General features: G+C 48.1%; 2 protein-coding genes across 5 annotated transcripts; one reads left to right on the top strand and one right to left on the bottom strand.

Annotated features, from left to right (window-relative positions):
• Nucleotides 1–11,121: 11,121 nt before the first annotated feature.
• Nucleotides 11,122–28,305, bottom strand: CIAO1 (cytosolic iron-sulfur assembly component 1). Of its 3 annotated transcripts, none has more exons than XM_069766615.1 (8): nucleotides 28,244–28,305; nucleotides 26,257–26,407; nucleotides 25,165–25,313; nucleotides 18,847–18,958; nucleotides 16,955–17,043; nucleotides 16,297–16,498; nucleotides 14,958–15,033; nucleotides 11,122–11,626 (listed from the first exon to the last, which is right to left on the bottom strand). In XM_069766615.1, exons 2-8 carry the CDS (start codon nucleotides 26,393–26,395, stop codon nucleotides 11,392–11,394), a joined length of 1,002 nt encoding a protein of 333 aa, XP_069622716.1. In that variant the 5' UTR covers nucleotides 26,396–26,407; nucleotides 28,244–28,305; the 3' UTR covers nucleotides 11,122–11,391. The 3 variants fall into 3 exon arrangements, with proteins under 3 accessions (XP_069622716.1, XP_069622715.1, XP_069622713.1); XM_069766614.1 differs by having other exon boundaries at nucleotides 28,068–28,249; XM_069766612.1 differs by having other exon boundaries at nucleotides 11,246–11,626; nucleotides 28,233–28,256.
• Nucleotides 28,306–28,513: 208 nt separating this feature from the next.
• Nucleotides 28,514–63,134, top strand: TMEM127 (transmembrane protein 127). Of its 2 annotated transcripts, XM_069766611.1 has the most exons (5): nucleotides 28,514–28,628; nucleotides 34,440–34,702; nucleotides 35,217–35,381; nucleotides 37,556–37,885; nucleotides 62,603–63,134. In XM_069766611.1, the coding sequence occupies exons 2-4, from the start codon at nucleotides 34,459–34,461 to the stop codon at nucleotides 37,858–37,860; spliced, it is 714 nt and encodes a 237-aa protein (XP_069622712.1). In that variant the 5' UTR covers nucleotides 28,514–28,628; nucleotides 34,440–34,458; the 3' UTR covers nucleotides 37,861–37,885; nucleotides 62,603–63,134. The 2 variants fall into 2 exon arrangements, with proteins under 2 accessions (XP_069622712.1, XP_069622711.1); XM_069766610.1 differs by lacking the exon at nucleotides 62,603–63,134 and having other exon boundaries at nucleotides 37,556–44,425.
• Nucleotides 63,135–63,986: the final 852 nt, after the last annotated feature.

Below are 63,986 nucleotides of genomic sequence, written 5' to 3'. Positions count from 1 at the left end.
AGTGGGCTTAGAAAGAAAGGCCCCTATAGAGTTGGACATATGTAGGGCCTGGTGAGCTATAATAATAGCCTTGGGGAACCCTGCCGGAGTATAAGTGAGATACTGCAGGGAGGTGCTGTATAAGATAAGGGAAAAGGCCTAATGTTACAGCAAACTGCAGCTAGGAGTTATCTGTGTCCCCCGAGCCGAGATTCTATCCAGAAAGGAAGCGATCCAGGTGCTGTGCAGCTTCCAAGATAGAGGATAGGCAGGAGACCTCATGATGAAGAGGGGGGCGTGCCTAAATGAATAGTCAATGATGGCGAAGACAAAGCGTCCCTGGATAGGGCCATCGGCAGAAGGGGCGTGCACCATATGAGTGCGAGCTGTGATTGGCGGAGAAAGGGCGCCGAGAAAACGTGGGTCAAAAGGGGCATGGCCAGCCGGGCCAAAGCGAAAGTAACGGCTCCGGAGGAGTGTAAGTGAATGCGTCTTGAAATAAAGAAAAGGCGCGGTGATACCCGGTAAGAGACTGCGCTAAGAGGTCAATGTAATGGTCGAAGGTCCACGGAAAGGGGACTGAGGGGTGGAGCCAAGTGTAAAGGCGGCTTGCGGTGATCTGCATGCTTTACCTTGCTTGATTCCGGCTCCACATAAGTAATGAGGATCGTCCAGGGGCCCATAGGTGGAGAGGGTCGCTGGACACGAAGATCCTTCATCTAGAAGACGGCATCAACCCCCTTAATGAAGGGGGGAGGTGTTATGGACCTGGTGGTTAGGAGCACCCGGAACGATCTGATGGTTAAACTCATACAGGACAAGCTGTGCGAAGTGGGAGCTCTGCTGACCGCAACCCCTAATCCTATCACACAACTAGAAATAGTCGTGGAGCGTACCTAACACGACCTAGACGCCTCTTCACGGCCTAAGAGCTAACTAGCCCTAAAGATAGAAAATAAAGCCTACCTTGCCTCAGAGAAATTCCCCAAAGGAAAAGGCAGCCCCCCACATATATTGACTGTGAGTTAAGATGAAAGTCACAAACACAGAAATGAAACAGGTTTCAGCAAAGGGAGGCCAGACTTACTAAACAGACTGAGGATAGGAAAGGTATCTTTGCGGTCAGCACAAAACACTACAAAAGACCACGCAGAGTGTGCAAAAAGACCTCCGCACCGACTCACGGTGCGGAGGTGCCACTCTGCATCCCAGAGCTTCCAGCTAGCAAGGCAAAATCATGATAGCCAACTGGACAAGGAAACAATGAACGAATAATTAACTAGCAGGGACTTAGCTTCTGCTGGAGTAGACAGGTCACCAGAAAGATCCAAGAGCGAACTGAACCAGTACAAGAACATTGACAGCTGGCATGGAGTAACGATCTGAGTGGAGTTAAATAGAGCAGCCAGCCAAAGAATAAACCACGTCACCTGTGGAAGGAACCTCAGAAGCAGCAGCTCCACTCACAGCCACCAGAGGGAGTCCATGGACAGAACTCGCCGAAGTACCATTCATGACCACAGGAGGGAGTTCGATAACAGAATTCACAACAGGGAGGACACCGCTGGTGACCACCGTCTTCCTCTCAGAAACCCCCCACCCGAGGAGAGGAGTGAGGGGGACATTTGGCAAGGACCAGCCACCAATTAGACCCGGGAGCACCAGTGAAGGTGACAGGGGATATTGTCCTGCCAGCGGCCTGAGAGTTGCAATGTGGGTGACACCACACTGCTCGCTCAGCTGCCCATCATGGGAAGGCAGAGTGCCAAAAACACCCTGTTTCCCTAACGCTGTATCTGAAAAAACAAAGAAGTTACTAAACACAAACAATACGTGTAAAGAAAAAAAAGGATTATCTGCTGATCTGGGGAGATCCAGGTCCGCCTCCTACAGACACTAAGCACAAACTGAGGTACTTGGTTCCTGTCAGTGGGTGTATACTGCCGGGGAGGAGCTATCCTTTTTCCTTTTTGCATAGTGTCAGCCTCCTAGCAGCAGCATACACCCATGGTTGTCTGTGTCCCCCAATGAAGCGATAAAGAAACTGCAGCATGTGGTACTGTCTGCAAAAAATCAGGACTCCCTAAGGCGCTAATTGGGCAGCTGCTCAGAAAGGGCGAGAGAAGAGCCAAATGTATCAACATGCTGAGGGTCAAGGACAAGAGGGATGTCCTTTTCTTGACCGCCATACATGGTGTTGGCAGCACCCCCCACTGTACGAGGTACCTCTACACAGGTTACCAAACCAGACTGTCCTGAGATACAACAAAATGGGGCTGGGGTTGATCTCTATGATTAAGTCCTCCAGCCGTACAGTTCCATGAGAAAAGCCAAAATGTGGTACAAATAGCTGGTCGTGCACATTGTACAGATGGCAATGTACAACGCTATCATGATGTGCAAGCCAGACATACTATAGGTTCCATGATGTAGTGATCAAGACCCTCATCTTTGGAAGGAGGGGGGCCCCAGTATACCAGGAGCAAAGGTTCTCATATCGTACCAGGCCAACATTTTCCTGGGGAAGCACCTCAAAACCACAAAGGAAGGTTGCCAAAGAGGTGCCAAGTGTGTTACAGAAGGGGGATACACAGGGACTCCACTTTTCAATATGGCACATTCCCCAACAAACCAGGCCTGTGTATTAAAGATTACTTCAAAGTGTACCACACATCCATGGACTACTAATTTTTTTTCTGACTTGCACAACTCGCGTATGCCAACCCTATGCACTCTACATTACTCACGTATGCCAACCTGATGCACTCTACACAACTTAAGTATGCCACTACATTATAAAATTCACATATCATGAAACACTAGATCAATTCCAATATAGGGTCACAAAAGAATATACAGACATTACAGCACGAGATCACAGCTGATTCTTTCTTTCTTTGAAGTTAAACACTGTTCAAAAGGAAAAAAGGCGAATGTTTTGCCTCACAAAAAGAATCAGCTGTGATCTGGTGCTGTCCTGTCTGTGTACTCCTCTTTTGCTTCCTCCCCTGCCCATGAGCTGTGGTATGATCAGACCATGTTCCTGTCCGATAAGACACAGCCGTTCCACAGTACATAGCAGGGACACATTTATAAAATCTCAACACAGTAACATTTTATTTAAACACATCCAATTGTGGAAATTATTATTCCAAGATCTATTCATTAAAACTAACTTTTGTTCGTGTGAAAAAGGAGATTTTTGTGTACTCACCGTAAAATCTTTTTTCTCCGAGCCAATCATTGGGGGACACAGGACCATGGGTGTTATGCTGCTTGCCACTAGGAGGACACTAAGTAAACACAAATAATTAACTCCTCCTCTGCAGTATACACCCCTTGACTGGCCAGTAACGACCCAGTTCTCTAGTAAAGCAGTAGGAGTATAAGAAAAACCAGACAAGTAAACTATGTCAAAAACTGAGGAACAAACTACAATAACAACCAGGCGATAGGCTGGGTGGGTGCTGTGTCCCACAATGATTGGCTCGGAGAAAGATTTTACGGTGAGTACACAAAAATCTCCTTTTCTCCTATGCCCCATTGGGGGACACAGGACCATGGGACGTCCTAAAGCAGTCCCTGGGTGGGGAGCAATTGCACTGCTAAACCCCATGTACCACTGGCTTACTGAGGTGCCGGTGTCTTCAGAATGCGCCTGCCAAGGGCAGCATCTGCCAAAGCCTGGGTATGAACATGATAGTGCTTCGTGAAAGTATGCAGACTGGACCAAGTCGCAGCTTTACAAAGCTGTTGTGCTGAAGCCTGGTGCCGAATGGCCCAAGAAGCACCGACCGACCGAGCCGAATGCGCCTTAATCCCTGCTGGGACAGAGGCGTTCCTGATGCGGTAGGTTTCCTGAATAGTGGAGCGAATCCACTTGGCTAGAGTGGCCTTTGAGGCGGGTAGACCTTTCCTATGTCCCTCCGGAAGCACGAACAGGACATCCGACTTACGGAAGGGAGCCATGCGAGATATGTACCACCGAAGAGCTCTAACCACATCGAGAGTATGGAGAGCTTTCTCGATACGATGGGTTGGCGCCGGACAGAATGATGGCAAGACAATGTCCTCATTTAGATGAAAGGGGGAGAGATTCTCAAGACTACCTTGTCTGGGTGAAAAATCAGAAAAGGGGGTCAGCACGAGAGGGCCGCCAACTCAGAAACTCTCCTGATTGACGTAATCGCCACGAGAAAGACCACCTTCCATGATAGGAGGGTGAGAGAGATGTCCTGCAATGGTTCAAAAGGGACCTCCTGAAGAACTCCGAGAACCAAGTTAAGCTCCCATGAAGCCAAAGGCATTCTATAGGGAGGAACCACCTGGGAGACTCCTTGGATGAACTTCTTAACCGGCAGTCTGGAAACGATCTTTCGTTGAAATAGAACAGACAATGCGGACACTTGTCCCTTGAGCGAGCTTAGGGCAAGGCCTGACTCTAAACCTGATTGGAGAAACTCCAGAATGGACGGAATGGAAAATACCAGAGGAGAACGTCCATGGGCATTGCACCATGAAAAGAAGATGCGCCAGGTGCGATGATAAATGCGCATGGATACGGGTTTCCTAGCGCGAATCATGGTAGAAGAAACCCCTGGAGAGATTCCGGCTTGGGCTAAAATCCAGGATTCAACAGCCACACCGTCAAAGACAGGGCCCCGGAGTTCTGGTGGCAAATCAGGCCCTGTGAAAGGGGATCCCTGCGATCTGGAAGCCGCCAGGGAACATCGGCGACCATTTCGACGAGTTCCATGTACCATGCTCGGCGCGGCCAGTCTCCCCTCTGCCCTGATCTTCTTGATGACTCTCGGGAGCAGAGGAAAAGGCGGAAATATGTATGGCAGCTGGAACCGATGCCACGACAGGACCAGAGCATCTACCCCGATGGCGCAAGGATTGCGGGATCGAGCAATGAACTGGGGAACCTGGTTGTTGAGCCTCGAGGCCATGAGATCCACATCCGGTGTCCCCCAGCAAAGAGAAATCTGGAAGACTTCCGGATGGAGGGATCACTCGCCCGAGCCAAGACCTTGGCGACTGAGGAAGTCCGCTTCCCAATTCTCAACACCCGGTATGTGGATCGCAGAGATGAGCAAGTGATTGGTCTCGGCCGAGCGCAGGATGTGGGAGACTTCGAGCATGGCTGCCCTGCTGCGGGTTCCCCCTTGCCGGTTGATATACGCCACGGCTGTGGCTTTGATGGGTTGGATTCTGATGGGATGGCCTGCGAGAAGATGGTGAAAATTGCGTAAGGCAAGTGTGATCGCTCGAATCTCCAAGATATTGATTGGAAGACGCAACTCTCTCGTGGACCAACGACCTTGTGCCGTGTGGTGATTGAAAACTGCGCCCCAGCCCAAAAGGCTGGCATCGGTGGTCACCACTAACCAGCGCACTGGGAGAAAGAGCTTCCCTTGGTTCAGGGAAGACTGAAGCGTCCACCACCTGAGGGTCTGCCTGACCTGTAGGGACAGGCGAAAACGTCGGTCGAGGGAAAACGGACTCCTGTCCCAGGATAACAGCAGCGCCTGTTGCAGGGGATGGAGATGGAAAAGCGCAAACGGAACGGCTTCCATCGCCGCAACCATTTTCCCGAGGATGCGCATCGCAAAGCGAATGAAGTGAGGGACTGGGCGGGAGAGCCTGCGTGCTCCCTGTTGTAAGGACAAAACCTTTTCTGGAGGGAAAATGACTAACCCACGGGAAGAGTCCAAAATCATGCCCAGGAAGCAGATTTGCTGAGCCGGCACTGGAAATGATTTCTCAAAGTTGATTTTCCAACCCAGGCGAGAAAGACAGTGATACTTACAGACTGCTCGCAGGCAGAATGGGACCTTGATTAAAAAGGTCGTCCAGATACGGAAGGACTACTCCCCGAGCATGAAGAATGGCCATGACAGCCGCCATGACCTTCATGAAGACTCTGGGGGTAGTGGCGAGTCCGAAGGGCAAGGCCACAAACTGGAAGTGTTCTTGGCTGCGAAACGCAGGAACTGTTGATGAGAGGGAAAAATTGGAATATGTAGATAAGCATCCTTGATGTCTATGGATGCAAGGAACTCTCCTTTTTCCAGGGATACGACAATGGAACGAGTCCATCCTGAAGTGTCAGACCAGTAAGAACTTGTTTAGCAGTTTGAGGTCCAGTATGGGCCGTAGGGTCCCGTCCTTCTTTGGGACCACGAATAGGCTGGAATAAAACCCCTTGAACCTTTGGTCTCGAGGAATCGGAACGATGACACCGTCCCTTTGAAGCGCCTGTATGGCCTGAAGATGTGACACCCTTGCTTTGGGGGGAGAAGACTGGAAGAAGCGCGGAGGGGGGGGATGGAAAAAAACTCGATTTTGTATCCGGAAGACACGAGCTCCCTGACCCACTCATCGTGAACGACCGAGAGACAATTTTGACGGAACAAAAGAAGGCGTCCGCCTACTTTGTCGGTGTCTGCCAGACACGTCAACGAGTCATTGTGTAGAAGGTTTAAGGGATGCGGATGCCTTAGGGCCAGAAGGTCTCGGTCTGGGTTTCCAGGAACGGTTTGGTCTGTATGAGACCTGGGGATTTCTGTTTTCCCGCCGTCCCGAACCAGGGGAGGAGGACCAACTGGAGTTGTTACGAAAGGACCGGAATCGAAACTGCTGCTGATTCTGAAAAGGCCGGGCAGGTTTTTGCTGAGGAAGAAATTTACTCTTCCCTCCAGTAGCGTCTCCCCAAATAAACGACCAGCTTGGTAAGGTAAAGAAGTCAGCGACTTTTTAGAAGCAGAATCTGCTCGCCAATCACGGAGCCATAAGGCCCTACTGATGGAAATTGCATTTGCAGCCGCTTGCGCAGCGCAATTAGCCGCATCTATGGAAGCGTTAACTACGAAATCTCCAGCCTGAGCTATCTGGTTTAGTCTGGCCGCCTCTTGGGGAAGAGTACTGTCGTGGACGGTAGAGGTTAACACCTCTGCCCAGGCAACCATTGCCTTAGCCACCCAGGTAGCGGCAAAGGATGGAAGGAGAGCTGCTCCTGAGGCCTCAAAGACTGAGCGAGCTAGGTAGTCAATTTGACGGTCAGAAGGATTTTCGACTGATGAGCCGTCGGACAGAGATAAGACTGATTTGGATGCGAGTCGCGATACGGCAGGATCCACAGAAGGAGAGAGAAGCAACTCCTTCATCAGATCCTTGGAGAAAGGATATTTAGCTTCCGTGGCTTTTTGAGCCGTAAATCGCTTCTCCGGGTGTTTCCTGTGCTTTTGGACAATGTCCTGAAACTCAGGGTGATTAGCAAATATCTTTTGAACAAGTTTAGTCTTTTTAAAAGACACGACGTGTTCCTGAGTGGATACCGATTCCTCGTCCACCATTAGTGGTTTGTTGACTGCCTCAATAAGGGAGTCAAGTGTCTCCTGACCGATAGAGGAGTCTTGGGTTAAAGATTCCTCCGACTCAAATTCTGAGTCATGTACGCTGCGACCCTCGGGGGGAGCGAGAAGATGAGCTCACAGATACTGAAGCTCGAGCATAAGATAAGGGAGATAAGGGAAGGATTCTTTTCCTGGAACCCCGAGATTCCCGTAGTACGGTACGCCCCCTGTGGTCGGATGGCCCCGCAGCGGCGCCAGATTCCGTCGCAGCCAACAGAGGTGAGTTCTGGCTTAAGGAGGACCCTCAGAAAGAGTCCAATGCCTTGACCAAGGAATCCATAGAGCATGACATGTACGCGACCCACTCAGGAGTGTTAGGCTCGACGGGGGTCGGTGGAAACATTGGAGGTGGAGGCAGAAGGCGGCTGCGCACAGGCTGGGTCACAGTTCTGGCACAAAGGGGTATTGTGGGCACGTGGCAATGCGGAATTGCAAGTGGCACATGAAGTAAAAAAAACTGTGCTTTTTATTGCCCCTTTTTGTCTCCTTAGATTGAGACATAGTGTATGTCTATTCTCCAGTAAGCTGCTAATAGCAGGGCTATGGGTACAGAGAAGGGGTTAAGTTTTTCCCTATGCAGTGGAGCAGCTTACCCACCGTCCTGTGCTGGTGTCCCGAGGGAGGAAGAGAGGGAAGTAGCGTTTTTGGCTGTATTTCCCTGCAGCAGTGGAGTCCCGAGATGGCGCCCGAGATTTGCAGGGCTCTTCTCGTTCAGAGTGAGAAGCGCCTGAGTAGTGGGCGGGGCTCCTGCGGTGTGTGGGATTTTTGAATTGCGGCCTAGTCCAGCTGAAGAAGCCGGGGACTAAATTAGTGAAGCCGGCCGGTGTAGCGCGCCGGCGACTAACGGTCGCCGCTGGCATCTAGCCAGCGGTATCTCTCCCCAGGAACCCGGACCGCATCTTCCCAAGTCGGTAGCGTGAGGAAGAGTAGTACTCACCGAGGAGGAAGCCACCTCCAGCTCAATCGATCCTCCCTATGCCAGGGAATGGAGAGCGTCCCGATGTGTGCTTGCCCTTTCAGGGGACTTACAGCTGTGCCTGCCGCAGGGGGTTCACGGCTACTGTGGGGACTACATGACGCCAACAGGTGAGGGCTTAATTGCGGAGGAGCCCGGGAAAAGCATATAAGAGATATACTCGCCATCTTACAGGGGGGAGATCGGGACTGTATAGGATCCTTCGCCCTAGCGTAGATTAGGCGTGCCCCAAACGTCGCAGGAGAGGTACGGGCAGGTATACTCGCCGTGCTCGCCTGTTGATGGTTCGGGGAAAAGCGGACCCTGAAAAAGAATCCATCGCCCCCTTCACTCCGTTAATTAAAAAATAAAAATTTACAGAAAAATAAAAAAATAAAAAACGTAGGGGTTTGAAAAAGACCCAAGTGCCTCCTACAGACACTAAGCAAGAACTGGGTCATTACTGGCCAGTCAAGGAGTGTATACTGCAGAGGAGGAGTTAATTCTTTGTGTTTACTTTAGTGTCCTCCTAGTGGCAAGCAGCATAACACCCATGGTCCTGTGTCCCCCAATGAGGCGTAGGAGAAAGCCCATTAAGCCTCCTTCATACACAATAGATAGCAGTTACCTGGCAGCTATCTTTCCCGACTCACCGCGTACACCATGGCGGTCATTTTGAAGTTGGCCATTTTGCATCCAACTTTATTTTTTTCAATGGGAAGAGGGTCATTTGACACATCACAGAATTTCACAAGAAAAACAATGGTGTGCTTGGTTTTAGCGTAACTTTATTCTTTCATGAGTTATTTACAAGTTTATGACCACTTAAAAAATGTGTTCAAAGTGCTGCCCATTGTGTTGGATTGTTATTGCAACCCTCTTCTCCCACTCTTGACACACCGATAGCAACACCGCAGAAGAAATGGTAGCACAGGTTTCCATTATCCGTTGTTTCAGATGCTGTACATCTCGTATCTTCAGAGCATAGACAATTGCCTTTTGATGACCCCAAAGATAAAAGTCTAAGGGTACCGTCACACTATACGATTTACCTACGATCACGACCAGCGATATGACCTGGCCGTGATCGTAGGTAAATCGTAGTGTGGTCGCTGGGGAGCTGTCACACAGACAGCTCTCCAGCGACCAACGATGCCGAGGTACCCGGGTAACCAGGGTAAACATCGGGTTACTAAGCGCAGGACCGCGCTTAGTAACCCGATGTTTACCCTGGTTACCAGCGTAAAAAAAAACAAACAGCACATACTTACATTCTGGTGTCCGTCAGGTCCCTTGCCGTCTGCTTCCCGCACTCACTGACTGCCGGCCGTAAAGTGAAAGTGAAAGCACGTCACCGCTGTGCTCTGCTTTCACTTTACGGCCGGCAGTCACTGAGTGCGGGAAGCAGACGGCAAGGGACCTGACGGACACCAGAATGTAAGTATGTGCTGTTTGTTTTTTTTTACGCTGGTAACCAGGGTAAACATCGGGTTACTAAGCGCGGTCCTGCGCTTAGTAACCCGATGTTTACCCTGGTTACAAGCGAACGCATCGCTAGATCGCTAGATCGGTGTCACACACACCGATCTAGCGATGCCAGCGGGAGATCCAGCGACAAAAGAAAGTTCTAAACGATCTGCTACGACGTACGATTCTCAGCAGGATCCCTGATCGCTGCTGCGTGTCAGACACAGCGATATCGTAACGATATCGCTGGAACGTCACGAATCGTACCGTCGTAGCGATCGAAATGGCAGTGTGTGATGGTACCCTTAGGGGCTCAGATCGGGAGACCTTGGTGGCCATTCAACTGGCCCACGACGACCAATCCACTTTCCAGGAAACTGTTCATGTAGGAATGCTCGGACCTGACACCCAAGATAGTGCACCACCATAGAATAATATGCCCCATATGCTGCTGCAATTAAAAAATAAATAAATTAAAAAAATTACATACTCACCTGGCCAGGTGCCGGTGTCCTGAGCAGGCGGGGACACCAGCGCGCTATGGGGGGCCAGGTGCCGGAGTCGCCGCTGGCTCAGGCCCCCAGCACTTGCGATATTCACCTGTCCACGTTACACTGCCGCTGTGTCTTACGGGTCTCTGCAGTGACAGTTCAGGCAGGGGGCGCGCACTAAATATGTCATCGCGCCCTCTGACCTGAACGTCACAGCAGAGGACGCGAAAGACACAGCGCGGCGGTGGAATGGGGACAGGAGAATGTCGCATGGCTCACCCTCCCCCATTATACTCACCCTCCTTCGCGGTCTCTGCACTTCCCTGCTTCGTCCTGGGGCCAGCAGCTCCTTCCTTCCAGTGCTGAGCGGTCACATGGTACCGCTCATTAAACTAATAATATGCGCTCAACGCCTATAGGAGTGGAGTCATGTCTATATTCATTACTTTAATGAGCGGTACCACGTGACCGCTGAACACAGGAACAAGCTGCTGGTGCCAGAGACCATCGGAGAAGCAGAGATCGTGCCAGGATGGGTTGAGTATGATGTGACAGCCGCCACTCCTGTGAATAGTTAAGTGGCAATGCAGTAGAGACCCTGAATAGATTTCTATGGACACCATCTGTAACCTGATCCTTGACTCAGCCGATAATCCGTCTTCATATCTGGCAGATTTACCAGTCAATTTAGAGCAAATGATCAGTGCAGGATGTGTCTTATAAAGTGGAGAAAATCTATCTGCAGAATTCTCTGATAGAAAAAAGGTTAATCCCTGGCCATCAGGTTTCTATAAACAATCTTGAATCAATGTCTATTAGCAATCCTTTATTTTAGAAATGCTAATATTTTGCATAAAATAAGGGCACAATGAAGCACGGACAGGTCTGTAACACACAGCAGTAAAAGAAGATCACGTCAGCATTCACTCTTGAAGGAGCCACATATCCATCCTCCACATGTGCCAAGCTAACTCGATAACAGGACAGCTGAGCAAACGGCCGCTATGGGGATAGATGCTTCTCTTTTAAGTCATAAGTAATTTAAAAGTCATAATACAGATTAGGGAAATCCGATTATAAATCACTCTGGCCGCTGGTACTGCCAGAAAGCCATTTCTCCATCATCACTGCAAGAAGCCAAGAAACCAGGTTCTTTAGGGTGCCATGCCACACAGTTGATATCTTGAGAGTGGGCTCGAGGCATGTGGGCTGTCAAAGAAAATGTTGGTTGCACAGCATCAGAGCCAGTATCTTCTTCGAAAATCCTGATGGCGTCATCTCCACAAGCCGTAGCAATGGCACCTGTCAGGTGGCTCCTAATGGTGGAAGGTGATCAAAGGATATCAGAGGGTGACAATCCAACAATTAAGGAAGTACTTACTGATATCAATTATAAATCCTATTACGTATAGTCTCTTGTGTTTATGCTGCTCCACCCTTCCCTTATCCCCAGGCCGCTTACTGCTCCACCCCTTCCATGCCCCATGCTACTCGCTGCTCCACCCTTTCCTTACCCCCACGCTGCTTACTGCTCCACTCCTGCCTTACTTTGATGCTGCTTACTGCTCCCCTTATCCCCATGCCTCTAACTGCTCCATCCCTCCCTTACCCCAATGCTGCTTATGGCTCCACGCCTTTCTTACGCCGATGCTACTTACGGCTCCACCCCTGCCTTGCCCCATGCTGCTTACTGCTCAACCCTTCCCTTACCCCCATGCTGCTCCACCCTTTCTTTACCCCCACGCTGGTCACTGCTCCACTCCTGCCTTTCCCCACGCTGCTCGCTGCTCCACCCCTGCCTTGCCCCCTGCTGCTTACTGCTCCACCCCTGCCTTTCCCCATGCTGCTCGCTGCTCCACCCCTGCCTTGCCCCATGCTGCTCGCTGCTCCACCCCTGCCTTGCCCCATGCTGCTTACTGCTCCACCCTTGCCTTGCCCCATGCTGCTTACTGCTCCACCCCTGCATTGCCCCATGCTGCTTACTGCTCCACGTCTGCCTTGCCCCATGCTGCTTACTGCTCCACCCCTGCCTTGCCCCATGCTGCTTACTGCTCCACCCCTGCCTTGCCCCATGCTGCTTACTGCTCCACCCCTGCCTTGACCCATGCTGCTTACTGCTCCACCCCTGCCTTGCCCCATGCTGCTTACTGCTCCACCCCTGCCTTGCCCCATGCTGCTTACTGCTCCACCCCTGCCTTGCCCCATGCTGCTTACTGCTCCACCCCTGCCTTGCCCCACCCCTGCCTTGCCCCATGCTGCTTACTGCTCCACCCCTGCCTTGCCCCATGCTGCTTACTGCTCCACCCCTCCCTTGCCCCATGCTGCTTACTGCTCCACCCCTGCCTTGCCCCATGCTGCTTACTGCTCCACCCCTGCCTTGCCCCATGCTGCTTACTGCTCCACGCCTGCCTTGCCCCATGCTGCTTACTGCTCCACCCCTGCCTTGCCCCATGCTTACTGCTCCACCCCTGCCTTGCCCCATGCTGCTTACTGCTCCACCCCTGCCTTGCCCCATGCTGCTTACTGCTCCACGCCTGCCTTGCCCCATGCTGCTTACTGCTCCACCCCTGCCTTGCCCCATGCTGCTTACTGCTCCACCCCTGCCTTGCCCCATGCTGCTTACTGCTCCACCCCTCCCTTGCCCCATGCTGCTTACTGCTCTACCCGCCTTGCCCCATGCTGCTTACTGCTCCACGCCTGCCTTGCCCCATGCTGCTTATTGCTCCACCCCTCCCTTGCCCCATGCTGCTTACTGCTCCACCCCTGCCTTGCCCCATGCTGCTTACTGCTCCACCCCTGCATTGCCCCATGCTGCTTACTGCTCCACGTCTGCCTTGCCCCATGCTGCTTACTGCTCCACCCCTGCCTTGCCCCATGCTGCTTACTGCTCCACCCCTGCCTTGCCCCATGCTGCTTACTGCTCCACCCCTGCCTTGCCCCATGCTGCTTACTGCTCCACCCCTGCCTTGCCCCATGCTGCTTACTGCTCCACCCCTGCCTTGCCCCATGCTGCTTACTGCTCCACCCCTGCATTGCCCCATGCTGCTTACTGCTCCACCCCTGCCTTGCCCCATGCTGCTTACTGCTCCACCCGCCTTGCCCCATGCTGCTTACTGCTCCACCCCTGCCTTGCCCCATGCTGCTTACTGCTCCACCCCTCCCTTGCCCCATGCTGCTTACTGCTCCACCCCTGCCTTGCCCCATGCTGCTTACTGCTCCACCCCTGCCTTGCCCCATGCTGCTTACTGCTCCACGCCTGCCTTGCCCCATGCTGCTTACTGCTCCACGCCTGCCTTGCCCCATGCTGCTTACTGCTCCACCCCTGCCTTGCCCCATGCTGCTTACTGCTCCACCCCTCCCTTGCCCCATGCTGCTTACTGCTCCACCCCTCCCTTGCCCCATGCTGCTTACTGCTCCACCCCTGCCTTGCCCCATGCTGCTTACTGCTCCACCCCTCCCTTGCCCCATGCTGCTTACTGCTCCACCCGCCTTGCCCCATGCTGCTTACTGCTCCACCCCTGCCTTGCCCCATGCTGCTTACTGCTCCACCCCTCCCTTGCCCCATGCTGCTTACTGCTCCACCCCTGCCTTGCCCCATGCTGCTTACTGCTCCACCCCTGCCTTGCCCCATGCTGCTTACTGCTCCACCCGCCTTGCCCCATGCTGCTTACTGCTCCACCCCTGCCTTGCCCCATGCTGCTTGCTGCTCCAACCCTGCCTTTCCCTATGCTTACTGCTCCACCCCTGCCTTGCCCCATGCTGCTTACTGCTCCACCCCTGCCTTGCCCCATGCTGCTTACTGCTCCACCCCTGCCTTGCCCCATGCTGCTTACTGCTCCAACCCTGCCTTTCCCTATGCTTACTGCTCCACCCCTGCCGTGCCCTATGCTGTTTACTGCTCCACCCCTGCCTTGCCCCATGCTGCTTACTGCTCCACCCCTGCCTTGCCCCATGCTTACTGCTCCACCCGCCTTGCCCCATGCTGCTTACTGCTCCACCCCTGCCTTGCCCCATGCTGCTTACTGCTCCACTCCTGCCTTGCCCCATGCTGCTTACTGCTCCACCCCTGCCTTGCCCCATGCTGCTTACTGCTCCACCCGCCTTGCCCCATGCTGCTTACTGCTCCACCCCTGCCTTGCCCCATGCTGCTTACTGCTCCACCCGCCTTGCCCCATGCTGCTTACTGCTCCACCCCTGCCTTGCCCCATGCTGCTCACTGCTCCACCCCTGCCTTGCCCCATGCTGCTTATTGCTCCACCCCTGCCTTGCCCCATGCTGCTTACTGCTCCACTCCTGCCTTGCCCCATGCTGCTTACTGCTCCACCCCTGCCTTGCCCCATGCTGCTTACTGCTCCACCCCTGCCTTGCCCCAGGATGCTTACTGCCCTTACTTTCTGTGCACTATTACAATCAGTGCTATGTATTGCTTCAATACATTTATAACAAAAGAAAAATAAAAAAGCTTGCAGCTTGTATGAAGACCTATGTGTCTCCATGGTTACAGACTGTGACAAACCGTGTGTAGTCTGACAATGCAGTTATTTTCTACTTCCTTTCATCTTTCCCTCCTTCTTGCCAATCCACAGACAGTAAAAGTAGCGACAGAAGAACTGTCGTGGAGGAGCAGACACGTTTTCTCATGCTCACCAATGAACATCATAGATGGTCCTGTTATGATATCCAGTCAGAGTGCACACACACTTCCAGATGGGATCTTTTTTCCCTAAAGAAATATGTACATATTTGTTAGGAAATTCACCTCTATAGGATATGTGCGGTACAGTCATGTAGTGGCGTACACTGATAACATAAATCAAGTTATGTCGCCAGCCTAAACATCACTGTTTCCTAAAATCTGAGGACTCAAATATGCAGTGAAGCTTTGCTCACCAGCCCCTTCTACAGCTCATTGTAAAGAGGAAGACACTTTAGTTTCATGAATATTTATACATATTAGCAATGTTTTTCCAAAGAAAGGAGTAGAAATAATCTCCCCATTCAAGTAAAAGTGGGAGGAATTATTCTGATCACACAAAAGTGCAGTACACAAAATATAAAGTATGGAGTTCACTTAAATGGATTTTACCCAAATTGTAAGACCCTATCCATAGGATAACTTGCCGATTGCTGGGGGTCCGACCAATGGGATCTGGAGCAATCCCAAAAACGGGGCTCTGCAGAGTCCTGTCTTAAAAGGAGCGGAGGTGCGCATGCTCATCTTCTGTTTCCTTCATTGTAGGACTGACAGACATAGGGGAGCGCTGTGCTCTGCTTTCCCACAGACAATGAATGGGGCTGTGGCGGACCGTGCGCACCTCTCCTCCATTCAATCTCATGACTCCATAACCGTTCTACAGATTGATGGGGGTCCCAGCGGTCAGACTCTCGACAATCCGAACGATATACCCGTATTCTCTGGTTAGTTAGAGGATAACTTACAATTTTGGGAAAACTCCCTTTTAAAGAGAACAAAAAAGTCTTTAGATTGATTTGTTATCTTTCTTACACCTTATGAGCCTAGCCTGGCAATATGTAAGCTGTTGCTGTATGCTAGCGGACACTATGTCTATCCTTCAGCCCAGTCCTGGACTTCTGATGTCACCTTCAACCTCCTTCCCCCCCCAAAAGCTTCATGTACCCAAAAGAGTATCTTGCCCCAACCTGCTAAAAAAAAAAAGAATAGTCCCCCCATCTAATGTGACAGGCAGACAGCATTGGAGCAGTTTTCTCTCTGCACGGCTTGTGTTTTGATGTATCTTGATAGAAGTTGAGACATTTTCTCAGATTAATTTTTCGCCAATGGTTGGCACAAAAAATCTAGAGCGCACCGATATTAAAATTTGGAGCACCCAGCTTTTTCACATCTAACTTTGTTACTCTGAGACGTTGTAAAAAATGACCTGCCCCTCCCCGATGACAGCTGCTCTACAACAATAGATTTTCTCGTAGATCCATCAATGTTCCCTATACAGTGGAGTTCCATTACCTTGCTCTTCTTCGGACGTCATATGTCTCCAGATCCGCAGGGTCCTATCATCACTGCAGGTGGCCAGCTGTTCCCCACTTTGGTCAAAAGATAAGCTCCATACCGTGGACGTGTGGCCCTCCAGAGTGGCACAGCACACCCAGTCATCCTCTTCTTCGTGGTACAACTTCACGGAGTCATCGTAGCTGGCTGACGCTAATAACTATGCATAGAGGCAAAGTTATGAAAAATTAGGCCGTATTCCAGTTACAAGATGTTATCACCTTCTAGATCAATGGGAGTCCAACCGCTGAGACTCCCCCCGGCTGTCAGAATGGGACCACACGTTACCTTCTGGAGCATCAGTGCTCATGCTCAATCACCACTCCATTCACTGTCTATGGGACTGACGGAGAAAGCAGAGTACGGTGCTTAGCTTCCTCCATCAGTCGAATAGAAAAAGCTGCGGTTGAGCATTGCACTGCCGATCCATTCAGATGGGAACAAAAGTGCTCTGTTCTGGCAATCAATGGGGGTCTCAGCGGTTGAGCCCCTACCAATCCAAAAGGAGATAACTTCTTAGAAGCAGAATAGCCCTTTAATACATTGCATGCAATGCTCCCCCAACTACAGAACATACTTGGGTAAGAACCCGCCCAGTCACGTCAGCGTCACTCACCTCTTGGTTAGGATGCCACACTACGTGCTTCACGTCCTGTGTGTGCGAGTTCAGTACACTGACACACTCATACTCCTCCTCTTCATCAACTGCAAGAAGCAGAAAATACAAGAAGGATTCACTTACATGGGTATGTAGTGGACAGAAGAATAACGGTACCCAACTCGTCACCCGTTTACCGATATCATGGGCAGCGTGACACAACCGAACTGAAGGTTCATTTGTCGAAAGATCATAAAAGCTGGGAAAAACGTGTCATTTACAGCGATGCAGTAAAGCGATTGTCCTAAACTGAGCGCCAGTCACAGCATCACTGGGTGGGACAAACAGCGGATTTTGGTTCCCACGAGAAGCGGGCACAACACCAGAGCACATGAGAAGCGAGTATATGGAGGAGCAGCTAGGATGTTTATTTGATGACAAGGTAAGGTGGCAGGGAAACGTTTGCCATATTTTTCGGAAGGTAGTGAAATTGCAGCTCCTGTGTTCTCTGCCAGACATGTGGATACACATATGGTACAACCATTTCTCCACTGTGTCTCAAGAGCCATTTTTCACCACGACAACCCCAGGCGGCATGTTACTCGTGCTACTGTGGTCAGCCTGGGTGGCCTAAATGTGCTACGATGGCCTGCAGCGTGTACAGAATGTCCCCTGAGCACTTCAGGGACGTCATTGGTCAGCAGTTGCAGAGGAAGCTGCCAGCAGAGGATCTTGATTATTTTCGCAAGTGCATTAAGTGTGGCAGAACCTTCCTGAGACAACCATTAATAACCTCATCGACAGCAGCCAAGACGTGTAAGTGCAGGGATTTCTGCACAGGGCGCTCATACTCCACACTGAATAAATGAAAAGGTTTTGCAAATGTCGTTTCCATCATCTATGTATCATTAATGTGTCTATCCATTCTGTGATTTCCAGCATTCCCTGACTTTTCCTTCTTGGTGTTGCAATTACGATAACAGGGCCTGTAATCTGTATAATTAGACAAACTACCTATATATTAGTGATTTGTTTAGCGATAGAATTTCAAGTGAAGTGGAAATTTTGCTGTGTGAGGACAACTGCAGACAAGACAACCATGAAATTGGGGTTCCAGGATGATCTCGCTGTAGGTCAGGGAAAGAATGAAGCCGAATGCCCCCTAAAACTTGATGCACGTGAAAATCCTCTGCGGCTCTCCAACATAACAAAACCACATTTTCTACTCCCGTTAGAAAGTCCAAGTTGTGGAAGAGGCGCACGAGGGGAACATCTCGTCTGGATAAGATTCCCTTAGACACTCTTCTGTCCCAAACATCAAGGAACCAAAAGAGGAATGATTTTTTATCGCTGAAACATGCATTTGGCCTTAAAGGGGTCAGCCAGGATTATATTATTTTTTACTATGGGCTTAAGAACTAACAGGTAGTTGCTACCTACTTGCCTGTTCTGCCCGGCACCAGTGTCTGCCAAAACAGAGCGGTCACAGACCACTCCTGCCGGCGATTCTGTGGCTTCTGCTGACATCATGTTGACAGAACAGCGGATCCTCTTCCGCTTTACTCCGTTGATGGGACGTGACTGCCAATGTGATGCTGATTGACAGTCGGCTCCCAGCTGCCTAACTGCGGAGAGCTTGCTGTCAATCAGCATGACATCGGCAGTCACACACCATCAACAGAGCAGCATGGAAAAGAAAGCTGCTCTGCTGATGTCCTGCAGCTTAATTATCGGCAGGAGCGGTCAGTGACCGCTCTGAACTAGTCCTGGATAAAACAGGTAGTTAGATCCTACCTGCCTGGTAGTTTATTGGCTCAGTCAATAATTAATATACTCCTGGACAACCCCTTGAAGCATGGTAAGAAGGTTTAGGAAGCTATCATGTCCACTAGCTGTATAAATGAGCTCACCTTCCCAAACCCACACACTCTTGTCACGGCTACAGGTTGCCAGCAGACTCCCAGAAGGTGCCCAGGCCACAGACTTCACCTCATTCTCATGTCCCTCAAGGGTGGTGACACACTGAAAGGAAGAACACAGATTTCTCAGTAGGAACACCGGCACAAGTTCTGGCATCACATAAAACCTCACAAGTCTCGGAAATGCTGTGGATTCAGTCAGGGACTGCGAGTGGAAAATAGGCAATGTATTATAGTAGCAGCAAGTCCACAGAGTGCAGAACATATCTGCTCACAAGTTGTGAATTAAGCTGGATGGTCACGGTTTCGTTGGCTATGCTCCTCGTTGAGTCCACAACAAAACTCACAGATGCTCCATAAAATCCACAGATCTTAAAAAAAGTGAAAAAAATACCGGATTACGTACCGGTAATGCTCTTTTATAGAGCCCACGACAGCACCCACTAGAGAGAGGGGATCCGCCCCTAGGAACAGGAAACCTACAGAGAGATAAAAGGGGCGGCCCCCCCCTCGCTCCTCAGTTGTTTTACAGAGAATAGGAGGAACCGCCGCCAAGTTTTAGTTAACAGGTTCAGGTATATACATATATACACATATTTACAACCTCATATTATATCTTTCTAATATTTACACCTCACCAAACAAGCACCATGTGCAACTATATACAGAAAAGGGAGGGATGTGAACGGGTGCTGTCGTGGGCTCTATAAAAGAGCATTACCGGTACGTAATCCGGTATTTTCTATTCGCCACGACAGCACCCACTAGAGAGAATTGCAGAGACTATAGACTGGGTGGGTTTACTGAGTCAAGGACCGATACACCAAAAGTTAGATCAGAAGCAGAGGATAGATCTAATCTATAATGCTTATAGAAGGTATTTGGTGAAGACCAAGTTGCAGCCTTACATATAAGGTCTATTGGCACATTCGCCCTTTCTGCCCAGGAAGTCGACAAGGCTCTTGTAGAGTGCGCTCCCACATGCATTGGAGGATCTTTCCCTCCAGCTTTATACGCCAAGATTATGGCCTCTCTGATCCAGCGAGATAATGTGTTCTTTGTGACTCCGGCACCCTTGGTTTTACCCTGGAAAGACACAAAGAGAGCCCTACTCTTCCTCCAGTCCCTAGTTCTCTCTAAATAGGCTAGGACAGACCTTTTTACATCTAGGGTGTGAAGTCTTTCTTCTTCTGGAGTTGAGTGGTTCTCATAAAAGGTGGGTAACAAGATCTCCTGGGATCTATGAAAGGTAGAAGCCACCTTAGGGAGATAACAAGGATCTGTTTTTAAAAGTATCCTATCTGATGTTACCGTTAAAAAGGGAGGATCTATAGATAATGCATGGAGATCGCTCACTCTTCTGGCAGAGACTAATGCCACTAGCAAAACAGTCTTCAAAGAAATGTTCTTTAGTGAGGCTGTATGGAGAGGCTCAAAGGGTGGTTGTGTTAATGCATTCAAAACTATCGAAAGATCCCACTGAGGAACCCGAGGAATGTTAATTGGTTTTGATCTTTCACAAGCGGATATAAACCGGGATATCCATTAATTTCCTGCAATGTCATGATTAAAAAGAGCTCCTAATGCTGAAACCTGCACCTTCAGAGTGCTCACGGAGAGCCCTAATTCCAGCCCTTTTTGTAGAAATTCTAATATTTGAAATATAGGAATCTCAGAGGAAAATTGTGTAGTATGAAATTGAAGGAATTTCCTCCAAATTCTAACATAAATCCTGGTAGTTGAAGGTTTTCTGCTCTTCATAAGAGTATCGATTAACCCATTAGAAAACCCCCTGAGATTTAGTAACCGCCTCTCAAACTCCAGGCAGTTAAGTTCATGCCCTTTGCCTGAGGATGGAGGAATGGACCCTGAGAGAGCAGGTCCTTGGACTGAGGCAGAATCCATGGATCTGACACTGACATCGCCCTCAGCCATGAGAACCATGGCCTCTTGGGCCAAAATGGGGCTATCAACAGAACTTTTGCGCCCTCCTCCCTTATTTTTCTTATTACTATAGGTAATAGATTCCATGGAGGGAAAGCATAGGCCAGATCGAATGTCCATGGCGTCTGGAGGGCATCGAGTATGTCTGGCTTGTCCTCCCTGTTTAGAGAGGCAAACATCTTGACTTGACGGTTGGCTCTTGTGGCAAACAAGTCTATTTGAGGAACACCCCATCGAGCTGTTATTGCCTTGAAAATCTTCCTGCTCAGCATCCATTCCCCTTGATGAAGAGTATGACGGCTCAGGAAATCGGCACGAAAGTTGTCTGTGCCTCTGATGTGTACTGCCGATAGTGATAGTAGATGACCTTCGGCTAATTCCATGATGTCTGATGCCACCTCCCTGAGTTTGTCCGACCTTGTACCTCCCTGATGGTTCAGATACGCCACCGCAGTGGTGTTGTCGGAGAATACTCTTGTATGAGAGCCGCTGAGCTGGGGAAGAAAGTGGAGAAGGGAGTAATATACCGCCCTCAACTCCTTGACATTCGAGGAATTATTAAGATCTGAGCTGGACCAAAGATCCTGAACCCATTGATCCTGAAAATGTGCCCCCCAGCCTTCAGGACTAGCATCTGTGGTCACAACACTAGAAGGAGTGATTACCCATAGAACCCCCTTTGAAAGATTATTCCGATCCAACCACCACCTAAGGGAGTGTAATACTTCCGATGTTAGAAAAACTGTTCTATCCAGACATCCTCTATTCTTAATGTCCTCCTCCAATACAAATTTTTGTAGCTGCCTAGTATGGAACTGTGCCCACTGTACCACAGGAATGCACGATGTTAGAGAGCCTAGCAATGACATGACCTGTCTTAGTGACATACTACGTCTTTTTATTGCTGAGGACACCTTATCAACTATGGAGAATTTCTTATCCTCAGGCAGTTTACAAATCTGGTCAACGGAATCCAGAAGGAGCCCAAGGAATCTTTGACACGTTACAGGCTGAAGTCTAGATTTTTCCCAATTAACTAGCCAACCCAGGGATTGTAAGGATATGACTACTTCCCGTAATCTCTGCTCACACTGTAGGGGGCTCTTTCCTACAATCAACAGGTCATCTAGATATGGAATGACCAAAGTATCCTTTACCCGTAAAAAGGACATTACTTCTGATAGTAACTTAGTAAAAATCCTTGGGGCCATAGATAACCCGAAGGGCATTGCTCTATATTGTAAATGACGAATTTGCCCCTCTATACAAACTGCTACCCGAAGAAATTGTTGGTGTGAATTATGAATGGGAATATGGTAGTAAGCATCTTTTAGATCCAATACTACCATGTAACAATTTGGAAATAGATTTTTTATAGCTGAACGAATGGATTCCATTTTGAATGTTTTAGGTTTTATAAAGGAATTCAGCTTCCTCAAATTGATTATAGTTCTGAAAGAGCCATCCGGCTTACTAATCAGGAACAAGGGAGAGTAAAAACCTCTCCCTATCTGAGAAGATGGAACCTCTACTAGGACATGTTTGCGTAGGAGGGTTTTAACCTCGGTTTCAAGTGCCTCTTGCTGAGGCTTGGATCTTAAGGTGGTAAGAAGGAAAGAATCCGGAGGAGTTTTAATAAAGTCTAGTGTGAGGCCTGAGGATGTTAATTTAATAGCCCATTGATTAGTTGTTATTTCTTTCCATTGATGACTGAATTGTTTTAGTCTTCCCCCCACCGGAGAAATATCACTGATGGAATTTATCGGTTGGCTTGAAGGGGCGTTTATTAAACAGATTTCCTTTTTGTTTGAAATCCTTATTATTCCACCTGTCTCTGAAGCCTCCCTTTCTTCCGAATGGTGGCTTCCTGAACGCCCTTCTGTAAGACGGAATAAAGGGATTAGGGAATCCTTTCTTCCTCTCGCCCGCCTTAGTGAGAATATCATCAAGGACTGTGCCAAACAGGTACTCACCCTGACAGGGTATGGAACATAATTTGGATCTTGACTGGGCATCCCCCTTCCAGTTTTTTAACCATAAAGCCCGCCGAGCCGTATTAGCGAGATTAGCTGTCCTGGCCGCCAGGCGGAGGGAATCAATTGAGGCATCTGAAATAAAAGCCGCAGCACCTTTAATCAAAGGGATAGATGCCCTTAATTTTTCTCTAGATACGCCACTTTTAATCTTCTGATCCAGCTGATCCAGCCAGACTAGCATTGATCTGCCAGTACATGTGGCTGAAATAGCCGGCTTGAATGCCGTGACACAGGCCTCCCACGATTTTTTAAGGAGTGCGTCTGATTTCCGGTCCATAGGATCTGATAAGGAACCTGCATCCTCTACTGGTAAGGAGAAACGGCGAGATGTAGACGCAACTTCCGCATCGACTTTTGGTATCTTGGCCCAGGTATTCAAATCCTCATCATCAAAGGGGTAGCGCCTCTTACAGGATATTGGGACCAACCCCTTTTGACCTCTACTCCATTCTTTTTTAACGAGATCTTTTATGGCCTGATTTATTGGAAATACGTGGCCTTTCTTCTGAGAAAGACCAGCGAACATAACTTCTTGTGGCGTCTGGGGTTCTTTTGATTCAGACACCCCCATCGTATTTCTCACTGATTTTACTAGGTTGTTTATGCCCTCAGTTGGAAAACAGACGAAGTCCTCTTCCTCTGAGGAATTAGATTGCTGAGAAATATCAGAGTCGACCTCCCCACTCTCCGCTGATGTGTCAGCTCTAGGAGAGGATGTTTTCCTCCTTCGTTTCTCCATATTTACTGAAGAAGTAGAACCACCTCCCAACGACTGGAGTTCTTCCCGAATTATGAGACGTATCTCATTCATTTTAACCGATTCCTCCTGCCGTAAGGTGTTGTCTATACATGCCTGACACAGACTTTTAAGATAGGAGTCAGGCAGGGGTTCGGTACATATGGCACATTGTTTGTGCTTACTCTTCCCCGTCCTCTTTGCCTAGAAATAATATAAGCAAAGGAATCAATATAAGCTTCAGTGAAGCTATATACGCACTCACCCAGCGTAATATTTATACCGGCTGCGGAGATGCCTTAGCTTGGGGTGTGGAACGGGAGGATTTTCTTCCTGATTTATCAGTGGAGTCACTTATTTTAGAGTGTCCACTATTCCTTTTCCTGGCTTCACCACTAGGGACTAATGGCTCTTCCATAGGGTGCACCCTGACCTCCTCTTGGGACGACATAATGGCACACTGACTGCCTTAACTGACTACACTTTATAGTGTAGTAATGTACACACCCCTTGCTTTGTCTCCACTTTTTTTTTTTTTTTTTACTTACAGATCCGGCGTTTAGAGTAATGGCACCACATGGGGGAATCCAATATGGCGGTTCCCCTGGAAATGATCTCCAACACCGTGCCCCGGAAGTTCCTCTCCATTTCCGGGACGCCGACGCTACTGCGCATGCGCCCGCGTCCTGTATGCCGGGAGACGCCGCTGCCTGCTGCATCCCACCATGTCACCTCTTACCTTGGAGGGACAGGAGGGCCTCGTATCGTGGAACCGTCTCACCGCTGCCCAGACGCACACCGGAGGACGTCGCACCAGGTACCCGCACTGTCGGCGTCTCCACAACGGTGTCCCAGCAGGGAGACCGTTGGATAACTTCAGGCTGCCTGTCAACCGCACCAGATGAGGGGGGAGCCCGCAGGATCATTCCCCCGACTCTGTCTACCTGCTTCTGGAACCCCTGCCGCTCAGCAGAGTCGTACAGGCGGTAGTCCAGGCAGGTCTTCCTCTTCCTATCCATAGAGTCTTCTCTGTGGGTCTCCATCTAGGAACAGGAAACCAACTGAGGAGCGAGGGGGGGGCCGCCCCTTTTATCTCTCTGTAGGTTTCCTGTTCCTAGGGGCGGATCCCCTCTCTCTAGTGGGTGCTGTCGTGGCGAATAGAAAAAATCTCCCGGCTAATATTGCACTTCCTTGTCAGGTCCCTCACCAGCCTCCTACGATGGCATCTCGTCTGTCCATCAATAGCGGGCCACAGCTGTCACATGGACACATCCCAGGAGCAAGGGGGGACAAGACAGTGACCAGGCGCCGATCGGGGCGCTGCTGCAGGGTGTCAGCTCTCACATAGAATTGACACCCACACCTGATCAGCATGAGCCCGCGCGATCGCAGCGCCGTAAATTTACAGCGGTTAGCGGGAATGCAGCTCCTGCGGCGCCATATATGTATGCTGCCTGTTGGGCAGGGGTTAAAAAATAAATAAGATAAATAAAAATTGCACAATTTTTCTCAGATTCCCCAGCAGAAATTCTCTGCAGCAAAACCGCTATGTAATTATTCTGGTTTGCAATTTATTTCTGAAGGTCTCTGTACCTCAAAGTCATCATTCTTCTTCATCCAAATGCAAGTGGTGGCATCAAAACTGGCAGAGGCCAAGTAATTGCCACAGGGCGACCATGCTACTTTCCGCACTGTACGCTGATGACCTTCTCCAAGGACTGACTTACAGACCCAGTTATCCCCTGTAGAGGCAAAAAAAAAAAAAAAAAAACACGGTGAGGGGCAATATGGCCACCTGATATGTAGCTCAGAAATTACCATGTATGCGGCTGCGTGTATATCCATATAGAGACGGCATTGTGCCCCCTCCCTGACAAGGAAAATATGGTGCCCACAATGTGGCATCTGTCACCGGCTGACACTACCGAAGCAGATCCTTCTAGAACACAGCTCCTGAAATGTCAGTTTCCGAGACCCCTGAGCGTATGAAAAGGAAAGTGTCGGATATTGCAGTTTTAGCCCATTCAGTTTGGAGATAATCAGCAATACCAGATATCGCCTACAGACAGAGCGGCGCTATTTCAAGGAAAAAAAAAAACACTTTTTATAACCTCATACAAGGACCTCAATTTATTTTATCTACTTAATCAATATTCCTGAGGCTTATACAGACAGCAAAGTAACAGATTTATGGCATGAATACTTGTTTAAAGGGAACTTGGCATGTCCCCAAATGCTACTAATCTGCAGGTTAATAATGTTACAATGTTGTCCGGCCGAGGTACTGAAAGTGCAGCTATAGGGAGAAAATTAACTTTATTCCTCCCAGAAGCCACTGGCTTTCAGTCATAAAAGTGCGGCAGTCGTGGTTTCTGTCACCGCAAAGTACTCAATGAGTGACGTCCCGGGACTGACTGACAACCGGCTCTACGCAGATGCGATGCAGAGCAAGTTGTCAATCAAAGTGCTGAAGACCATCACTCACTCTGTACTGAGCAGTGACTGAAGCCATGGCGGCCATGCATTTATGACTGAAAGCCGGAGGAATACAGTTCGCTTTCAATAAGAAGGCCGGACACTGTTAAGCTGCAAATTGACCCCATACCTGCAGGTTGATAGTGCTTGGGGACAGAACAGGTTCCCCTTAACTGGTATAATGTAAAGTGTAAAAACAAGAGTACGCACCCTCCTTGCCCCAAATTCGGATGGTTTTATCTCCTCCACATGATGCCAAGAGAGTACCGGTAGGATTCCATGCCAGGAACCAGCAGCGAGAGTCCGGGTGAGCGCTCACCCTATGCAGCAGGGTCAGCGAGTCCTTCATTCTTGATCTAATCTGTGGAGGAAAGTAGCATAAGTACATCAGCACCTTCTGGTTATACAGAATAGCATTTACACTAATAAATGACGTGTCTAACGGCCATCATACAAAACCTCTGCCAGCAGAGGAATAACCGACAGGAGGCGACTCAATACTTTATGGCCACTTGTAGGACTTACTGAGCAGAGATACTAGGTCTATGTATCCCTCCTCTTCTAGATCTTTACTTCTGCACCAGAAGGAATTCAAGGTTCAGTTTTAGCTACAAAATATTAATATCAGGATTACATGCGCACAGATGGACCCTCCATGGCGGCCGGATTGGACACCGTACAGACCACATTTATTCCTAGATTGTGGATTTCCTTTTGTTTAATCTTTCAGTCTAAACAGGCTGCCGATCACCCGATGAAGGAGCGAAACACTCGTTCGTCTGGTGAAATGATCTTTTGTGCTGCACATGGTCCTGTGTAAATTGGACCGGCACTGCCGAGAACAATGGGGACCTATGCACACTGACCGATCCATTACAGATTGCTCAGAGTGCACCGTTAGTGCGATCTGCTGCTGTAATCAGGATATTAAAGGCCCGGCGATCAGCAAACAAGTGGCACCGGTTAGTGAATGCAAATGCACCATAGGGTACTAAGTTCACAAAATGTTGTGCAACATTTCCCGAAATATTGGATCCAGATGGATGAAACACACAGGGAGAAGTAAGCCCCACAGCAGTAGATCCTCTGAGTCTCATCCAAGTGGATCCACTGTTTCCTGGAGGATTCATCCACCAGCAGCTTCTTTTCTTCATGTCTACATAGGAGGTGTGCCGGTCACAACCCCGCCAGATGAGCGTTAACCAATCACCTACCCACTCTCTTTCCATAGAATATCATCCCATTGTGTGCTCTGTTCCCGCACATCTAGATTTCTTCATTTCCATAAATATGTAGCTCACGCGATTACCTCACTGAGACCACCGACATGTCAGCCCTATCAATCCGGTGCATTCTCCTGGAAGGTTCTGCTGGGCGCTAGCTGTACTCAACCTTCAGGATATTGGAGTTATTACAATATTATAAAAATAAAGGGTGCAGGCACGGGGGGGGGGGTATGGGGGGAGGGAGCAGTGTCGGTGGGTGCGCTCGGCCAAAGGCCCGGGATCGCATGGACTAGGGTCAGAATTTGCCAGACCACAAATCCTCAGCACTGCGGACTCATACGCACCGCCTGTGATTTCTGTGCACACTTATAACTAGGATACTGCCAAGCTTAGGCCTTAAAGGGGCAGTGGTGCGGCTCTTCCTTCTACCCCATATGACAAGAGCACTGCGCAATCCAAGTGGGCCATAAGCTCGCCCACAATATAAGAAAGTCACCCCGGCAAAGTAGAGGAGCGGGAACAAAAGAAATCCCGATTCAGGAGAACAGCGCCATGAAGTAGAACAGTGACGGGTCTTCAGCAGCTGCATCATTGGAAACACATCAACCTTCGCTCTGGGGCCTGATCTTTGTGGAGGGACTACAGCGCCCGCAGGACCACTGATCCCACCAGACTCAGCCGCATACTGATGGCCCAAAGATGTCACAGTTCTTGAGACCCCAATGTTTGACTAAATTGTGTCTACTAGTAGCTACCACAAGGGGGCGCTCGAAACAAGCATTTTTATATAGACACCTGTGAACTTAGCTCCCTCTAGTGGCCGCTGCCTGAATCCTTTGCAGTAACCTTCCGGTATTGCCTCATACGCAGCCATCTGTAACAGTGGTTCCGCCATAATGTTATTCTAGCATCTTTCTGAAATCTTCCTCCCGTGTAAATTTCCCCGTCACCCGCACTCACGTCTCACTTACCCTCTCCCGGTTTCCCACGTTACTTCCTTGCTCCGCCGCAGTGCATGCTGGTATTTTTACATCAACTGCTCCCCCTGCCGGTGACGCACAGAAGTACACCTCGAAAACTACCCAACATTCTAGTCACTAGAGGCTACACAGAACGTTCTCTCGGTGTCTCTTCTAAGACGCCATTTTGGCTGGGATTTTGGTATTTATGTATACACGACAGTCTCCGGAAATATGGCTTCCATCTTTTTCATTTGTTTTTATTACGTCAGATGAGTCGTATTGACAGGTTTCGCCTCTTGTTTCCTGAATGGCACGGGGCCGATGACGCAGGGAGGAGGCGGAAGTCAGCTGTGGTTATAGGCGAGCGGAGGGGAGAAGAGGACCGGCAGCTGCGGTCAGTAATACCGGGCGGGGGGGAGTCGTCTGTATGTGGGGGTGAATATGTTAGGGGGGCTGGAATTAGCTTGTGTATGGATGGGGGTCTCGGGGAGACCCTGGGAGCAGGCGGATCTATTATCACCACCGTATTATACACTGGTCAGTGGTCATGGGAATCTTACCCCCCCCCCCAGTGCCGTACATATACGTCCTGCTCCCAGACCCCCTCCTCCCCTTGTGTACCGCTCTCCTCCGCGGCTGTCATCTTATATAACAAAGTCATGGTAATTGGCCTCTGCACCGATAATCTGCGCAGAAAGAATGGTTTCCACCCACCAAATTATGCATCGGCTTCAAAATAATGCATCTTGTCCCCCCACTGAGGCGCCATGTTAGCCCTGCTGTTCCCGATGGGTCGTGTGACATTGTTGTGTTATGTGACCGCTGCAGCCAATCGGTATCCTGTCACAGCGGGCGTCCGCTCTGATGAAATAGTAGAGGCTGCAGCCAATCAGTGGTCATGAGACACAATAGTGTCACGTGATCAGCAGCAGCGGTGACATAGGTGGCATACATTGTTTTATTTTCTACGGGGTCCTGAGGTGAGGAAGCAGCGGTTGCCCAGTGGTACGGCGTATGCAGGCGTTTCACGGACTGTGTACATTGTAGTCTATGCGGCTGTTCACACGTCCCTGGTTTTTATGGATTGTGTGTCTGCCCAAAAAAAGAATAAGACAAGTGCAATGTGGTAAATCCGACTTGCTGGGTGCACAGAGCGTCCGTCCGCGTGTCACCTGAGGGCAGTCCGCTCTTTACAGGCTATAACTGGCCCCTGTGGGACCCCCACCGCACACGGGCCCATTATAGCCCCAGCGCCACTGGTCAGACGGCCGCAGAGCTCGGGCGAGGATCGCAGTGTGATTTCCAGACCTGTCCTCGGCTCTCCTGACTGCGGGTGGGGAGAGCCGCCGGCCAGTCCGAGCATTGCTGTGCCATCCCCGTCCGGGTTATGCGGGCCGTGAGTCAATCCGGCTGTCTGAACCCGGCCTAAAGGAAGGAGACATTGGACATTTTTTTTTGTTTGTGTACAAGCCACAGTGACGGTAAAAATGGACACAGTGGGAAAAAACAAATAAAAGTGGATTTTGCAGCAAACTTTCAGTCCTGATTACTTTTTGGCCGTGTGAACTACCTAAAAGATTTCCTGGTTCCAGCACTTGGCATATGTCCACATCGGGCGCTTCCCCAGTATGAACAGTTTACATGGGCCAGAATCCCAGCGCTCGGGGGTGTCTCCATTCAGAAAATGTTTTCCCATAGGTTCAGCGAACTTTAGAGAACAAACCGAGCCTCACTCACCCTCCCCAGGTCCAGGTTTGTTTGGTTGGAGTAGAGACGTCATGTTAACAGCACTGCAGCCAATCACTGACCTCAGTGTCTCGTGCCTTCTACATCGGCAGAACCGCTAAGCTCAGTGGTTGAAGGTAAAGGGCTTTTTTTTTTGTATAAATGGGACAACCTTTAAGACCCCCTTACACATCAGACTAAAGTTAGCCAAACCCGCCAACACTGGCATGATGAGGTGACAGTCTAATGTGAGCGGGGGTCCCACAACTTACCTTATAGGTGGTGTCGGGGGAGAGAAGGATCCGGCGTGTCCAATTTCAGACAGCTGATGCTTTTGTTCTCTGTGAGGTGAGCTCCGCCACAGATGTCTGGCAGTGTCTTTCTCATAGCGAGCACTTTCCTGTGTGGGGCAGATATCTGCTGGCCGACAGCTAATCTTCAGGTCGGTGTGTGATTTCTAAATGGAGAGAGGGTAATGAGCAGGTGACAGACAGCTCTCATGAGGACTTCTCTTCCCAGCATGTTGAAATCCAAAAACCTGATCTTTTTTCACCCTGATATCTGCAATTGGTGGAGAGGCTGGAGACCCCCCATAGACATTAGATGATCAGCTGGTTCCCCCAAACGTGAGTTTGGCCAACATTTATGGGTGAAAGTTAACTTAGGGGTTTGATTATTGCACCTCCAGCAATCCTGAGAAAAGGGCTATGAAGAGCGCTGTCCTGAAGGGAGTGGATGTGCGCCCACTGAGCTTCCAGCGATCCTGAGAACAGGGCTATGCAGAGCGCTGTCGTGAAGGGAGTAGATGAGCGCCCACTGGATCTCCAGTAATCCCAAAAACAGGGCTATGCAGAACACTATCCTGAAGGGAGTGGATGTGCGCCCACTGGGCTTCCAGCGATCTTGAGAACAGGGCTATGCAGAGCGCTGTCCTGAAGGGAGTGAATGTGCACCCACTGGTCCTCCAGTTATCCTGAGAAGAGGGCTATGCAGAGTGCTGTTCTGAAGGGAGTGGACGTGTGCCCACTGGGCTTCCAGCGATCCTGAGAAAAGGGCTATGCAGAGTGCTGTCCTGAAGGGAGTGGATGTGTGCGCCCACTGGGCTTCCAGCGATCCTGAGAACAGGGCTATGCAGAGCCTGCCCTGAAGGGAGTGGATGTGCGCCCACTGGGCCCCCAGCGATCCGGAGAACAGGGCTATGCAGAGTGCTGTCCTGAAGGGAGTGAATGTGTGCCCACTGGGCCTTCAGCGATCCGGAGAACAGGGCTGTGCAGAGCGCTGTCCTGAAGGGAGTGGATGAGCACCCACTGGATCTCCAGTAATCCCAAGAACAGGGCTATGCGGAACACTGTCCTGAAGGGAGTGGATGTGCGCCCACTGGGCCTCCAGCGATCCGGAGAATAGGGCTGTGCAGAGCGCTGTCCTGAAGGGAGTGGATGTGCGCCCACTGGATCTCCAGTAATCCCAAGAACAGGGCTATGCAGAACACTGTCCTGAAGGGAGTGAATGTGTGCCCACTGGGCTTCCAGCGATCCTGAGAACAGGACTATGCAGAGCGCTGTCCTAAAGGGAGTGGATGTGAGCCCACTGGGCCTCTGCTCCCTTCCAGAGAACGCCCAGCGCAGCAGTCGGACACCCGGCGATCAGCACATTTTTCCGTCCCTTGTATCGGATGTGTATGGACCGCGTTGCAATACGTTTGGCTCTCTGGATCTGGATATCCTGGCGGTTGCTCCTGGCTTCATTCCTGACATTGTTGCCATTATTTTGGTCACAAGTTCCTTCAGTGCTGAATGTAAATGAGAGTTAGGGCAGGTCGCACGTCTGTGTTCTTGGTAAATTGTTATTTTTACATACCCATTACAATCAATGCACCTTTTCACATGTCTCTTTTCTTGCGGACTGAGATGTGTCCTGCTTTGACCCATGTTGGGGATCAAACTCTCCAATACACGTCAGTGGCCCATGAAGAATAATAGCACACGTATGTCATCCATATGCTGTCCGTAGCTTACAATGGGTGGGAGAAGAGAAGAATTGTTCATCTACTTTTCAGAAAATGGATGCAGGGAAGATTTTAAAAACTGCCCAAAATTAGGTCCAGCGCGCTGGAAAAACACAGAAGATATGAAAAAAATATCTCTGATGTGTAGAGGTGGTGAGAAGAGCCCCAAGGCCCGTCCAGAGGTGGTGAGAAGAGCCACAAGACCCGGTCCAGAGGTGGTGAGAAGAGCCCTTAGGCCCGATCCAGAGGTGGTGAGAAGAACCCCAAGGCCCGGTCCAGAGGTGGTGAGAAGAGCCCTTAGGCCCGGTCCAGAGGTGGTGAGAAGAGCCCCAAGACCCGGTCCAGAGGTGGTGAGAAGAGCCCCAAGACCCGGTCCAGAGGTGGTGAGAAGAGCCCCAAGACCCGGTCCAGAGGTGGTGAGAAGAGCCCTTAGGCCCAGTCCAGAGGTGGTGAGAAGAGCCGCAAGGCCCGGTCCAGAGGTGGTGAGAAGAGCCCTTAGGCCCAGTCCAGAGGTGGTGAGAAGAGCCCCAAGACCCGGTCCAGAGGTGGTGAGAAGAGCCCCAAGACCCGGTCCATCTGCTGCGGCATTATCTATGGCTGGTGGAACGGAGCCCTCAGAAGCCCCTCTCTCCTGACTGCATCCATGGCTTTTTGTTAGACAGCTTGGATCTCCATCATTGTTATGATATCCCAGCACATGGAAATGAGTTATTGCCCCAAGGCCCGGTCCAGAGGTGGTGAGAAGAGCCCTTAGGCCCGGTCCAGAGGTGGTGAGACGAGCCCCAAGGCCCGGTCCAGAGGTGGTGAGAAGAGCCCTTAGGCCCGGTCCAGAGGTGGTGAGAAGAGCCCAAAGACCCGGTCCAGAGGTGGTGAGAAGAGCCCTTAGGCCCGGTCCAGAGGTGGTGAGAAGAACCCCAAGTCCCGATCCAGAGGTGGTGAGAAGAGCCCCAAGGCCTGGTGCAGAGGTGGTGAGAAGAGCCCCAAGGCCCGGTCCAGAGGTGGTGAGAAGAGCCCCAAGGCCCGGTCCAAAGGTGGTGAGAAGAGCCCCAAGACCCGGTCCAGAGGTGGTGAGAAAAGCCCCAAGGCCCGGTCCAGAGGTGGTGAGAAGAGCCCCAAGGCCCGGTCCAGAGGTGGTGAGAAGAATCCCAAGTCCCGGTCCAGAGGTGGTGAGAAGAGCCCCAAGACCCGGTCCAGAGGAGCCCTTAGGCCCGATCCAGAGGTGGTGAGAAGAGCTCCAAGTACCGATCCAGAGGTGGTGAGAAGAGCCCCAAGGCCTGGTGCAGAAGTGGTGAGAAGAGCCCCAAGGCCTGGTGCAGAAGTGGTGAGAAGAGCCCCAAGGCCTGGTGCAGAAGTGGTGAGAAGAGCCCCAAGGCCTGGTGCAGAAGTGGTGAGAAGAGCCCCAAGGCCTGGTGCAGAGGTGGTGAGAAGAGCCCCAAGGCCCGGTCCATCTGCTGCGGCATTATCTATGGCTGGCGGAACGGAGCCCTGAAAAGCCCCTCTCTCCTGACTGCATCTGGCTTTTTGTTAGACAGCTTGGATCTCCATCATTGTTATGATATCCCAGCACATGGAAATGAGTTATTGTCCACTGCCACATAGTCATGGTACCAATCTTGGCCACAGGATGATGCCACTTGGGGCAACACATCCCTATTTTGTCCAGGACTTTTGGCTGCTGCATTCACAAAATGGGCAAACCGTCATCCCCCTGTATTGAGACAGGATACAGCCATCAGTGGCAGGGGGTCAGAATGTAAATGGTAATTTAAGGAGGACCTGTCACCTGGTTAAAAGAGGACAGTTTTTGCTTTTATATTATCCTTACTGCTCTCCTGTACTTTCCAGTTTTTGTCCTTTTGATATCTGAGTTACAGTTCCAGAGATATCTGCATTTTTATTTACTGGTGTTTTTTATAGTCTTTAACAAGGAGGCGTGGCTCACAGGCTGATCATGGAGGTCATAGACACGCCCCCAGAGAAGCCTGTGAGCCCCGCCCCCTCAGCAAAGACTAAGAAAATGAGCAGTAAATAAAAAGGCCGATATCTCTGCAACCGTACGGGGGATTTATCAAAAATAGAAAATGGATTACTCTGCGGGCGAATCAAATAACGGCAAAAACTGCCCACTTTTGTCCTACTGACAGACTCCCTTTAAGAGCATGTTACAGTTTTTATTGTTCTAGTCAATCACAGCCAGCAATTATAATATTTCCCAGTCAGTTCCAGGAGCCAACTTGATTATTTTGTTAGTAGCTAAATAAAATAGACTTCTATAGCCGTCGGTAGAAAACAGTTAAAAAAAATAAAAAAAGTTAGGTGCCATTAACACATTTTTGGCTGGCTAACTTTGTGAATTTGTCCATACATACCTTATGTGAGAAGGACCTACTACATCTGCCCCCCGACGCTGCTCCTCTCCATTTGTAATTGTCCGCTGATGGTGACTATGGTTCTGTATTCTCTCCTGGCTTATAGATAGAAACCAGCACCTGAGATGTTTGCTCCCGGCGGGTCCGGAGGTTCTTCTATGCCCAGAAGAAGAGGTCACGGGGCTCATGCCCTTCCCAAACAGCCAGAAAGAAGCCTGGCATCTGCCCTGCCTGGCGCATTGTCCATCACAGCCTTGTGCACCGCTCTGGCAGAACCAGCCTGGCTACATATCCACGGGGGAACCTGCAAACGTCAAGAGTTAGGGGTGGCAGATGTTCTCGGGACCGAGGATCCTGAGCTCCTCACAAGTGAGTTTCACGCTTTATGGAACTGTATTTAGGGTTCTGCTTTGACCCCATTTTTTTTCTACCCTTCTTCCTTGAGTCATAACTTTTTCTTATTTTTTTTTACACAGCCATATGAGAGTATGGTTTTTGCTCTGCTGAATTTTGAACATTTCTGACATTGTTTTTTTTTATTTTTATTATTTTGTTCATTATGACCTGGCAACATGATTCTCCAGGTCAGTATCATTATAGCGATATCAAACTTTTATAGGTCACATGTCCGCCCACTCCCGGAGCCAAAGAATCATGATAGTGCGCACCATGCACGCTGTGAGGATTCACAAGTCACATAAAGTGACCTTATAAAATGTGAAGATTGTCAGAATGGCTGTAGTGTTAACTTTATAGTAGCACTTATTAAAGGCGTTCCAAAAGTCTCGGGCTACCGCGGGAGTAGCGCCCCTGTTTTTTAGACTTTGCATGATACAGGGTTGTGTAGACTGATACTGAGGATTGCATGTGGTTTGTATTGCAGAGTTCTGTATGAACCATCAGACGATACTTCTCCTCCGCGTCATCGCTGGCTTCTGCTTCCTGGGTATCGCCTGTAGTATGACGGCCTTCTTGCTTGACGTTTTCGGTCCCAAACATCCTGCTCTGAAAATTACCAGGCGCTATGCTTTTGCTCACATACTAACAGGTATGCACAAATGTCTAGCTACGTGAGAACAGGGCTAGATAAATGCTGTGGCCCCTAAATTGTAGACACTATGCCAAATTTGGCGCGATAAAGATAGATAAGCGTTTGTAAAGGTGTGCCGCATCTTAAGATTGGTCAGGTTAAGTTCACACTGTCTGAAAATGAGACAGGATCAGTAAAGCTGTCCCATTAGTGCGGACTAGGGTCCAAAAGGGAGTCTGGCGTCCAAAATTTTACGCAGAAAAAATTGGCATAAAACGCATCGAAAAGTTGCAACATTTTTTGAATAAAGCAGAGTTGCCCAAACATTTTGCGACTTTTGGTGCTAGTTTAAAGCAGCTCCTCAATAATAGTCAGAGCTGTGAAGGAGTCGGGACGGGGCCATGGCTACACCCGTCAATAAAATTCAGCAAAAGTGATGGCGTCTATTAAGCCAGAAATCCTACCTCAGTCACTGACTGGAGTAGCTTTTCTGCTGATGCTCACACCACTAATAAAGTCTGGTGAACTCACTAAGCGGCACGTGCGTCTTAATGAATTCGGAGAATCGTTTTCCATCGAGCCCTTCAGTGTGACTGGCCTGCGCAACGTCAGTATAAATGGATCCACTAAACTCTTCCTAAATATCGGATGGAAAGCCGTGAAATGGCCATCCCTCTCTGGTGATTGGCTGACATGGATCACCCGATCCACTCCTGAAGGGTTCATGGTGTCATTCAGATGATCTCGTTTGATCAATTCACCCAGAGAAATGTGCGGTTTCTTGTATAACAATGGCTTCCTTATGGCTGAACAGTCCACAATCTCCTCACTAGTTCGCAAGGAGGTGAGCACCGCAATTAAAATAGTGCACCCCCTATGGTACTGGTCGTAACGGAATCTGCTTATTCCACACCCATTATTTAATTATGAACACTTCTGACATATGCCCTAATTTAAAGGGCCTGTCATGGTGACCATGGTATTTGATCTGCCCTCAGGATGTTATAGAGCAGGAGGAGCTGGTCAGATTGTGGGAAAAGTTTGAGTAAAACTTCTCCTCCTCTATACCATGCTGTGCACAGATTGGACTGCATGTACAACGGGACAGATTCCTTTAAATTTATGGCCACATTCTCTTTAAATATCGGCCTACATGTAATAATGAGCCTACAGCTGAGCACCAGAAACCTGACCCTTCACCCTGGAGCTGAGAAGGTCTCATGTGTAGTCATCGTAGCTGGTGCCGTCCGTTTGTCTCCTCCGCTGAGAATGGCGGTCTGTTACTTTCAAAATGGCCACCGCGGTGTCATGGAGAGCGCAGCGGAAAGTCTAAACTGCGCCCCCTTTCCTGTGCGATGGGATGGCTGTAGATTAGACTTTCCACTGCACTGCCCGTGTCATTGTGGAAGCAGGAGGAACGGAGGAGGCAAACAGGGGGCACCAGACAGGGTGATCATCCATGAGACGCTCATGGTGACTCTTCAGTCTTCATGGTGCAGGGTCACGTTAACCTTTTTCTGTTCTTGCCAGTTTTTTTATTTGCTGAAAAAGCGGCATTGTTGGGCTGGAGACACACGAGCATATAAAAAATTGGTCTGATTTTCCTCCAGATTTTTTACTCAGCAGTTATTCTTCTTTTACACGACCATTCACCATGTCCTATGTCACAGAATAGTAATGTGTCCATAAACACCAGATGCCACTGACGCTCCATATGGCATCCGATTTTTTTTTTTTGTCGCACCCATCTGATTACGGAGTGAAATCGCAGCATGCCATTTTATTTCTCGTGCAGAATACAGTCCGAGTGCAAGCCCTTTTTTTCTCGGAATGCAGTTGTCCGAGTTTAACTCTCATGTGACCGGGGTCTTATTATGATCATGGAGTGGGGGTGCCCTGCAAATTTAAGACAAATCTCCTAACTGGAGAAGGGCAACTTGGCATCTGCTCATAAACAGGCAGCGATTGCGTTCTCCGACTTTTACTTACTGTCAAATCCACCAATTGTTTTGCATTTGCCGGACTCGATTCCAGCCATCGTTTTTAGACTGGCGTATATGGGGTATATATGTTACAAGGGGCTGTTGTCCTTATTTTGAAATTAACAGTTCTTTTCTTTCACGATTTCCAAAGTTTAACCCCTTTCTTTCTTTGTGTCTTCTGTCTCCCTCCTTGATTTCCGTATTTTGCAGTTTTGCAATGTGCCACAGTTATTGGTTTTTGTTACTGGGCCTCGGAGCTCATACTGGCACTCCAGCAGCAACACAAACAATACCACGGCTCCCAAGTCTACGTCACCTTTGCTGTCAGCTTCTACCTGGTGGCCGGGGCAGGTGGGGCATCCATCCTCGCCACCGCTGCCAACCTCCTACGCCATTATCCATCAGAAGAAGAAGAGCAGGCTTTGGAGTTGCTGTCAGAGATGGAAGCTGACTCTTACCCTGCCGAGTACGACGTCATGAATCCTTTCCAGCCACCACCAGCTTACACGCCATAACCTGGGGAGAGGACCAGCATCATCCGTAAGACTGTCTCCCTGCAACAGATGGAGAACCTGCTGCGTTAGTCCACAGGAGGACATTTTGGCCAAAATGGCATATGTGTATGGAAACTGGCCTGTCCTGTACCCTCCCGCAGCTTGGTCACCCACAGAGCTCACATCTGCATCCTTTGCCGTTCTATTTTTGTGATTGTTCACATCACCCAGTATGCTTTCCCTGTTTATACTCGCTTCACCCTCGATGTCTGACACCCTACAGGCTTCACTTCCGACCTCTCGCAGGGTGACGTTGGCTGCTGCACTGCGTCACCGGCACATATGAGGGCATTCTGCAATGCCTACAGTCGATTTATGAGGACAACAAAGGCTAACTCCACCCAAAAGTGGAAAAATCAGGCTTTGCCGGTATTTTCCTCATGTCGTACTCAAAAGGGTCTGGGATCTAAAGGTGTCAAAACACACAAAAGCAGATTCAGACAAACCGCAGATTTTGGTAGCACTGGCCGATTATCTTATGTGAAGATAGCAGGCTTCCGATGATGTCGGGGCACATGTTGAATTTCAGTGTCCAATCTTTTTGGTTTTATGGTAGACAAACCACCATCTATGGCCCTCTCCTCATCCAAAGCATGTACACAGCTGAGAATGCTTGTGTTTGGGGGGAGCAGAAGAAATTGTTCACTAGTGAAGGTGTATGGGCAACTTTAGATATCTGGATTTTACATTAAAGAGCTTCTGCCATCAGTGATCAGAGAGGTCTGATCTCCACCGATCGGCAAAATGAAAAGCTACAGCACTACACATGGCTGTCCCTGGTACTGCAGCTTTCTTTCTGCTAATCTATATCGGTTGCCAAAATATCTGAAGACATTTCAGCTTCCTGGACCCTTGTGAGTGTGACATGTGCATAATAGGGACAATGTTATATAAAGGGGTTGTCCGGGGAAAACAAGATGTTACCTATTCACAGAATCCGTGAGCACTTGATCGGTGGGAGTCTGACCACTAGGACCTGCCCCGATCGGCAGAAGGGACGCTTTTACCCCCGATAGAATGGAGCCAGCAGTGTGAATACTCGACAGCCGCTCCGTTCCTCCTCTGCGGGACTACTGAGCGTTGCGTGCCACTTTTTTCGGCAGAGAGAAAGAATAGAGCAGCTTTTGGGCATCCAACCTGCTGCTCCATATTGTGACGGGGATAAAAATGTCCCATCGGCCCCTAACCGGTCAGTAAGTTATCACCCATCCTGCAGAGAGGTGGTAGCTGATTCTCACTGGACAATCCCTTTAATGAAATCACGCCTGAGAGTTCATATTCTGGATGGACCTTGCCTTTAACTTGCGTACCAAAGCAAAGCTTGCGCTGGGATTTGATGAGCGGCGGTCTCGATGGGTCCTGATATTCCCGTTACAGTTCTGTTGTATGAAGAGGACGAATGGTTGGAAGAAGAGACCAGACTCTTTGTCCTACGAACACAATTGTGACATTTGAGTGTGTTTTGACGACGTGGGATTGTTATGAAACGACTTTAAAAAAAAAAAACCTCTGTTTTTATTACCCATAGCAGCCAATCACAGCACAGCTTTCATTTTGAAATCTACTCTTAAAAAAATCAAAGCTGAGCTATGATTGGTTGCTACGGGCAACAGAAGCTGTTTTTCTTTTAGTCAGTTTTATAAATCTGCCCTTCTGTGTTTTATTATTTTCATTTTGTTTCTTTCTTTACCACCATGACTTTTAAGTGTGCGTGTCCCCACAGTACACACGTAGGCCGCCATTTTGTGGTCCCAGTCAGCTTTATGGTTCACTACTTGATTGTAATCCTCGATCCACAAAATGGCCGCCTCCTGTGGGAGTAAGCGGTACACACAATTCAGTGCATGGTTGATATTTATATACCTTTGGTGTATATAGTCTTTTTAATTGAGTCTAAATATATATATATTTTTTTTTTTTCTTCTGGTTTCCAAGCGGCACAAGAGGCATTTACCAGGCAGGCACTTGGCAAAAAAAAACATAGTGACCAGAGCGTTATATAATATTTAAACGAGTACCCCAGAAGTTATAGAGAATTTACATATTTAAAGAGTACAAAATGGAAAGATTTTCCATTGCTTCCCTACAGCCGACATGGCGGGAGATACATTTTTTGAGGAAATCTTGGGCATTCAAAAAAAAAAAATATATTTATTCCATTGCATTTAATTGTCTTTATTGTTGCCTATACATCTACATTATTTTGATGGAATAAATATCATTAAAGGAGTTGTCTGGTGAAAACCGGTTAGGTGTGGTCCGACCGCTGAGGCCTTCACTGGTTGGTAGAAAGGGTCACTTTTATCCTTTAATGATGGAACGGTAGTGCGCATGCTCGACCACTGCGCCATTCCTTCCCTATGGGACTGCTGAGCTGCAGTCGGTCATCGGACCTGTAGCAACATTTTGTATCGGGGGTAAAAGCTTTCATTTGAGGATAAAAGTGACCCGTTCTGCTGCTCAGTGAAGGTGCCCTTTGGTTGGACCCCCACAGATAAGTTTATCACCTATCCTGCAGATATGTTATAACTAAGGCTGAGCGGACTCGTGGAAGTTCAGGTTCGTCAAGTTCGACCTAACTGTAGTCCAAAGTTCGGTTACCCTAACTTCTCTCTCTTTTTACAGTCCGTGTTCGCGCAACTCTACTTATAACTTGTTTTTTCTGGACGACCCCGTTAAATAGAAGTCCAGGAGTTGTAATCTTCTCCCAAGACTCTTAGTCTCTGTCGGTCTCTCAATATGGCAGCCATTATAGCTCACAATACAGGGTTTGTGACTTATCCCTTTTTTAGCTCCTGAATTTGCTTTCATGGAAGTGTGTGTTTTAATAACTAATCAAATTTTCCATTTATGAAAAATTGACTGACCCCCGGGGTGTGACAACATTATTAACTTCCGTGTTATTTTAGAGTTCAGATTTTATCCAAATTTATTTTTCTCTTTAAATATCTAATGTAAGGAGCTCTCTATCTGTCTCCAAATTACTGGCATGGACATAAAGTTAAAGCGGTATTCCGGTCAGCTAAAAAAACAAACACATAAAACTTTGCTTCTTAGGAACCCTAGAAGAAGTTTGCCCATCGGACTTTATTTTTAATTTTGGCTGTATCCACCGTTGGCCCCGCTGCCGATGTCTCCTCCATGCTGCCCCCGCGTCCCTTTAGCGGAGGGTTCTTAGCGATGTGATTAACAAAGGATGCATCCGTCGTGTAGACATGTCGCCTGCTCGTAGATACAGTCTGCGTCACTAATGACGTTCATTTTATGGGGACGGGGAAAACTGAAGGCGAGATCACATGATCAGCGGAACAGACGGTTTCTGCACTTTTCCAGTCTCATGACTGTAGGGCAGAATGGCAGTCGGAGCCAAAATTGATAATAGCGTCTGATAGGTTTCTTGTATGATGCCGACACAAACATTGCTTCTTCTTTGTAGCTGAGCCGACAACCCCTCTTAAATGATAAAATTCTCCCTGCCTGCAGCTGCCACTAGGGGGAGCTTTCTGTATATTTCGTTATTTAGTTCTATAGGGTTAGGCTTTACGTTCATGCTATACGCAACTAAACACCACCCTCCCTTAGAGGGCAGAATTGTATCCTTTATCATAACTCTACGTCTGTGTGGGGGAATTGGAGCTCCGTATCAGAAACACAGACCTCCAATCACTGATGTATTAAGAAACAGAATAGTTGGACCTATTAAGATTCACTATTAATGGTATAAAGCAAATGAATAAAATTGCATTGCTGAACAAAATTTTAGAGAATAAGAGGAACTTTAGGGAAAAAAGTAAAAAAAGAAAAAGAGCAATAATGTTTTTATGTTCCTTGATGTATATTATGGCTCATATATATATAAACCTGTCCTCTGGAGAATTTAAAGATAATCTCTCACAATAATGGAAAAATAATAAAATAGGGGAGGGGAGCGATGAACTGTCACCATCCCCACTCCACCAAATTTTGTTTTAGGGGTTTCAAATAATTGCACCTCTCCAGGCTGATTTTCCCGAGAGTGATCGGTGGCCCCAGTAGTGACGGGTTATCTTCTCACTGCTTGACTGTAGCCTTGGTTTGTGTTTTTCCTATTCCGAGTGATTTTCTATTCACTGTTGGTGTTTGTGGTTGTGATATCAGTCCACACTGGTATATAGATAAGGCTTTGGCCTTACTGTCCCTGATTATGAGGCCGTCTTATGCCTTGTATAGCTTTGCACATTGATATGGATAATCTTCAGCTCCTAATAATGACTTCTGACCTACGGTGTACGTGACTATTCCCCTTCTTAATTTATTCTGACACAGCAACGCCTTTCTTCTAATGAGCATCTCCACCATTAATCACATATGTGGATAAATATCCAAACGTGTGGATTCAGTAGTAAATGTAAGTCCCTTCATTTTAGTAACCACCATCTTATCGTCACGTATCGGAATCCCAAAAAGCTATATCCCAACCGGAACTCCCGACGGAGCCATTCACTTGAATGAAAACTACACAGTCAATGTGGACGCGGCCTGGCCTCTGTCCTGGCAGTATTCATCTCTATCAGACAAGCCTTTGTTGCACCATGGATTGTGTGTAGTTCTGAAAAACATGAATTCTGGCAGGCCAGAGGCCAGACGGTGTTCTCAGCAACTCTGCCGGGGTTACCGTCTGAATCCTGTTTTTAAGATATTCTGCCAGAAACCCTGGAGTAGTGCTCAGTTGAACGCTGCTTTAATGTGAACCTAGACTTGGGAAACTTTCACACGTACGATTTTCACGTACGAGTGCTATTCGTGGTTTTCACGGACAGCGCTCATACTTCTGATAATTTATAGCAGGGGTGGGCACCCTCAGGCCCCCGGGCCATTTATGGCCCTCGATGACCTTTTATCAAGCCCCAAGCAGATTCTCATTAATTTCTTCTTGCTCTGTTGGCACACACATGCAGCGCTCACTACTGTACACTGAAGAGCATGCAATGGAAGATTACGTCCTGACACCAGTGCTAGAGTCAGGATGTACTTTGTAGGCAGAGTTTTTACGGCCCCCGAAGGATGGTATAAATATTCAAATGGCCCTTGGCAGAGAAAAGATTCCCCACCCCTGCTTTATAGGGTCATTGACGTGTTCGTGATGCTAAGACCGCGGAAATTTGCAATCCTGTCCGATCTCAATCCTAGGGTCGGATCAAAATCGGCAATGTAAGTCGATTTGTCCGAATGTGGTCTGATTTTGAGGGACTATCAGAATTTAGAAGATGGAGAAATGTATTAATTTTAATTTCTCCACGTATTAGAAAATCGAATAACACTCAGAACACAGTCTGATCTAAGCCTGATCAGAATAATTGATCCATTTTTCTCATATGTGGAAAAATCGGACGAGTGAATAAGGCCTTAGAAATCAGCCAGCCTTCCTAGAGTCCTGAATGACGGAGGGGCAAACACCCCCAAACAGCTGTCTGTAGATGGGTATCTGGCTTGGCTAATATCCTTAGGCATGGTGCAAGGCTCATTAAGCTGCCGGACATTGACTTCGAGAGTAGCTACCTCCAATAGGTGACACTAGCGAGATAGTTTTATTCAACTGAGATGTGAACAAAGTCTTAACCAGTTATGCAGATAGAGTAGGAAAATTGGGTGCCAGCGCCTATCGAACACATGGGAATATTTTCATCAAGATACAAGGGTCGATTCATTGAGACTGGTGTTGCGCACACCAGTCTTAATGAAGGTTTCACTAGCATACAATGGCATTTTTAATTAAATTGATGGGTGGTGACTCCCAAACTCCACACATTTTTGCAAAACTGCTTAACTGGCGTGAAAATTGCAAATTTTACAAATTTGTTGTGCAACTCCACGCTTCACTGAAATTTTGTGCCGTTTCAAACCATTTTACGCCAGTTTTATGGCATGAAAGCTTTGATTAATCGGCCCCATAGTGATAATACAAATATTCAGGGCAGGGTTACACCCGGAGAATTACAATCTTTTGTATACATGGGTTGAATGGACAGAGGTACTTACATTTACTAGTGTATTTTTTGTTTTAGGAGGGGGTGATGCTCTTATACTCATACCTTTTCAATAGTTACCCAGCTTACATCTGTTGAGTAGAGCCTTTCGTTGACCGTCACCTTCCGCATACTTGAATAAGGTGGTACACCGTGAAATACAGGGTGTGCACAGAAGAAAATCTCCCACTGGGAATTACCACGTGTTTTTGGTATGAACACTTTGTAGGCCTATTTGTATATGTTACAGAATGTCTTTAATGTAGATTTGGCTTCGATTTTAGATTTAGCTTATATTTGTGATGTTTTCTAAAGCAAAAAACCGACACCACACAATTATCGATGAGTATTATGTGGGTGTTTTTCACTTTAAAGTTTCTGGGTTGGAGGAAATTTCCCATACAGATATGTTAAATGATTACAAATTCTATTGATTTTTTTATATATTCATTTCGTTCAGACTGCTCTGTGTTTTTGGTTTTTTATTTTATAGGAAAATAATTAAAAAAAATCAGATACTACTTTGTCGTTTTGGATTTTTATTTCTAAAAAACCTGCGGGGCGGAGTATCAAGATGGCCGCACTGAATACAGTCTCCGTACCATAGAAGTCGCGTAAAATCTAGTTAAATTAAACCCCATCACCACCCCTGTGTATGGATAGGTGCTTTTGCACTGCTCAGTATGACTGTTCAGATCCACTGTCATTCAGACTGCTCAGTATGACTGTTCAGACCCAAAAGTCTGGGTGGTTAGTGGCGTCCGCCAGAGCGGCACTGCACGCACTCTTGTGTATTGAATTATTATTTCAGTTAAACTCTTGACACCCCAGTAGCGGTGTCGAGCGCAAGAGGTCTAGAGGAACTCTTTCCCTGAGTCTTGGGATAGAGTTCTGTGACTCCTTGCTTCCCTCTTTGTGTGGTACCGCGGCCCTGTGACGCAACAGGGTTCTCTTCCTTCAAACCGAGTGAAGCTATCCAGTCTGTGTATCCCCATTATACCGCCATATAGTCCGTCATTACTCAGCAGCAGGTTCCAACTCTGCACGGTGGACCCCGGGCTGCGAACGCACCATATACCATCTTCCTAATTATTTGGTGCGTTCCGCTAGCCCTAATATTACACTAGCGCCAGGGTCTGGCTAGTAATGGCGGACGAACAGTGATTACAATGGTACATCCAGCAGCTGGAGGGTAGGTTGGCGGCTCTTGAACGCACAACCTCGGCTGTGGATGTTACCGTGGTCGCTGTTCAGGCTGCTAGAGTGGCTGCAGCCAGTTTGTCCACTGCTACCCCTGCTCCGACTTTGTCCCATCTCCCGCTACTGGTGACAGTAAGCTGTGTCAGGAAGTCGTGAGTTAGTGTCCCATACACCTTGAGCTCCTGTCTGCACGTTTTCCCAAGGAGCGGGCGAAGGAGGGATTTATTGTATCCCTGTTGTTTGGCAGCGTGTTAGAGTGGGAAACGCCGCTGTGGGAGCGTGACGATCATGTGGTGCAGAGTGCTCCAAGGTTTCTGGAGTCTCTGAGACAGGTCTTTTTGGGACCTTGTGTCACCCATGATTCGGCGCTCCAACTGGTGGCTTTGACACAGGGTTCGTCCATGGTCAGTCACTTTTCCGTTCAATTCCGGACTTTGGCATCCGAGCTGGAGTGGCCGGATAAGGTCCTTATCCCCGTGTTCTGGAGAGGACTGGTTGACCATGTGAGGGACGCCTTGGCCACTAGGGAGATTCCCGTCACACTGTAAGAGCTCATAGCCATATCCACTCGCATTAACCTCCGTTTTCATGAGCGGGGGTTGGAGCGAGCCCATTGTAGGCAGAGGTTTCGGCTGGCACCTACCTTTGCCAAGCCACTGGAGTCCCCTGTTCAGGCTTCCAAGCCCTATGAGGCCATGGAGGATCCTATGAGGCCATGGAGGTTTCTCGAGCGGGTCCTAAGTCTCGGGCAGCTCGAATACCCATGGTCTGTAATGTCTGCCAGCAGTCAGGACATTATACCAAGAAATGTCCACAGCGGCTGGGGAAACGACCGTGTCTAGTAATTGTAGGAGGAGTTTCACTAGACACAGCGGCATTTTCCTCCAAATTATCCTTCAAAGGGACAATTACCTTTGGCCCTTCCACTTTTACGGTCGAGCTTTGTGTGGATTCCGGGGCGGAGGGAAATTTCATGTCCTCAGCCTTCGCCCAATGGCATGCAATACTTCTGGTTATGCTAGCCAAACCAGTGACCGTAAGAGTGGTGAATAGGTCGACACTGCCTTCACAAATTACACACCAGACTATCCTGTTTACATTTTCCATGTCTCCATCCCATCAGGAGATCATTTCCCTTCTTGTCATTCCTGAGGGAATAGACAAGATTCTGCTAGGGATACCTTGGTTGCGCTACCACTCTTCACATATAGAGTGGTCCTCTGGGAGAATTCTGGGATGGAGTAAAACTTGTGAGGGCAGATGCCTGAGGGAGTGCGTTCAGGTTGCCACAACAGAGGTACCCGCAGATCTTACCTCTCTCCCCAAACACTATTGGTCTTGTGCGGACGTATTCTCCAAGAGAGCTGCAGAGACTGCCACCTCACCGCCCCTATAACTGTCCTATTGATCTCTTGCCTGGGTCAGAGCCTCCCTGGGGACGAGTCTATCCCCTGTCTCTCCCGGAGACAGTGGCAATGTCCCTATACATCCAGGAAAATCTGGCAAGAGGATTCATTAGGAAGTCAGTGTCACCTGTGGGGGCGGGGTTCTTCTTTGTGCAAAAGAACGGAGAATTGCGTCCATGTATTGACTACCGGGGTCTTAACGCCATCACCGTTAAGAATAAGTACCCTCTGCCTTTGATATCTGAGCTCTTCGATAGACTACGTGGGGCGAGGGTATTTACGAAGTTAGATCTGCGGGGTGCTTACAACCTGATTCGCATCCGTGTGGGGGACAAATGGAAGATGGCTTTTAATACCAGGGATGGGCACTATGAGTATCTGGTGATGCCCTTTGTGCTCTGTAATGCCTCAGCCGTCTTCCAAGACTTTGTGAATGACATCTTCCGGGATATGCTCTCCACCTCAGTGATAGTCTATCTGGATGATATTCTCATCTACTCTCCAGATATAGATTCCCACCGGAGAGATGTTTGCAGAGTCTTCAACCTCCTACGGGCAAACTCCGTCTATGCCAAGTTGGAGAAGTGTCTGTTTGAGCAGGAGTCCTTGCCTTTCCTGGGTTATATCATCTCAGCCCGGGGATTAGCTATAGATGCTGCCAAGCTACGAGCAGCGATGGACTGGCAGGAACCTCATTCTCTCAAAGCGGTGCAGCGCTTTATAGGATTCATTAGTTACTATCGCCAGTTCATTCCCCACTTCTCCACTTTGGTAGCTTCCTTGGTAGCCCTCACCAAGAAGGGTGCAAATCCCAAATTGTGATCGGAGGAAGTCTCCAAGGCCTTCTTATCTGTTAAGTCCCATTTTGCTAGCGTTTCCATTCTGCATCGTCCCGATGTAGATAAGCCCTTCATTATTGAGGTGGATGCCTCATCCGTCGGTGCTGGAGCGGTCCTCTTCCAAAAGGACGCTCCTCTTCCAAAAGGATGCTCAAGGTCGGAAGCATCCTTGCTGCTTCTTCTCCAAGACCTTCACTCCGGCAGAGAGGAATTATTCCATCGGGGACAGGGAGTTGGCCTTTTCAGAGTGGAGACACCTCCTGGAGGGAGCTCGCTTTCCCTTCCAAGTTTACACTGACCACAAGAATTTAGTGTATTTGCAAACAACCCAGCAGCTAAATTCTCGCCAGGCTAGATGGTCCCTGTTCTTCTCCCAGTTCCACTTCACCCTTCATTTTCTATCTGGGGAGAAGAACATTCGCACCAATGCTCTCTCCCGCTCCATGGTGTCATCAGAGGAGGAGGAGCCTCAGCTAATTGTCCCCTCCGAGAGTCTGAGAACTCTGGCTCCGGTGTCACTAGAGTCTGTGCCCCCGGGCGAGACTTTTGTGCCATCTAATTTGCAACCAGAGGTTCTCTCTTGGGCTCACTCGTCCAGGGTGGGTGGACATTTCAGGATCAAGAGGACATCAGAGCTGCTGGCGAGGACGTATTGGTGGCCGCATATGGCCTGTGATGTCGAAGGCTATATTCGGGCGTCCGTCTCCTGCGCCAGGAATAGGTCTTCTCGACAACAGCCTGCTGGGCTACTTTACCCCCTACCGGTGGCTGATAGGCCCTGGGAGATGGTCGTGATGGACTTTGTGGTTGGCTTACCCAAATCCCGTAGCACCATTATTTGGGTAGTTATCGACCATTTCTCTAAAATGGTGCATTTGGTGCCTCTCCCATGGTTACCTTCTGCACGGGCCTTGGCAGCGTTGTTTGTCCAACATGTCTTCCGCTTACACGGTATGCCTGATAAGATTGTCAGTGACCGGGGTCACCAGTTTGCGTCTCGGTTCTGGAGAGAGCTTTGTCGCCTACTTAGTATTGAGCTGAATCTCTCTTCAGCATACCATCCGAGACGAATGGGTTGGTAGAGAGGGCCAACCAGACCCTGGTCACATACCTACGACATTTTGTCTCGGCCAGGCAGTATGATTGGGCATCCCTGCTACCGTGGGCAGAGTTTGCCTTGAAGAGCACCATAGCTGACTCCACTGGGCAGACCCCATCCCTCCTTAATTATGGCCAGCATCCGCGGATTCCTGTGCCCATGCCCGTGTCTCCCGCCGACTCTAGGGTGGTAGACTGGGCAGTGGAAGCACCTGACATCTGGGACCGCACACAAGATGCCATCCGGGCCTCCAAGGAGAGAATGAGGGTCTCTGCCGATGCACATCGGCGCCCGGCTCCGACCTTTGCTCCTGGCGACTTAGTGTGGCTCTTTGCCCGCAATATCAGGCTGCGAGTTGAGTCCACTAAGTTTGCGCCTCGCTACTTAGGTCCTTTCAAGGTTCTGGCTCAGGTTAATCCTGTGGTCTACCGTCTGTCTCTTCTGCACGCCTGGATATCACCAACACCTTTCATGTGTCCCTTTTAAAGCCCGTTTACATGTCCCGGTTTTCCGAGTCATCTGCCGGGACATCAGGTTCGTCCACAGACGATTGTGAGGTGAACGCTATCTTGGGGTGCAAGGTGGTACGTGGGAAAAAGTTCTATCTGGTGGACTGGAAGGGTCATGGCCCAGAGGACAGAACCTGGGAAACACATTCGGGATCCACTGCTCATTGCAGCATTTGAACTTAGCGAGGCCCTAGGAGGGGGGTAATGTTAGGTGTCGAGTTCCCGCCACTGCACAGGAGGAATCTCGAACCATCTCCGCTGCAGTCTCCCATTCTTCTCCAGTCGCAGTGGAGCCTGCTCAGCGGAGACGTCAGTCCCAGCTTCTGGCTCAAGCTGATACTGTGCGACTGGTTACTACTCCCTTCCAGGCTCAGCCTTTGTAGCCAGCACTGATCAGCAGCAAGCAGGTCTTTCTGGGACTAAGTCCTGCTTTTCCCATACTGAGCATGCCCACGGGATGACCTCTCATTTGAGGTCGGGGGTCACATGCTCAGGTCCTGTTGCGGCTCGTATTGGACCATCTGGAAAGTCCCGGAGCACTGCCGCTATAAAAGGTTCGCATGGCCGCTCGACCATGCGCTAGTGTATACTTGAAAATGTGTGTGTGTTGATGTGTGAAAGTCGCTCATTAATCATCCCCCTTCCTAGTGTTGTTGACTGCTCGCGTATGGTGGATACTTGCTATCTAGCGCCCGACAGTGCTATCTGCACCTAACACAGGATACAGCGTCTTATTGCTGTGACCGCCAGTGCGGCGCCGTGCGCTATTACAGCGCTTTCCTGACCCAAGTCTGGGTGGTTAGTGGCGTCCACCAGAGCGGCACCGCACGCACTCTTGTGCATTAAATTATTATTTCAGTTAAACTGACACCCCAGTAGCAGTGTCGAGCGCAATAGGTCTAGAGGAACTCTTTCCCTGTGTCTTGGGATAGAGTTCTGTGGCTCCTTGCTTGCACTCTTTGTGCGGTACCGCAGCCTTGTGACGCAACAGGGTTCGCTTCCTTCATACTGGGTGAGGCTAACCCGTGTGTGTATCCAAATTATACCGCCATATAGTCCGTCATTACTCAGCAGCAGGTTCCATCTCTGCACGGTGGACCCCGGGCTGCGAGCGCACCATATACCATCTTCCTAATTATTTGGTGCGTTCCGCTAGCCCTAACAATGAATATGGACACGTCTAAACTCCCATTGGTGTGGAGCGCATATTCATGACCTTAATGACTGGTACCACGTGACCGCTCAGCACAGGAAAAAGCTGCTGCTGTGCCGGGACAACAGAGATGCAGGGACGTTCAGCAATGGCGCAGGGAGAGTGAATATGACAGGGGAGCCCAGCCATGCATACAAGATGTAATAAAAAACAGAGCAAGGGGCACTCCTAGGATTACGATGATCATTACCTGATGAAGGCTGCATTCAGCCGCCAAAACGCATTGTGTGTTCAGCATTTTATTAAAGGTTTGTACATTTTATAACCACCTGTCCTTATCTATATGCCCAGCGCTCCGCCTGACCGCACATTCTTTCCTTCATTCATGCATACAAGTTGGGAAAGGGGGAGCCATGCATACAACAGGGGGAGCCACACATACAGTGATAGGAATGAGGGGACAATACATACCCGTCTTATACACGAGTCAATAAGCTTACCCAGTTTTCCGTGGCAAAAGTCGGTGCCTCGGCTTATACTTGAGTATATATGGTATTCTAATTTTTTGAGATAATGCCTTTTGTGTTTTCATTGGCTGTAAGCCATAATCATCAACATTAACAGAAATAAACACTTGAAATACATCACTCTGTTTGTAATGGCTCTATATAATATATAGCTATTGAACCCGTTCTACACCTGGGTGGCGAGCATTTATATTGGTATATGGTCCCCATCCTGTCATGTGCTGCTCCCATCCTGCGCCCCCGTTTTGTGATGTGGTACTGTCATCCTGCGTCCCCATCCTGTCATGTGCTGCTCCCATCCTGCGTCCCCATCCTGTCATGTGCTGCTCCCATCCTGCGTCCCCATCCTGTCATGTGCTGCTCCCATCCTGCGCCCCCGTTTTGTGATGTGGTACTGTCATCCTGCTCGCCATATTTTGTAATGTGCTGCTGCCATCCTACGTCCCCATCCTGTCATGTGCTGCTCCCATCCTGCGCCCCCGTTTTAATCAGTGATGGCAACAGACACTGTGGCGGTATTGAGTCGAAAGTGGCTGCCTTGCTCCACAGATGTGTGTTATATATTCTTTAGAAAGCTACTTGGTAGCTTTGCTGATGTATAGTGTAGATATTCTTACACATGCTCCTGATATTTGGAACGAAATCATTAATGTGGGCACAAATGCCACGACATCATGAGAGGGTGGGATTGTGACTCCGTAATCGGCGCCTGCGCAGTCCGCGCTGCAATGTCTCTTCAGATGGATGTAAGTAACGTCATGAGGGTGGGATCATGTCCCCACGGCCCCTGATTCCAGCCCATAAATGTCGCCCTGCTCTCTGAATCGGCGTCTGCGCTTTCCAGCGCCATTTTCTTGAAGACACACTGCAGTATCCAAGAAAATGGCGTTGGGAAGCGCGGACTGCGCAGTTGCCGATTCCGGGAGCAGGGGGACATTCATGCGCCGGAATCAGGGGGCCTAAGTAATGTAATTGCTGTGGCATGACCTGCTGCAACGTCATGAAGGCGGGATCGTGTCCACCATGTCCCCACGCCCCCTGATTCCGGGAGCAGGGGGACATTTATGGGCCGGAATCAGGGGGCGTGGGGACACTGTGGGGGTGAAAACTACAGTCATGGCCAAAAGTATTGACACCCCTGCAATTCTGTCAGATAATACTCAGTTTCTTCCTAAAAATGTTTGCAATCACAAATTCTTTGGTATTATTATCTTCATTTAATTTGTCTTAAATAAAAAAACAAAAGAGAATGAAGCAAAAAGCAAAACATTGATCATTTCACACAAAACTCCAAAAATGGGCCAGACAAAAGAATTGGCACCCTCAGCCTAATAATTGGTTGCACAACCTTTAGCCAAAATAACTGCGACCAAAAGGCATCCGGTAACCATTAATGAGTTTCTTACAATGCTCTGCTGGAATTTTAGACCATTCTTCTTTGGCAAACTGCTCCGGGTCCCTGATATTTAAAGGGTGCCTTCTCCAAACTGCCATTTTTAGATCTCTCCACAGGTTATCTATGGGATTCAGGTCTGGACTCATTGCTGGCTACCTTAGAAGTCTCCAGTGCTTTCTCTCAAACCATTTTATAGTGCTTTTTGAAGTGTGTTTTGGGACATTGTCCTGCTGGAAGACCCCTGACCTCTGAGGGAGACCCAGCTTTCTCACACTGGGCCCTACAATATGTTGCAAAATTTGTTAGTAGTCTTCAGACTTCATAATGCCATGCACACGGTCAAGCAGTCCAGTGCCAGAGGCAGCAAAGCAACCCCAAAACATCAGGGAACCGCCGCCATGTTTGACTATAGGGACCGTGTTCTTTTCTTTGAATGCCTCTTTTTTTCTCCTGTAAACTCTATGTTGATGCCTTTGCCCAAAAAGCTCTACTTTTGTCTCATCTGACCAGAGAACATTCTTCCAAAACGTTTTAGGCTTTTTCAGGTAAGTTTTGGCAAACTCCAGCCTGGCTTTTTTATGTCTCGGGGTAAGAAGTGGGGTCTTCCTGGGTCTCCTACCATACAGTCCCTTTTCATTCAGATGCCGACGGATAGTACGGGTTGACACTGTTGTACCCTCGGACTGCAGGGCAGCTTGAACTTGTTTGGATGTTAGTCGAGGTTCTTTATCCAACATCCGCACAATCTTGCGTTGAAATCTCTTGTCAATTTTTCTTTTCTGTCCACATATAGGGAGGTTAGCCACAGTGCCATGGGCTTTAAACTTTGTGATGACACTGCGCATGGTAGACACAGGAACATTCAGTTCTTTGGAGATGGACTTGTAGCCTTGAGATTGCTCATGCTTCCTCACAATTTGGTTTCTCAAGTCCTCAGATAGTTCTTTGGTCTTCTTTCTTTTCTCCATGCTCAATATGGTACACACAAGGACACAGGACAGAGGTTGAGTCAACTTTAATCCATGTCAACTGGCTGCAAGTGTGATTTAGTTATTGCCAACACCTGTTAGGTGCCACAGGTAAGTTACAGGTGCTGTAAATTACACAAATTAGAGAAGTATCACATGATTTTTCGAATAGTGCCAATACTTTTGTCCACCCCCTTTTTTATGTTTGGTGTGGAATTATATCAAATTTGGCTTTAGGACAATTCTTTTTGTGTTTTTTCATTTAAGACAAATTAAATGAAGACAATAATACCAAATAATTTGTGTTTGCAATCATTATCAGTAGGGTTGAGCGAAACGGATCGTTCATTTTCAAAAGTCGCCGACTTTTGGCAAAGTCGGGTTTCATGAAACCCGACCCGATCCCTGTGTGGGGTCGGCCATGCGGTACGCGACTTTCGCGCCAAAGTCGCGTTTCGTATGATGCGCTTGGCGCCATTTTTTCAGCCAATGAAGGAGCGTGGGCAGAGTGATGACATAGGTCTTAGGGGCGTGGACGCCTATCGTCATCTTGTCGCTTGTGCGCTGTAGTACACCAGCATTTCGAGAGAGAGAGAAAAAAAATTTTTTACGACTTTACGCCATCATCGGCCGATTTCACTCGACTTTAGAGATAGTCGGGTTTCGCGAAACCTGACTCGACCCTAAAAAAGTAAAAGTCGCTCAACCCTAATTATCAGGAAGAAAATGAGTATTATCTGACAGAATTGCAGGGGTGTCAATACTTTTGGCCATGACTGTAAGTAATATGGGCGGGATTGTGACACAGATTTCGGCGCCAACGCAGTCTGCGCTTTCCGGCGCCATTTTTTCTTGAATACGGACACTGTCTATAATCTAACGCTAGGAGTGTCGCGCTTGCGCAGTCTATAAAGGCTTCGGACAGACGACGGTCCTACCGTTATAATATAGATATTTCACCTTTTGTATTAAAGAACTGAAATAAGGCTAAGTACACATTAGCGTATCTGTGTGCAGCGTATCATCTGCATGCGCAAATGCAAGTCAAAACGCATTTAAACTCATGCTTACGCTGCGTTTTTTGTCCACATCAGCTTACGCATGAAGCCAAAAAACGCTGCGTGTGCATGCGTTTGTATGCATTTGCGTTGTTTATGCACGTGTTCAATATTTCCAGGAGGGCGTGTCTCAATCAGTTCCTGGACATGCGCAGTCCGAAGTACGCAAGCGCATCGAACGCATGTGTACGCATATCCTTGCGTACCAATGCATTCCCATAGACAGTAATGCGTTGTTTATACGTACTCATCCGCATGCGTATGCCTGCGCATATTTGACGCCTCAAAAAATGCAACATGTTGCGATCGCCGGACACCGCGAAAAAGGACGCATGGGGACACATCCGCATACAAACTGATGCCAACGCATGTCCCTGTGTACATAATGTTAAAGATAGGTACGCAAGACGCATGCGGACAGTACGCAGGCCTACGCTGCACAAAAAAACGCTAATGTGAAACCGGCCTAAATGAACTTTTTGATAATATTCTAATATTGTTTGAGAAGCACTTGTATAAGAAGCTCACACCCCAAGTGATTTTCATACTGCAGCGCGTATTTTCCAATTTCTGTCTGTTTCTCTTGCGCTTTTTCAGGCGGGTTATCAAGCGTACCTGAAAAAGATGTTGTGTGCACATAGCCTTACAAAGTTTCCCCGAACGCCTTCACGTAAAGTCATGTATCTTAAATTGCTTTCAAAGTTTACGAGATAAAAAGAGAATAATTTCTTTGGCATTTCACGTCTTTGCATTGACATTACTATATCTTGTGGGTGCTTTTGGTAATGATTCATGCTGCACTTGCAATGTTTTCTTCATAAAGAGGCAAATCCCACCACGTAAATTTCCAGGAACGATTATCAGGTCGCTTCCAAAAAGGGAAACTATAAAGTATATTTGTAGAGCATGTTGACATCTTACCCTCCCGCGCACAAAAAAATAACTCCTGTATGTTATGTACCTGGGATCTACAGTATTATTTTAGGAGGTTCTTTTACGTTCTTCAGTATTTCATAGTGCGCAATCCCCGCACACGCCGTATGGACAGTCCAGGGCATGAGCAGCTGTACTATCCCCTCGTTAAGCAGAAGTCCTAACATGATACCGATCATCAGTCAGCATGCTAATTACCAGCCTATAGGGTGAAGACCATTTTCCTATCTCCCTATAACTTTTAGATTTTAGTTCATATGGTCCAATCGTGTAAGAACACAGGTATTTTAAAATTTAGCAAAACCTCCGATGTTTTTATATTTGTAAAATGCTGACTATCCAGTTAATTCTTATTTTGAGGTTTTTATTAACAACCTCTTAAAATGCACTGGCCCACATTTACTAATATCTAATAGTCCAGGCAGTCTGGAAGTTCCCGGCAGCACGTGGTTTGTGACATGACATATCTTGATAGGATTCAGACTCCAAACTCTGAGCTTGTTTTCAATTATTAAATTGCAGTGAAAAAAGTGGTACACCCCAATAATTAATTTTCCAAAATTACTGCTCAGCAATGCCCACATTTGAGGCAACAAAAAAAAAAAAGTTGAGCGTCTTGAACAGGGTCATTCATTTTTGCACACCAGTTTAAAGGGTTTATCTGGCACCATCCAGTGCTGCTGACTTCTCCATCAAAATGATGACTTTACCACCCCACACACTCGCTGAGACACATGCGTAATACCTGCCAAAGTTACAGTTTATGAATAAACCTTTTAAGAAATCTGTCTTGTCTTAAGATTGAGCTGTAGGACTGGTTCAGATGTCAGTGTTTGTGCTCCTTCCCACTTGCAATGAAATCAGATGAATGCAATACGATAAAAAAAAAAAAAAAGTCAGAATTGGCACATCTTAGAGATGCGTCTTTTCTGGGGCGGATGAGAGCTGATGTGTTTAGCCTGGGGGGGGGCAATATCCATGGCCCCTTCCTAGGCTATTAATATCAGCCCGTAGCTGTCTGCATAGCCTTTGCTGGTTATTAATTATAGGGGGACCCTATGACATTTTTGCGGGGTCCCCCATTTTAATAGCCCGTAAAGCAGGGGTGGGGAACCTTTTTCCAGCCAGGGGCCATTTGGAAATTTCTACCATCATTCGGGGGCCACACAGAAATGATCACCTTAATAATTACCCTGGTATATTTAGTCAAACATTTATGGTAACTAACCCTTAATGTGACGGATGGAGCTGCTTCTCTTTGGTGCTGCTGTGATGTTAGGTGATACTGATCATGTTGCTTCTCACAGCTGCTTTTCCAGGTTTGTGTTGGCCAGGAGAGCAGTTAACTTTTCATTCTATCCTTCCCTCCTTGGGGAGAGGGGATATACAGCACTGGGTAGGACTGGCATCACCAGGGAGGCACATAGATCACCGGGGGACAGAGATTACCAGAGGAGTGACACAAAGATCATGGTGGGAGCACAAAGATCACAGTGGGGCACATAGCTGGGGGGCACAGAGATCACCGGGGGGTACAGAGATCACATGGGAGCGCAAATATCACAGGGGGGTACATAGCAGGGGGGCACAGGGATTACAGGGGGTCACAAAGCTGGGAGCCACAGAGATAATGTGAAGGAACAAATTATGAAAGATTCTCCATTTTGTGCTTTGACTCCATTTTGTTGTTGGTTAAAGATAAATTCTGTTATTTACTTAGGTAGAAGGTTACAGCTGCTATGAAGTAACTGTCCTGTTTCTCACGAAGATAATATTTTGTTATTCAGTTAGTCTATGGTTCATAATTGGTATAAAGACCTTGAGTATTCTAACTCGAGTGAGCCAGATAAGAGACTCGTGGGGGTATCGCTATACAAGACTGAGGCATCTGTTAATATGTTTTTCTATGCCAAAAAGACATGACCATATCTGTAGTTTCCATTTTTCCTGTATCCTCATGGGTTAAGTTTTTCCTGTATTCTTATAGGTTAAGAACTGTGAGCGTATTCTTATGCTGATTGGTTGAAGTATAATTTCTATGACTATGAAAACTCATACACAATAAACGAGGGCCCAGAGATCTGTTCGATCCCCCACACAGAGGCACGAGTCTCCGTCTGGTCATTTTCAGTTGCCGGCAACGCCCTTTAGATTAATTTGGAAATCACTGAGTCAACCGTGAAGGATCACTTTAGATCCTCCCTCAACAGCTTGGCGCCCAACGTGGGGCCCCAACCAGGAACGCCTCTGCCCCCCGGAGGACAACAAGACAAAGGACCCTCGGAGCGGACACGGGCACTGGAAAATTGGGACTGATCATCCCCCACAACAACCACGGTAAATTGGCAGTTATACTGTCCAGACTGACCGTTTGGTGTGGTTTTCCTGTGTTTGTTGCTGCAAAGAGGATCTGAGGTTTGTCCCCGATGGTGGGGTGATTTTTGGGTGGAATCATATAGAGGTGTAGTTCCGTTGGGAGACCAGTGCTCGAACCGTACCTCATAAGGGACGGACACCCCGGATTGACCAGTGATGTAATTCTCTTTATAGTCCAAATATCCTGAATTCCTGATCATTGTTAGAATCAGGCGCGGTGAGGTGATCGAAGATTGGGTAGGATACATAACTCAGGAATATATAGAAGTATACAGTATATATATCCAGAGGTATTTGGAGGGAAGTCTAAGACGCCCTCCTCCTTTCACTGAGTACCGCGTTTTTGGGTTGTCCCAGAGGGGGACAGAGAGACCCAGTGGAACAAACCGTAAAGGCCTCTCGGTATTGTGCACAACTAGGTAAGGATATTTAGCTCTAAAGGAGAATCATGTTTCCATGGAAGTAACAGAAGACTTTGAATTTGTGTGTTGAATCTGATACTGTTAGCCCAAAGATTAGGAAAATATTCTCAATCATTGGTTTTTCTAAGGTGTTCTGGCATATGAATTGTGTGATGAAGGTTTTGTAGAAATTAATTAAGTCTGAGAACTGCTGTATTCTGTTTCTGTGTAGATTTCCTGATGGGAGGGGTCAAACAACTGCGCTGTGTCTTTCTCCTATCTGTGCTGAGGAATGCTGTGATGTTCTTATCTGTTCCGTGTTTCTGGTATGGAGGGGGCGAGTCGCTGCATCCTCTCCTTGTGTAGTAAGAATTGTAAGATTAAAGTAAAATATGGTGTCTTGTTTTAGAAGGAACTTGTATGATAGTTTGGTTATCAGTGTAATTAAAAGATTGGTAAAAGATTTATCTGCTTCAAGTTGAGTGGTTGATATATAGCAAATTAAGGATTAACAGAGAAAGTGAATTTGGATTTGTTTTTGTTACGTTGAAAAAGGGAAGCTGTCTACTACTATGACAAAGACTGAGAAAGTGGCTGAATGTTTTGTGGTGCAGGAAGGAATTGAGAAAGTGATTGAGGGTAATGTGTTAGAAAGACAAATAATTAAAAAATAATAATCTGAAACAGGGGGGCTCCCTGTTAGATGATATGGTCCCTCCCCAGGAAATCAAGCCTCTCCTCCCGACTGTAAGCTCCGTGCCCCTCAATCCCAAAGCACCAATATATTCTGGGTTACCAAAACTCAGTGCGCCCCCACCCTATGATCCTGCCGGGTGGATTTGTGATGTATGCGGAGTTACTAATTCTCAGTGGAGACAGGTCTGTTACAATTGTGGAGCGAGGAGACCCGGCGTCGTAGCCCCCACCTTTCCCTTGCTAAACGCTGACGGCACCTATCATCGGCCACCGCCAGCACCAGCTCCTGTTATGCCTAGTATTGCGAGTGGTTATGAGTATCCGCCCCCACCTACCTTAGTCACTCGGTCAGAGACAGGATATACAGAGGAGATAGAAGATTTCCAGGAAATGTATTCTAATGTTATTCCTGGACCCCACAGCCATGATGTGCTCTTAAGGATAGGGTCAGGGGATCTCACAAGACAAAATGTTGGGGCCATAGTAAATGCCGCAAACAATCAACTCCACCATGCTGGAGGACTGGCTGCAATGATTTCACAGAAAGGCGGACCCATGATACAGGAAGAATCTAATTCGTATATACAAACTTATGGCCAGGTAGAAACAGGACAGGTCGCAGCAACCAGAGCAGGACAGCTGCCGTGCCAATATGTGATACATGCAGTGGGACCACGATATAATCCTACCAATATCCCAAGATCCCAACAATTACTTACCGAGGCTGTCCAGAATGCAATCCTGTATGCCTCCTCTGTTCCCCCCAGTACGATGCCTCAACGTACAATGGCCATACCATTAATCTCTGCCGGTATCTTTCAATATCCCAGGAAGGATGCCGCTATGGTCATAGTATCAACAATAGAGCGCTGTATACAGGAAACCCCCATAAAATTGGAGGAGGTCCGATTTGTTCTCGATAGCCACCTAACTGCCCATCAGGCAATACAATTTGTAACTGTAACAGAGCCTCCTGCCCCGCTTCTGCAGCAGATGCCTCTTGTGCCCATACTACCGCCACTTCCTCCCGCCCCTGAGTCAGTAATATCAGAGTTTGAAGAAGATGATGTGAAACCTACTCCTGACAGGCCAAAGTATACCCCCTTTTCTCCATCCCAGATAAACACCCTTTGTAACCAGTTACCAGACCCAGAAACCTCCCCCATGGCCTTCTATAGACAAATCGCAGCAAATCGAGAGATTTATTCCACTCCCCGGAGAGATCTGTTACACTTACTCCAGGTGAAGGCTGGGGAGGGATATTTTCCAATTATTGAGGGTGGCATAACCTATAATGTGAATTTGGACGGGGGAACCTATGAGAGTGATGTTGATTTCTGTAATGCTTTAAAGGTTTGGGCACAAGATAGACTAGTGGACCACGCTACCTCCCTCACAGATGTCACACAGGACAAGGGGGAGACTGCCGAGAAGTTCTATGGGCGTCTTATGGTAGTACTTAAAGATTTGGGGTTTTCACTGTATAATAAAGCCTATTCACACCTTTTTGCAGTAGCTTTGATGTACGGCCTTAAATCTGAATTGAAAGAGGCAATAATGTCAATGAGACCCGATACTGAGACTTCCATTCTGGACGATGCATTGAGAGAAAAAAAAAAAAAAGTAGTACAAAGTTTCCAGAAGAATTTAACCCATTCTGTATCAGCAGCTGCGCTCTCTAGCCCCCACCGCTCTCAGCCCCCCCCCACAGCTGCAAGGACACAGCTCCCAGCTCGTTCCTTATCAGTGGCCCAAGCAGAAGAATTCAGCTCCAGCCCCCCTCCCTTACACAAATCCAGTCTCATACTCCAATATTCATTTTAACCCTGTGTCTGGAAATCTCCCTCGCCATGTTAATTCTCAGACCAAGACAAGACAGATGGACTTGTAAATATTACGGTCAGACAAACCCAGACTGGAGAAATACTTGTATAATCTGTGCTGCAACCCAACCTAAGTGAATTACGCTGAATCCTGTCCAGACAAGATCACATGTAGTGATATAAGAAGCTGACACAGGATTGTGGTTAGTGGGTAGTGGGGACATTTACTTTTGGGAGTAAGCTGACAGTAATCCTTTTGGGAAGGAGCTGTAGACCAGCATGTCATGTCACCCCCAACCGGTCATCATGTCACCCCCACCACCAGAGAACCAACCACATCAGGTAGTGTAAGACAGATACAGGAGTATTATCCCTGGAAGCCCTCTGACTAGCTAGCTATGCTAAAATAATTGGCTGACCCTGAGAACAAACCTTTCCCATTTTACACACAAAGATAATATGATGGACGTATAAGTGCACCTGAGCAGACCTAGAGAGTTGGTGAGCCAAGATGATGGTTGGATGGTCCTTACGTTATATAACCCCTATGCAGATGAATATAATGAGATGTGTATCCTACACGCCCTTTCCCAATCAGTTTGCAAAAAAATATGGGCGAGTGTCTTTAACCCTGTCAGTTAGAATATGCCTATGTCACATTGCTTCAGTATGTGGATAATCTTTTGATGTGTGCACAGACAGAGCAGGAAGCCATTGTTGCCACTGTTAGTTTTCGCAAGTATCTGGCAGATCTGAACTGTCGGGTTTCGGCCTCGAAACTTCGGTTCTGCCTTGGTCAAGTGATATTTTTGGGTCACTGTCTCCTTCAGGGTGCCAGACACCTCACAGAAGAAAGAAAAATAGCCGTCAGCTCCCTTCCATTTCCAAAAGATGAGACTGCGCTCCAGCATTTTTTTGGACTATGTACTTATTGTTGTCAGTGAATACCGGACACATCCCGCATAATGCAACCTCTCTACAATGCCCTGAAAGACGGTTCCAGATATGGTGATGATTTTGGCAGATTCCACACCGGATAAGCTGTTACTACGGAAGACACTGTATTGCCCGGAGCTGCACTCCCTCCCTCCCTGTCAGGACAAGAAGCAGAACGTCAGGCTCTGTCTACTGCATGTGTTCTGGCCAAAGACAGGCGGGCTAATATATACGGACTCACAGTATGCATTTGGTATTGCTCATGATTTCGGAGCCCTATGGGCCAATCGAGGGTTAGTTACTACCGCCGGGACTCAGTGAAGAATGTTGAAGCTGTTAAAACCCTCATGGACTCAATCGAATTACCTACCCAGGTGGCCATTATCAAAGTTAAGGAGCATGGTACTATGGAACAGTCCACAGACTGGTGGTAACGCCTTTGCGGATATGCAAGCAAAAGCCGCTGCTCTTCTGCCCGTTGAACAGACCATACCAGCTATGGTGACCACACGCTCTCAGCGTAAACAGTTACAAGAAACACTGACTCTACAGGAACCTGATGATCTACGACAGACTGAGGTTTTCTGCCGGATCCCGCAAGACCGCTTAATGACGATGCAGAGAATGTCTCCAAAGGAAGAAGTGAAGCAGTGGAAAGCTGATGGAGCACGTATGGACAATAGTCGCTGGAAAAAGGACCAACTTGTGTGTCTCCCTAAGCGGATGTACGTGGGCGCATGGGCCCACACATCGAGGTATCTGTCAGACCTGCAATCCCGGTCAACTTCAACGTGTAACCCCGAAGCACCTTGCTAAGCCCGACTATCCTTTCCAAAGGCTCCAGGTGGACCTCATCACGTTGCCTAAGTCTGAAGGTATGAATATTGTCTGGTGGTTGTCGATATGTTCTCCAATTGGCCAGAAGCATTCCCCATTACCAACGTGACTGCAAAGACCACAGCAAAGAAACTGGTGATGGAAGTTATATGCAGATACGGTGTTCCAGAAGTTGTTGAAAGTGACCAAGACCCGGACTTTCTTTCTCATGTGTATCAGGAGGTTCTGACAATGCTTGGATCCACTATAGCCCTCTATACTCCATACCATCCACAATCCAGTGGGAAAGTTAAGAGGCTGAACGGCACACTGAAGGGACAATTGACCAAAATGATGCAGGAGACTACGGCTCCATGGCCAGGGCTCTTACACATTCGTACTACCCCTATTGCAAAACATGGCCTGTCCCTATATGAGATATTGTTTGGTGCTAGGTTCTCAGTTGCAAATTTCCAATTTCAGTAGTTATCAGAAGAAACTGTCCGTGCTGTTCAATATGTTATTCAGCTTAGTAAAAATGTTGCTAACACCCATGTTTTAGTTTCTTCTTCCCTTCCAGATTCAGCAGAAACCGACACTTCTCACAATTTGAAGCCTGGTGGTTTTATGGTCGTGAAAAGCTATGTCAGAAAACACGGACTAGAACCCTTGTATGACGGTCCCTACCAAGTCCTCCTCATTACTCCTATGTCAGTAAAGCTGGAAGGAAGGCCTTCGTGGATCCACGTATCGCAGTGCAAGCTGGTCAAACAGACTGGTGGCAAATAAGGGGACATGATGTTTTGGTTTTTCGTATTTCGATTTAAGAATATTGATAACCGAATGGGACAGCCTAAATTCCACAACATCCTTGAATAATAAGTTTGTACAATATCATGAAAGATTAATAGTACAGATGGGTATAGCCAATAAAATTGTCAGTTCTATTTTCATTTACCCTATGATTACACAAATGTGAGATAAATTGCTTAGGGCCACAGATTATCCAGATGATCAAATTTGGGGATATATTGGATATACTTAATACTACTGTTGCTGTCCAAAACTAACTTATCATAGTCACTAATCAATACACTGTAACATAGTAACATAGTAACATAGTTAGTAAGGCCGAAAAAAGACATTTGTCCATCCAGTTCAGCCTATATTCCATCATAATAAATACCCAGATCTACGTCCTTCTACAGAACCTAATAATTGTATGATACAATATTGTTCTGCTCCAGGAAGACATCCAGGCCTCTCTTGAACCCCTCGACTGAGTTCGCCATCACCACCTCCTCAGGCAAGCAATTCCAGATTCTCACTGCCCTAACAGTAAAGAATCCTCTTCTATGTTGGTGGAAAAACCTTCTCTCCTCCAGACGCAAAGAATGCCCCCTTGTGCCCGTCACCTTCCTTGGTATAAACAGATCCTCAGCGAGATATTTGTATTGTCCCCTTATATACTTATACATGGTTATTAGATCGCCCCTCAGTCGTCTTTTTTCTAGACTAAATAATCCTAATTTCGCTAATCTATCTGGGTATTGTAGTTCTCCCATCCCCTTTATTAATTTTGTTGCCCTCCTTTGTACTCTCTCTAGTTCCATTATATCCTTCCTGAGCACCGGTGCCCAAAACTGGACACAGTACTCCATGTGCGGTCTAACTAGGGATTTGTACAGAGGCAGTATAATGCTCTCATCATGTGTATCCAGACCTCTTTTAATGCACCCCATGATCCTGTTTGCCTTGGCAGCTGCTGCCTGGCACTGGCTGCTCCAGGTAAGTTTATCATTAACTAGGATCCCCAAGTCCTTCTCCCTGTCAGATTTACCCAGTGGTTTCCCGTTCAGTGTGTAATGGTGATATTGATTCCCTCTTCCCATGTGTATAACCTTACATTTATCATTGTTAAACCTCATCTGCCACCTTTCAGCCCA

The sequence above is a fragment of the Ranitomeya imitator genome, chromosome 4 (assembly GCF_032444005.1).
Source record: "Ranitomeya imitator isolate aRanImi1 chromosome 4, aRanImi1.pri, whole genome shotgun sequence".
In the NCBI taxonomy this organism is placed as follows: Eukaryota; Metazoa; Chordata; class Amphibia; order Anura; family Dendrobatidae; genus Ranitomeya; species Ranitomeya imitator.
Note: the sequence above shows the minus strand (reverse complement) of the source record. Positions and strands in the feature narration are given on the sequence as shown.

Excerpts from the sequence above, each read along its gene's own strand:
- CIAO1 (XM_069766615.1), bottom strand. The coding sequence starts at position 26,395 with ATGAAGGACTCGCTGACCCTGCTGCATAGGGTGAGCGCTCACCCGGAC. Across the intron at positions 17,044-18,846 it reads GAGTGTGTGGGTTTGGGAAG|TTGATGAAGAGGAGGAGTAT; the intron begins GTGAGCTCATTT and ends TGCTTCTTGCAG. Across the intron at positions 11,627-14,957 it reads ACCATCTATGATGTTCATTG|GAGCCACCTGACAGGTGCCA; the intron begins GTGAGCATGAGA and ends TTCCACCATTAG.
- TMEM127 (XM_069766611.1), top strand. The coding sequence starts at position 34,459 with ATGTTTGCTCCCGGCGGGTCCGGAGGTTCTTCTATGCCCAGAAGAAGA. Across the intron at positions 34,703-35,216 it reads GGATCCTGAGCTCCTCACAA|AGTTCTGTATGAACCATCAG; the intron begins GTGAGTTTCACG and ends TTTGTATTGCAG. Across the intron at positions 35,382-37,555 it reads TTTTGCTCACATACTAACAG|TTTTGCAATGTGCCACAGTT; the intron begins GTATGCACAAAT and ends CGTATTTTGCAG.